This window comes from Bos indicus, chromosome 28, assembly GCF_029378745.1.
Source record: "Bos indicus isolate NIAB-ARS_2022 breed Sahiwal x Tharparkar chromosome 28, NIAB-ARS_B.indTharparkar_mat_pri_1.0, whole genome shotgun sequence".
Classification (NCBI taxonomy): domain Eukaryota; kingdom Metazoa; phylum Chordata; class Mammalia; order Artiodactyla; family Bovidae; genus Bos; species Bos indicus.
Window position 1 is genome coordinate 454,355 of NC_091787.1, and position 72,089 is coordinate 526,443.

The 72,089-nt window shown below is 37.2% G+C and overlaps 5 pseudogenes; all 5 read left to right on the plus strand.

Annotated features, from left to right (window-relative positions):
* Nucleotides 1–4,316: 4,316 nt before the first annotated feature.
* Nucleotides 4,317–5,228, plus strand: LOC139180435 (olfactory receptor 5W2-like; annotated as a pseudogene).
* A 10,319-nt stretch (nt 5,229–15,547) lies between these two features.
* Nucleotides 15,548–16,508, plus strand: LOC139180404 (olfactory receptor 5W2-like; annotated as a pseudogene).
* Nucleotides 16,509–35,107: 18,599 nt separating this feature from the next.
* On the plus strand, nt 35,108–49,478 carry LOC139180324 (olfactory receptor 5W2-like; annotated as a pseudogene).
* Nucleotides 49,479–57,993: 8,515 nt separating this feature from the next.
* On the plus strand, nt 57,994–61,679 carry LOC109569078 (olfactory receptor 5W2-like; annotated as a pseudogene).
* Nucleotides 61,680–67,106: 5,427 nt separating this feature from the next.
* On the plus strand, nt 67,107–68,038 carry LOC139180403 (olfactory receptor 5W2-like; annotated as a pseudogene).
* The last annotated feature ends 4,051 nt before the right edge of the window (nt 68,039–72,089 follow it).

Sequence of the window (72,089 nt, forward strand, 5' to 3'; positions counted from 1 at the left end):
TTATGCTAACTAATAAAACAGATTTCTGACACAAGCACAACATGGCTGATATTATATTTACCTAAATATTTTACTGAAGCAAATATAGTATTTTACTAAAGAAAAGAAGCCTGACATGAAAATAAATAATATATTGCATGCTTCTGTTTGTATTCAAGACCAAGAATAGGAAACCACACAGACTCATAGATGAGATGAGATGTAGATTAGAGGTTTCAGGGGTGGGGGAGGTTTCAGAGATGAGCAAGCACTAATAGATATAGTTTTCTTATGAGACTGATGAACATTTTCTGAATGCAGATGCTGGTGATAACTGAACAACCTTGAAAATATAATAAAAACAATACAAATAAAAAAGTGTATACATTAGAAGTGTGAATTTTATGGTATATGTATTACATTTCAATATTATTAAGTTTTGTGTATAAATACAGTTGAAATACAGTTTAATTCCTAAATGAGGTATGAAGGATAAAATTTCAAAAACACAATGAACAATCCAAAGGCATTGGAAATGATTGAGAGAGATCTTTTTGAGTATCATTAGGTTTCCTTTTGAATTAGAGAAGGAGGAGATTCAGGGTAACTGTAAAACAATCCTACAAACAATTCACAGTATCCTTCTTACCATAGAGCAATTTGGTGACAATACTGAAGCACAAAAACTCAGCTTTTGCCAAGCTGTTTCTGAGTTCATAACAGAATATACAGAAGCAGGAAAACAATTAATAAAAGTGTATGAGCATTAACTTCAGGGATTTAAGTCCCAGTGTACCTGGTACATTAAAAGGCTATCTGCCTATTGTTCAGCTACCCAAGACCTCATCTCAGGTAGGTTTCCATATCCTAACTTAAAGAATGTAGGAGAAATACTTAACTTTTAGAGAAAAAAAATTATAAGTAAAATATTTTATGCTAGCTTACCTATTAAAACCTGCATTTAATGACTAGAAAGACACAGAGAGTGGGACACGACTGAGCGACTGAACTGAAATGAGTCATATATTAATGACTAGAAATAATATTAGGCAAGTGTGTACAGAAATTTAAGGTATGTTTTGTTTTATTGAAAAGCTTTTGTAGGTACCACAATAAAAATAAAAACGGACAAATTCATCTCCATGTGAACCATGAGCATGTATACTTAGGTAGGTCTAAGGAAAAAGTTCATTACTTACATTCTACTCTCATATATTTATTAAAATATATACACATGATCACACATAAATATACACATACAATAACAAGGTATATGTTTTTTAGAAGTATTTATTGTTCCTCTAGGAGAAGGCAATGGCACCCCACTCCAGCACTCTTGCCTGGAAAATCCCATGGACAGAGGAGCCTGGTAGGCTGCAGTCCACGGGGTCACTAAGAGTCGGACACGACTGAGCAACTTCACTTTCACTTTTCACTTTCATGCAGTGGAGGAGGAAATGGCAACCCACTCCAGTGTTCTTGCCTGGAGAATCCAAGGAATGGCGGGACCTGGTGGGCTGCCTTCTATGGGGTCACACAGAGTTGGACACGACTGAAGTGACTTAGCAGCAGCAGCATTGCTCCTCTACTCATTTCCATTTTATAATTTAGAAAAGTCATTAAAAAGATAAATAGATGCAAATGTATGTGACAAATTCTGTTATTTTCTCCTATTTTTCTCTCTTTTTTTCTGTTCATCAAGATATTCATCCTTTAACAACAACTGCTGGGGCCACCACGGGAGATCCCACCTATGACAAGGGTCATGCAAAGAAGACCTGACAGGCAAAGGAGGATCAGGACTTGAGGGATTCCCTGGATCTACTCGAGCATCCACTCCGAAACCAAAATCTTTCTGTCTACTGTTTATTATATCATGCCTTTCACCAACTCTTCTGACATTAACAGGGGCTATCCCCGACTACCTTTCTTTGAATAAAATCAACCTAAGGCTCTAGTTAATAAGTCTCCTGGGCATAATAGGAGTGTTTCAATTCAAACCCCTCAGATGGCTTTCTAACTTGCCTGACAGGTTTATCCAGACTCTTACAACTACACATGTGATTGTTTACAGCCTCCCAACCACGAGAGACACGGAAAGCTTAATACATTCTAAAAATATAGAGCCTTTCGAGGAGTTAAAAAATATTAGAATAGAACTGGTGAAGGATTTCATTGATGAGCCAATGCTTGCTGCCAAGTTTCCATATCCCCTACCCATCGTGTCCTTAGGAGTATATTAGTTTATATAGTTGGTGTATATATATATATATATATATATATATATATATATATATATATATAGTAGCCTTGGTGTTAACAACTTTAGACCCTTGAGTTAATAAATTATTTCCTTTTTATACCCCACTGCACCTTTGCTCTATAGGAATGCAACTTTATCTAGTGCTTTGGGAGAGTGGCGCCAAACTTTAGAGAAATCACTTTTAGAGAAAATAAGTTTTCTGGTTGACTAACATTTATCAGAAGAAAAATGTTAACAGGCCACATGGCCAGAAGATGATGTAAATCACCTAAAGCCTTTGTATATGATAGGTTTGCAGAAAGAAAGCCTGGTCTTGATAACGGTCAAGGACTGCTGACCCTGCATGACTCTGCACCCTCTATTATTCTCTATGTAGAACTGAGGGTTTAAAAGCTCCTTTTAAAAATAAAGTTATGGGCCTTGCTCACCGAAGCTTGATCTCCCCGTGTCCTTCTTTCTTTCTTTCTTTTTCTTTCTCTCTCTCTCTTTCTTTCAGGCTGACTCCGTGGAGCACAGAGGCCCTCTGAGTTCACTTTTTTGCCTGGGCTTCTAAGACCAGATCAGGAAGGCACCCTGCATCTTCACCGGGGAGAGGACACCCTGTGTCTTCACCCCACTGAGAGGGCGCCTGTGGCCTCCGTGAACAGAGCAAGTTCCATGTCAGGAGCTTTATTGGCTTTCTGTGTAAACCAAGGAAGATCAAGCCTCTTTCTCTCCTCTTTACTTTTAACTCTCTCTCTGACACAGATGCCGTTCATCCTGAGGGAATCCCTGGATCCTGCCGGGGCTGGACCCTGGTAAACAACCATTCTACAAATAGGTAATGAGCATTGTGGGAAAGCAGTAAAAAATCTCTAGAAAACTAGATCAACAATACTTATTTCACGTTTCAGAAAATACTAAATACAACATAGACTAAAAGCAGTAGCAATTTTTAAAAAATATTTCTAGTCCTTGATACACTCACTATTTCTGGAACTAGAGCAAAGACTCTTAAACCAATCATGCTTTCTTGAAGAACAGAAAAATTGCAATCATTTTTAAAATCATATTTTGTATCCAGGTAAATATTTTCCAGCAGGGAAACGCTTAGTCCTTAGATCTTGCAGCCTGGTCTAACACTGGTGTTTCTTCCATATTATTTTGAAGAGGTAATGTGAGTTAAATTTATCAAAAGCTCCTCCCTGAGACAAGAAAAGCAATGCTCAGAGATGAGCTTGTATAAAATAACCTACTCATGAATGACATCTACATTTAAGGGGAAACAGTGGAAACAGTGGCTGACTTTATTTTGGGGGGCTCCAAAATCGCTGAAGATGGTGACTGCAGCCATGAAATTAAAAGATGCTTACTCCTTGGAAGGAAAGTTATGACCAACCTAGACATCATATTAAAAAGCAGAGACATTGCTTTGCCAACAAAGGTCTGTCTAGTCAAGGTTATGATGTTTCCAGTAGTCATGTACAGATGTCACAGTTGGACTATAAAGAAAGCTGAGCACCAAAGAATTGATGCTTTTGAACTGTGGTGTTGAAGAAGACTCTTGAGAGTCCCTTAGACTGCAAGGAGATCCAACCAGTCCATCCCAAAGGATATCAGTCCTGGGTGTTCATTGGAAGGACTGATGTTGAAGCTGAAACTCCAATACTTTAGCCACCTTATGCTAAGAGCTGACTCATTTGAAAAGACCCTGATGCTGGGAAAGATTGAAGGCAGGAGGAGAAGGGGAAGACAGAGGATGAGATGGTTGGATGGAATCACTGATTCAATGGACATGAGTTTTTGTAAACTCTGGGAGTTGGTGATGGACAGGGAGGCCTGGCGTGCTGCATTCCATGAGTTTGCAAAGAGTCGGACATGACTGAGTGACTGAACTGAACAGAACAGAACAGATAGCGATCTACCTTTAAACAGTGGATATCCATGATCTAGATTATGTTGTAATTATTAAAACACAAATACAAACAAAAATCACCTTCCTCCTTATGATGTTTTGCAGTTGTGTAGAAGTGTTCCACATCCATGTATCATTTTCTTGATCATTTTCTAAAAGTTTACATCAGAACAAAGAAGGATGGATAGAGGGAATTGCTCCTCTCTGACTGAACTCATTTTCTTGGGAATTACTAATAACACTGAGAATAAGATAGCTCTTTTTACCATGGTTCTATTTGCTTATCTTACTAACCTTCTGGAAAACCTTGGAATGATTAGGATGGATTCCCAGCTGCACACATCCATGTATTTTGCCTCAGCCACCTCTCCTTCTGTGACCTCTGCTATTCCACAGCAATTGTGCCCAAGATGCTGGTGGACCAATTTGCCAAGAACAAATCCATCTCCTTCAGTGGCTGTGCTCTGAAGTTCTTTGTCTTCTACATCTCTACAAATTCTGAATCTCTTCTGCTGGCAGTGATGGCCTATGACTGGTACAAGGCCGTCAGCAGCCCCTCAGCCCCTTGCTCTATGTGGTCAGCATGTCCAGAGGTCAACATGTGCTCCCTGCTCGTGGCTGGGGTTTACCTGGTGGGAATGGCAGGTACTCGATACACATGACATTAGTATTCCGCTTATGTTTCTGTGGGTCAAATGAGATTAGCCATTTCTTCTGTGATTTACCTCCAATTTTCCTCCTTTCCTGCTCTGATATACAGGTCAGTGAGTTGGTGTTATTCATTATTTTTACCTTCATTGAACTGAGTACCATTTCAGGAGTCCTTGTCTCTTATTGTTATACTACCCTTTCAGTCTTGAAGATCCACTCTTTTGAGGGGAGGTTCAAAGCTTTTTCCACCAGCACCTCCCACCTAACTGCAGTGGCAATTTTCCAGGAAACTATGCTCTTTATATATTTCAGGCCGAGTTCATCCTAATTCTCTAGATCAAGACAAGATGACCTCATTGTTTGACACTCTTGTGACTCCAATGTTAAACCCTATGATTTAGTCTAAGGAACAAAGATGTGAAACAGGCTCTGGAAAAGTGAAACTTAAAAGCTGGGGTTAAATGTTTATATTTTACACACATAAACACATTTTGGGTTTTGTATTTCTAGAGTTATATTTCATCATACAAGAGAACCAAAATTTTCCCAATGCTTACAATGTTATAAATGAGCATTTGTTGTATAGCCCAAATTTTAGAAATGCTACAGTCTCCAAATACAGCATGTTCATATGTATCAACAATTTATATATGGCACCTCCACTTTGTTGAAAACTTTCTGGAATTTTCTAACTTGATCAAATATCATTGGTTTATTCTTTCATTTAACCTACATTTCAACTTGCCTGAAGATTTGTTATGTGCTTCCTGAAAGATTTTTGAGCATTCTTTATATTTAATGGGACATACTGTAGTTTCTATACTAATGAATATAAGCTAGTGTTACCAACAAGCATTAACTAACTAAGCAGGTAAGTAACTCAATAGAAGCCTAACAATCATGAAATAAAATATTGAGTGTTATGAATCCAAAGCAAAATCTAAAACTAGTATGTCTTTGGATAGATATATTCAGTCACAAATCTAAAAATTATTCGTAGTAAATGAAACAATATTAGTCAGGGAATCTGATAATTAAATGAGCTATGAGGTGGACAAGCTCACGTATTTTATAGATAAAGAAGCCTCGATCGCCACAACATGGGAGAACCATGAAGTCATTACTCTAAGTGAAGTCAGACAGTGAAAGATAACTACTGTATTATCTCACATGCATGTTGAATACAAAAAGGATTAATTTATAGAAATACAGAGTAGATTGATTGTTTCCAAGGTCTGGTAGGTGAAAGAAGTTTGAAATATTTGTCAAAGTGTACAACTTTTCTGTTGTATGAGGAAAAACTTCTGGGACTCTAATATATACTTGACTTCAGTTAACAATTCTGTATTTTAAACTTTAAATTTTGTAGAAAAGTAGATCTTAATTGACTTCATTATACAAACACTCCAAATGGTAACTATGTGAATTAATGAATGTGTTGACTAATCTTATGTGGTGATCATGTCACAATGTGTTCTCATTCATTTCAGTCATGCCCAACTCTTTGAGACTCCATGGACTGTGGTCTGTCAGGCTTCTCTGTCCATGGGGACTCTCCAGGCAAAATACTGGAGTGGGTTGCAATGCCCTCCTCCAGGGGGTCTTTTGGACCCAGGAATTAAAACCATGTTTCTTATGTCTCCTGTATTGGCAGGCAAGATCTTTGCCACTTGCGCCACCTGGGAAGCCCAGTCATAATGCACACATGTGTCTAATCTTCACCTTGTACACCTTATACATGCTAATTGTCATTTTGTATGAATAAAAATTTAAAAAAATGAAAAAGAAAATTTAGGGAAAGTGGAAAGGACCTTGATAAAGTACATCAATGGGCTATCATTATCAATATTTTTATCACTATCTCCATGACAATTTCTTTCTCTTCTTTCCTCTTCTTGACCCTTGTTTAATGTCCTCTTTATCTCTTTGTCATTCACAAAGAACCGTCTACTTAAAGCATTATTTTATTTCACCTTGTTTGTGAGAAATTGGCTCCATTATCCAAAGAAAATTCCATGTTGTCCAGATCACAATGGAGGAATAAATAAATGCATAATAAACTGAAAACACTAGATAACATTTTTGAGTATTAACTTTATCTCAGTGGCAAAATCAACAGAGGGATAACATCTACTATATATATATGTAGATGTTACACACACACACACATTATAACATAAATTATTTGCATAAACTCAACAGATTTTTTGGAAGATATATAAAGTGGCGTGTATACTAATATAATGGATTGATAAAGACATTCATATTAATTACACTAAGAGTAAAGAGCTATAAGTTCTTGATATTTGACTATTTTATTTGCTTTTTTCCCTTATTTATTGAAGGCTAGAGCATTAATTTTGTTCATTATGAAAGTGTGAATTTGACCATATATTTGAAAAATCTCTTAAGACAGAAAAGCATTCTTAATTATTCATTAAAATTGTAAAGGATAAAAGCCACTGAAGTTCTTAGATTTTCTCACTATCATTGTAAAATACCCTTATGAGAAAATATCTTAGAATGGCAGTAAAGCCTAAAAAATGCCTCTGTTACGCAGAGTGGTATTTGTGAGACATTATGACATGTTATGAAAAGGTCTCATGGTGAATAAAAATACACAGAGAATTCTTATTTTAGATAAAAGTTTTAAAAGTCTAACTCTAGCATATTTCATTAATTCATCTAAATTCTTTTGGAATTATTGCTTATAGGCAACACTATGGCAGAAAACCCATGAAATATAATAAAGTCCAATCAAAATAATATGTCATCATGTTGCCATGAATAACACATTTCCATCTTTATAACAGAAATTTATTACTGCATCTAAAGAATTGTTTTATCTAAGTATTAACCCATTTTATATGATCTACTTGCGTCATATAAAAAAGAAAAAAAATTCATCCCATTAAATGGAAGACCAAAAATAGAATTGACTGATTCTACTTCTACCAGAAATTGTACGCTTAAGTAACAAATTATGGAATTATATTTTAAGTAATTTATAACTCAAAAGTTTGAGCAAGAACGTATAATATTAGTCTCTCAACATTCTGCAAAATAAGGAAACTGCACTAAATATTTGGGTGTATTCAAGTCTGTCTGCCAAAGAATCCTCAAACTACTGCACAATTGCCCTCATCTCACACTCTAGTGAAGAAATGCTCAAAATTCTGCAATCCAGGCTTCATCAGTACATGAACTGTGAACTTCCAGATGTTCAAGCTGGTTTTAGAAAAGGCAGAGGAACCAGAGCTCAAATTGCCAACATCCACTGCATCATGGAAAAAGCAAGAGAGTTCCAGAAAAACATCTATTTCTGCTTTATTGACTGTGCCAAAGCCTTTGACTATGTGGATCACAATCAACTGTGGAAAATTCTGAAAGAGATGGGAAAACCAGACCACCTGATCTGCCTTTTGAGAAATCTATATGCAGGTCAGGAAGCAACAGTTAGAACTGGACATGGAACAAAAGACTGGTTCCAAATTGGAAAAGGAGAACGTCAAGGCTGTATATTGTCACCTGCTTATTTAACTTACATGCAGAGTACATCATGAGAAACGCTGGACTGGAAGAAACACAAGCTGGAATTAAGATTGCCGGGAGAAATATCAATAACCTCAGATATGCAGATGACACCACCCTTATGGCAGAAAGTGAAGAGGAACTCAAAAGCCTCTTGATGAAAGTGAAAGTGGAGAATGAAAAAGTTGGCTTAAAGCTCAGAAAACTAAGATCATGGCATCTGGTCCCATCACTTCATGACAAATAGATGGGGAAAGAGTGGAAACAGTGGCTGACTTTATTTTGGGGGGCTCCAAACTCACTGCAGATGGTGCCTGCAGCCATGAAATTAAAAGATGCTTACTCCTTGGAAGGAAAGTTATGACCAACCTAGATAGCATATTCAAAAGCAGAGATATTACTTTGCCAACAAAAGTCCATCTAGTCAAGGTTATGGTTTTTCCAATGGTCATGTATAGTTGTGAGAGTTAGACTGTAAAGAAAGTTGAATGCCAAAGAATTGATGCTTTTGAACTCTGGTGTTGGAGAAGACTCTTGAGAGTCTCTTGGACTGCAAGGAGATCAAACCAGTCCATCCTAAAGGAGATCAGTCCTGGGTGTTCATTGGAAGGACTGATGCTGAGGCTGAAACTCCAATTCTTTGGCCACCTCATGCGAAGAGTTGACTCATTGGAAAAGACCCTGATGCTGGGAGGGATTGGGGGCAGGAGGAGAAGGGGCCAACAGAGCATGAGATGGCTGGGTAGCATCTCCAACTCGATGGGTATGAGTTTCGGTGAATTCCAGGAGTTGGTGATGGACAGGAAGGTCTGGCGTGCTGTGATTCATGGGGTCGCAAAGAGTCGGACATGACTGAGCAACTGAACTGAACTGAACTGAGTCTGTCTACATCAGCTCCCACCTCCATATTTCCCTTCTTTGTACCTCTATCTCACATTTTTTTATCATACACATAACAATGTCAGGTAGCAAATATTATGTAAATGCAACATTATCAATGACAGTGCACTAGGATAATACTGCAGGCAAGTTCCCATATCCTGACCCCTTCATCCTTGCCACTTGAATACTTAAGTAGAAATATAGTGTAACAATAGTAGATAATGGATTTCCCTGTAGCTCAGATGGTAAAGAATCTGCCTGCAATTCAGGAGACCCAAGTTTGGCCCCTGGGTCAGGAAGATACCCTGGAGAAGGAAATGGAAACCCATTCCTGTACTCTTGCCTGGAGAATCCCATGGGCAGAGGAGCCTCATGGGTTACAGTCCATGGGATTGCCAAGAGTTGGATACGACTGAGTGACTTTCTCTCTCTTTCTCTAATCATAGGTATCAATGTATGTCTAAGGCAGAGATCATATGCGTCATAGGTTGTATAGCTACATTCATAAAAAATAATGTTCAGTAATCCAATAAGTACAAAATTCTATGATAAACACAGAAGCAGCAACTTTCAACCTTCCTGGAGATCTCTGGCTTTAGACATGTGCTATGAACCAGGTAGCAATTCCACTCTGAACTTAGCACATCACTATTCCTTTCTGACCCTCAGATTCCCTTATGTAAGACAAAGACTTCAACTAGAATACCTCCAAGTTCCTTTCCAGATGATACAATCTGTCTCTATAAAATATGACCCTCCTGCTGTGTAAATCCATCCCAGTATTGGAAAATATTTGAAAACCATCTTAAAAAATAGAGTTACTTCATGTTCAAATTAGTAATTGGACTGTATGTGTAGGCTGTTTTAACCTTAAATAGTGGTGGCATGAAACCATCTGGATAGTATGAGATTAAGAAGACCAAACACTTTCAAACATGACTTTTGTGTGGCCTGTTATTCCATTTTGGGAATCTAATACACTGCTCACAGGAGTGGTTATTTACATTTATTAGCCCTCCAGGAAGCAAAACAGATATTAAAAGTTGTCATTTCTGTTCTGTTGCTAAGTCGTGCTGACTCTTTGTCACCCCAGGGACTGCAGCAGGAACTTTTCTTCCTCCCTGTCCCCATGGAGGGACACCAGGGCTCCCTATCCCTCACTCTCCAAGAATTTGCCCAAGTTCATGTCCATTGAACCAGTGATGCTATCCAACCATCTCATCCTCTGCCACCCTCTTCTCCTTTTGGCTTCAATCTTTCCCAGCACCAGAGTCTTTTTCAATAAATCGATATTCTCATCAGGTGGCCAAACTATTGGAGCTTCAGCTTCAGTATCAGCCCTTCCAATGAATATTCAGGGTTGATTTCCTTTAGGATGTACTGGTTGTATCTCCTTGTTGTTCAAGGGACTCTCAGGAGTCTTCTCCAGCACCACAATTTGAAAGCATCAATAACCTCACATATGTAGAGGATGTGACTCTAATGGCAGGAAGTGAAGAGGAACTAAAGAGTTTCTTAATGGGTGAAAGAAGAGAGTGAAAAGCTGGCTTAAAACTCAATATTAAAAAAACTAAGACCATGGTATCTGGTCCCATTACCAAATGGCAAATGTTTGTCACTGCTCTCAAGCTTCCCCTGTATCATAAAAGCAATCATGAAAATACATAAATAAATAGTTTGTCCAGCTCCAGTGAAACTTCATAGATCAAGTATACTGACTGCTCCTGTAGATTAGATAGATAACTGTATGTTAGTTTGTACCTAGGAAAATTAAACAACTATTAGGATGAATAAACTATCTTGACATACATAAGTATAGAGAAATTTCATATGCCAAAAAAAATGAATGACAGAAGTTGTACATAAAGATGTAAAAGCTATATGATTTTACTACTATATAACTCAAAATATCCAAATTAAAGCATTATCAGTTCAGTCAGTTCAGTTCAGTTCAGTTGCTCAGTCATGTCCAACTCTTTGTGACCCCATGAAGCACAGCATGCCAGGCCTCCCTGTCCATCACCAACCCCCAGAGTCCACCCAAACCCATGTTCATTGAATTGGTGATGCCATCCAGCCATCTCATCCTCTGCTGTCCCCTTCTCCACCTGCTCCCAATCTTTCCCAGCATCAGGGTCTTTTCCAATGAGTCAGCTCTTCGCATCAGGTGGCCAAAGGATTGGAATTTCAACTTCAACATCAGTCCTTCCAATGAACACCCAGGACTGATCTCCTTTAGGACGGACTGGTTGGATCTCCCTGAAGTCCATGCTGGACATCAATTTTTGATGGATATGGAGATGATTTACGAGATCTTAATAATGTTTTTGTCTTTTGTCTTTTTCTGGGAAAAGTGATCTTTTCATTCCTGACAATTTATTTTCAGTATACTTTTGTAGATGAAAGTTTTCTTGATACAGCATACTCTAAAAATGAGTTTCCACAAAGTATGTTCGCTGTCAGATTGTTACTTTTTTTTTTTTTAATCTAACAGTCTCTTGTGCAAAAGAAGTATGCATTATATATATTTTGATATTGATGTGGTGCATAAGTTCTTGGAGTATCTCAATGTATAATGAATCTTTACATTACCTGAAGTGATGCCCTGCTTGTAGAACTACCCTGTCTTTATGCCCCTACTAACTCCTATAGTCATTCTCCCTGCGGCAGGGAGACATAATGAACTTTGGTACCCTACAGTGCAGTGACCTCTGTATCACAATACTCCATGTTTGAGGAACAGACTACTATGTTCTGTAAAAGTAATGTCTTGGTAGACATTTGCCTACAGAATTTTACTGTCACCAGGGGCACCAGAAAAAAACAAATATAGATTTTTTTCTTTTAATTGTATCTAAGGAAGACATTTTCTTCTTAAGGCATGCTTTCAATTATTTTAAGATATCTATTTTTAATGAAACATAAATCTCATTGGGTGATATTTTATATTATCCAAATTAAAATAATAAATGTAGGTACTCAAACATACTGCATGATTCTGTTTATGGGCAAGGCAAAGAACAGGAAACCACATGGAATCAAAAATAGATGAATGGTTTCCAGGGCTCAGGGAGGGAGGAAGGGGGAGTGATAGCTAATATGTATGAGCTTTTTATTGAACTGATGAAAAAGTCCTGGAAGTAGATAGTGGTGATGACTGAACTACCTGGAAAATATATTAAAAACCAAAAAACTCTACTTATTAAAATGATGAATATTATGATTCAGGCATTATATTTCAATATGAAAGAAAATACAACCGAAATGCAGTATTATTCCTAAATGAGGTATAGAGGGAGAATGTTTCAAAAACACAGAGGAACTGGAAATGATGAAGAGGGTGATCTTTTTGAGTGTCCTTAAGTTTCCTCTTTGACTAGAGAAGGAGGAGATAGTTTCAGGGTAACTGTGAAGCACACAATATAAACAACCTGCAGTGCTCTTTCTACCAGAGATCGATTTGGTAACAAGAGTGGAGCATGAAAGCTCAGCATTTGACAAGTTGTGAATTCACAGGGGAATATACAGAAGTAGGAAAGTAATTAATGGAGTGTTTTTAATAACACCAGCTGCTGCTGCTGCTACTACTGCTAAGTTGCTTCAGTCGTATCCGACTTTGTGCGACTCCATAGACTGCAGCCCACCAGGCTCCACCATCCTTGGGATTCTCCAGGCAAGAATACTGTAGTGGGTTGCCATTTCCTTCTCCAATGCATGCTAAGTCGCTTCAGTCGTGTTCGACTCTGTGCAACCCTATGGACAGCAGCCCACCAGGCTCCTCTGTACACAGGATTCTCTAGGCAAGAATTCTGGAGTGGGTTGACATTTCATTCTCCAAGTAACACCAACACCTAAGGGTAATAGCTTTAGTGATTTAAGTCATATTGTTCCTAGTAAAATAAAAGGCCCTCTACCTATTGTTCAGCTACCTAAGACCTGTTCATCTCAGGTAGGTTTCCAAATTCTAACTTGCAACTCCTGCAGCTCAATTCCAGAAAAACAAATGACCCAATCAAAAAATGGGACAAAGAACTAAATAGACATTTCTCCAAAGAAGACATACAGATGGCTAACAAACATGTGAAAAGATGCTCAACATCACTCATTATCAGAGAAATGCAAATCAAAACCACTATGAGGTACCATTTCATGCTAGTCAGAATGGCTGCGATCCAAAAGTCTACAAGCAATAAATGCTGGAGAGGATATGGGGAAAAGGGAACCATCTTACACCGTTGGTGGGAATGCAAACTAGTACAGCCACTATGGAGAACAGTGTGGAGATTCCTTAAAAAACTGGAAATAGAACTGCCTTATGATCCAGCAATCCCACTGCTGGGCATACACACTGAGGAAATCAGAAGGGAAAGAGACACGTGTACCCCAATGTTCATCACAGCACTGTTTATAATAGCCAGGACATGGAAGCAACCTAGATGTCCATCAGCAGATGAATGGATAAGAAAGCTGTGGTACATATACACAATGGAGTATTACTCAGCCATTAAAAAGAATACATTTGAATCAGTTCTAATGAGGTGGATGAAACTGGAGCCTATTACACAGAGTGAAGTAAGCCAGAAAGAATGTTCCTTGGAAAAAAAGCTATGACCAACCTAGACAGCACATTAAAAAGCAGAGACATTGAAAAAAAAAAAAAAGAAGAAGAAAAGAAAAACACCAATACAGTATACTAACGCATATATATGGAATTTAGAAAGATAGTAATGACAACCCTGTATGCGAGACTGCAAAAGAGACACAGATGTATAGAACAGTCTTTTGGGCTCTGTGGGAGAGGGAGGGGGGTATGATTTGGGAGAATGGCATTAAAATATGTATAATATCATATAAGAAATCAATCGCCAGTCCAGGTTCAATGCAGGATACAGGAAGCTTGGGGCTGGTACACTGGGATGACCCAGAGGGATGGTATGGGGAGGGAGGTGGGAAGGGAGTTCAGGATGGGGAACAGGCAGATTCATGTTGATGTATAGCAAAACCAATACAATATTATAAAGTAAAAATAATAATAAATAAATAAATAAATAAAAGAATATAGGAGAAAATACTTAAGTTTTTGAGGAAAAAATGTAAATGAATAATTCTATGCTAGCTTACTTATTAAACCAGTATTTAATGACTAGAAATAATCTTTTCTTCTCAGAATCTCAGATTCCCAGAAGAATCTGTCTGAATAGGTTAATATCCACAATATAGCATTTTATGTGTTGTATTTGCTATTGGGTCACAAAAAAGCCTTTACTTCTTTTATTATTGGGAAAGTGTACACAAGAATTTAAGGTAAGTTTTGTTTTATTTTATTGAAAGAATACTGCAGATACCACAACAAAAATAAAAACATGTACAAATTCATCTCCTTGTGAACCATATGTCATGTTTACTTGGGCTTGAAGGGAAAAAATATCCATTAAATACATTCTATTCTTGTATACATTAAAATATAAACACAGGCTTGAAAATAAATACACACATATAGTATAGACAGCAGTCTATGTATTTTAAAAGCATGTACTGTCCTTCATCTCATTTCTGTTTCATAATAAAAAAAAACTTAAAATATGAATTAATTCAAACGTATATGGTACATTCTGTTGTCTTCACTCCCTTTTAGTTTTTTTTTTCTTTCACTGGTTAAGACAGTTTTCTTTGACAACAACCATGCTGCAAAGAAATAATGAACAATGTGAAAGAGAAATAATAATTTCTAGAATAGAAGAAGTAATAATTTTCTTACTTCATATCTCACCAAATACTACACACAAGATAAACTAAAACAGGTAACAAAATTATTTTTCATTAATACTAGTCAGTGATATACTAGTTACTTCTGGAACTAAATGAAGATTCTTCAACTAATCATATTTTTTTGAGAAACATGGATTGTAATCACTTTTGTACCCAATTGAATATATTCAAGCATAGGAAATGGCTTCCTTATGTCTTAGAATATGCTCTCTCCAATAGTAGTGTCTCTTCCGTATGGTTTTGAACCAGTGAAGAAATGTAAATTCATTCAGATCTACGCCCTGACATTAAAAAAAAAAAAAAAAAAAAGATAAGGCTCAGTGAAGAGCTGATAGGAAGTAATGTACTTCATAAACGACATCAAGATTTACATCAAATTTTCTCAAAGGTCTTTTTCAGATAATTTTAATTACTGCAGAATAGACAGCTATGCCTCTCTAAAGAGGGAGGGCATGGCTAGAAAATTTCCTGACTATAAAAAGATTATTACAGAAAACAACGTTCTGCTTTATTTTAAAGATGTGCACAAGTGTTACAACATGCAAGTGTCATTGTCTTGATCATATTCTCAGAAGTTTATGCAAGAACAAAGAAGAGTGAATAGAAGGAATTGTTCTTCCTCGACCAAATTTATTTTCTTGGGAATTACTGATAACACTGAGAACAAAGTGATCCCATTTACAATGTTTCTCCTTGTTTATATCCTCAATCTTCTGGCAAATCTTGGAATGATAACCCTGATTAGGATGGATCCCCAGCTGCACACACCCATGTCCTTTTTTCTCAGCCACCTCTCCTTCTGTGACCTCTACAGTTCTACAGCCATTGGCCCCGAGATGCTGATGGACCTATTTGCCAAGAACAAGTCAATCTCTTTCCATGGCTGTGCTCTGCAATTCTTGGTCTTCTGTATCTTTGCAGATCGTGAATGTCTCCTGCGGGCAGTTATGGCCTATGACTGGTCCAAGACCATCAGCAGCCCCTTGCTGTATGCAGTCAGCATGTCCACACACACACAGAGGTGTGTGTTCCCTGCTCATGGCTTGGGTTTACCTGGTGGGAATGGCAGATGCTCTGATACACATGACATTAGCATTCCGCTTATGTTTCTGTGGGTCAAATGAGAGTAAGCACTTTTTTTGTGATGTTCCTTTTCTCCTATTGTTATCTTGTTCAGATACACAGGTCAATGAGTTAGTGATATTCACCATTTTTGGCTTCATTGAACTGAGTACCATTTCAGGAGTTCATGCCTCTTATTGTTATATTATCCTTTCAGTCTTGAAGGTCCACTCTGCTGAGGGGAGGCTCAAAGCTTTTTCCACCTGTACCTTCTACCTAACTGCTGTGGTAATCTTCCAGGAAACTATGCTCTTCATATATTTCAGGCCAAGTTCTTCCTACTCTTTAGATCAAGATAAAATGTCCTCTTAGTTTTACACCCTTATGATTCCCATGTTAAACCCTCTGATTTACAGCCTAAGGAATGAAGATGTGAAACAGGCCCTAGTAAAACTGAAAACTAAATTGAATTTTTAAATATTTATATCATATGTATGTGTACACATCCACACACATATATAGTACTGTTTAATTAAAAAATTATATGACATAACACATTAGAAATATAAATTTTTCAGATTCCTAAATAAAGAAGTATTTGGATCCTAAAATATATTACAGTTCCCCTCACAAGTCTGCTAAGTGTGTGCCCAGAATTTAAATGTGGTACTAACTGTTTTTTAAAAACTTTTGAGTTTTCTAATTATGCCAACTTTTGTTTCACTTTTTCATTCAAATGTTATTTCAATTTCCCTAGAACTTATTGTGCATTTACTGAGCATTTTCGGCACTTATTTCCTTTATATGTTATAGTACATCTTGTAGTCTTGTAGATTCTATACTAAAAGTTGTTAGTGTTAATATTGAACATTAAGGAACTAAACATTGAAGTAATTCATAATAAGACTTAAAGTCTTTAGGGTTTTCTATGTAGAGGATCATGTCATCTGCAAATAGTGAGAGTTTTACTGCTTCTTTTCCAATTTGGATTCCTTTTATTTCTTTTTCTGCTCTGATTGCTGTGGCCAAAACTTCCAAAACTATGTTGAATAGTAATGGTGAAAGTGGGCACCCTTGTCTTGTTCCTGACTTTAGAGGAAATGCTTTCAATTTTTCACCATTGAGGATAATGTTTGCTATGGGTTTGTCATATATAGCTTTTATTATGTTGAGGTATGTTCCTACTATTCCTGCTTTCTGGAGAGTTTTCATCATAAATGGATGTTGAATTTTGTCAAAGGCTTTCTCTGCATCTATTGAGATAATCATATGGTTTTTATTTTTCAATTTGTTAATGTGGTGTTTTACATTGATTGATTTGCGGATATTGAAGAATCCTTGCATCCCTGGGATAAAGCCCACTTGATCATGGTGTATGATCTTTTTAATGTGTTGTTGGATTCTGATTGCTAGAATTTTGTTAAGGATTTTTGCATCTATGTTCATCAGTGATATTGGCCTGTAGTTTTCTTTTTTTGTGGGATCTTTGTCAGGTTTTGGTATTAGTAAAGCTGCAGGATATAAAATCAACACACAGAAATCCCTTGCATTCCTATACACTAATAATGAGAAAACAGAAAGAGAAATTAAGGAAACAATTCCATTCACCATTGCAATGGAAAGAATAAAATACTTAGGAATATATCTACCTAAAGAAACTAAAGACCTATATATAGAAAACTATAAAACGCTGGTGAAAGAAATCAAAGAGGACACTAATAGATGGAGAAATATACCATATTCATGGATAGGAAGAATCAATATAGTGAAAATGAGTATACTACCCAAAGCAATTTATAGATTCAACGCAATCCCTATCAAACTACCAACAGTATTCTTCACAGAGCTAGAACAAATAATTTCACAATTTGTATGGAAATACAAAAAACCTCGAATAGCCAAAGCTATCTTGAGAAAGAAGAATGGAACTGGAGGAATCAACCTACCTGACTTCAGGCTCTACTACAAAGCCACAGTTATCAAGACAGTATGGTACTGGCACAAAGACAGAAATATTGATCAATGGAATAAAATAGAAGGCCCAGAGATAAATCCACACACATATGGACACCTTATCTTTGACAAAGGAGGCAAGAATATACAATGGATTAAAGACAATCTCTTTAACAAGTGGTGCTGGGAAATCTGGTCAACCACTTGTAAAAGAATGAAACTAGAACACTTTCTAACACCATACACAAAAATAAACTCAAAATGGATTAAAGATCTCAACATAAGACCAGAAACTATAAAATGCCTAGAGGAGAACATAGGCAAAACACTCTCTGACATACATCACAGCAGGATCCTCTATGACCCACCCAGAATATTGGAAATAAAAGCAAAAATAAACAAATGGGACCTAACTAAACTTAAAAGCTTCTGCACATCAAAGGAAACTATTAGCAAGGTGAAAAGACAGCCTTCAGAATGGGAGAAAATAATAGCAAATGAAGCAACTGACAAACAACTAATCTCAAAAATATACAAGCAACTCCTACAGCTCAACTCCAGAAAAATAAACAACCCAATCAAAAAATGGGCCAAAGAACTAAATAGACATTTCTCCAAAGAAGACATACAGATGGCTAACAAACACATGAAAAGATGCTCAACATCACTCATTATCAGAGAAATGCAAATCAAAACCACTATGAGGTACCATTTCACACCAGTCAGAATGGCTGCGATCCAAAAATCTACAAATAATAAATGCTGGAGAGGGTGTGGAGAAAAGGGAACCCTCTTACACTGTTGGTGGGAATGCAAACTAGTACAGCCACTATGGAGAACAGTGTGGAGATTCCTTAAAATACTGGAAATAGAACTGCCTTATGATCCAGCAATCCCACTGCTGGGCATACACACTGAGGAAACCAGCAGGGAAAGAGACACGTGTACCCCAATGTTCATCACAGCACTGTTTATAATAGCCAGGACATGGAAGCAACCTAGATGTCCATCAGCAGATGAATGGCTAAGAAATCTGTGGTACATATACACAATGGAGTATTACTCAGCCATTAAAAAGAATACATTTGAATCAGTTCTAATGAGGTGGATGAAACTGGAGCCTATTATACAGAGTGAAGTAAGCCAGAAGGAAAAACACCAATACAGTATACTAACGCATATATATGGAATTTAGAAAGATGGTAACAATAACCCTGTGTACGAGACAGCAAAAGAGACACTGATGTATAGAACAGTCTTATGGACTCTGTGGGAGAGGGAGAGGGTGGGAAGATTTGGGAGAATGACATTGAAACATGTAAAATATCATGTATGAAATGAGTTGCCAGTCCAGGTTCGATGCACGATACTGGATGCTTGGGGCTAGTGCACTGGGACGACCCAAAGGGATGGTATGGGGAGGGAGGAGGGTTCAGGATGGAGAACACATGTATACCTGTGGTGGATTCATTTTGATATTTGGCAAAACTAATACAATTATGTAAAGTTTAAAAATAAAATAAAATTAAAAAAAAAGACTTAAAGTCATCATGAAATAAAAATTGAGGGCTGTAAGTCCAAAAACAAAATGTCTAAAACTATTTAAATGAAATACACACACACACACACACACACACACACATATATATGTATATGCATACATATATGTGCTGTGCTGTACTTAGTTGCTCAGTCATATCTGACTCTTTGCTACTCCATGGACTGTAGCCCACCAGGCTCCTCAGCCCATGGGGATTCTCCAGGCAAGAATACTGGAGTCGGTTGCCATGGCCTCCTCTGCTGGAGTCCAGCTATAGCAGCCAGGGATTCAACCTGAAGAGATGAATGGTGTCGGTGAATGAGACAGCCTCTCAGTTTTCTTGGACAGCCTATTTATTTCAAGTTTAAGATTCTCTTTTATACTTTTACAAAAACATTAGGTCAGAGGTTTGACATTTTCAGTTTTCCCTCTCCCAGATTTATTATCTCCATAAATCATAGTTGCTGTTCAAACAGAGTTCCTGCTTCATTGATTCTCTGGGAATCAGCCTTATCATCTATTATCTATCTCCTCTAATGTGTCCTATAGTTAACTTGTGATTACATTGTAACTCATACTACATTCCTCAGTTTACTACTTATCTTCCTAAATCCTATTTGCCCCTAACATCCTGAGCTCACTATCTCTTAACAAGGGTTCTAGTTATCAAATCAGATCAGATCAGTCACTCAGTCATGTCTGGCTCCTTGCGACCCCATGAATTGCAGCACGCCAGGCCTCCCTGTCCATCACCAACTCCTGGAGTTCACTCAGACTCACATCCATCGAGTCAGTGATGCCATCCAGCCATCTCATCCTCTGTCGTCCCCTTGTCCTCCTGCCCCCAATCCCTCCCAGCATCAGAGTCTTTTCCAAGGAGTCAGCTCTTCGCATGAGGTGGCTAAAGTACTGGAGTTTCAACTTTAGCATCATTCCTTCCAAAGAAATCCCAAGGCTGATCTCCTTCACAATGGACTGGTTGGATCTCCTTGCAGTCCAAGAGACTCTCAAGAGTCTTCTCCAACACCACAGTTCAAAAGCATCAATTCTTCGGTGCTCAACCTTCTTCACAGTCTAACTCTCACATCCATACATGACCACAGGAAAAACCATAGCCTTGACTAGACGAACATTTGTTGGCAAAGTAATGTCTCTGCTTTTGAATATGCTATCTAGGTTGGTCATAACTTTCCTTCCAAGGGGTAAGCGTCTTTTAATTTCATGGCTGCAGTCACCATCTGTAGTGATTTTGGAGCCTAGAAAAATAAAGTCTGACACTGTTTCCACTGTTTCCTCATCTATTTCCCATGAAGTGGTGGGACCAGATGCCATGATCTTCTAGCTATAGGGTCTCTAAAAATTCCTAACTTTTATAAGCTATAGTAAAATATGCTAACTTTACAACATTCCTTAAATCTTTAACTTCTAACTATTTTACTTATTTGTAAGCCCTAAATTCAGTAAACTCATTTGCCATAAACATTTTCCTCACAAATAGGCTTCAGATAGCAATCCTTCCCATTGCCCTCCCAGAGGCCTCCCAAGCTGCGGCCTCTGTACTCATCCTGGAACACTCTTTTGTAAAATCCTTAAACAAATGTCAATGATTAACTTCATGAATTATTCTCTAAGCACAGCTGCAGAAGGCTTTGTGCCTTCTCATGCTCCTCTCATGAACAATAAGCACCTTAATATTCCTTTGCAGTCAACTCAACCGAGGAGAGGAAAAAACAAGTCAGAATTACAAGGCCTAACTCATTCATCCCGGGTCCGTGCCTGAGGAATAAGGAGAGGGTCTGGGGCTGTGCCTCTATTTTGTCAGTAATGCCTAACGCAGCTCCCGACACTCCTCTAGGGGATTACCCAACCTAGCATCAAACCCAGGTTTCCCACATTGCAGGCAGATTCTTTACCATCTAAGCCGCCAGGGAAGCACAAGAATACAGGGGTCGGTAGCCTATCCCCTCTTCAGGAGAACTTCCTGACGCGGGAGTCAAATCAGGGTCTCCCGCATTGCAGGCGGATTCTTTACCAGCTGAGCTACCAGGGAAGCCCATATGCATATATATGCACATACATATATATACACAAATATATATGGTACATACTAAACTCTCAGTTAATTTTGTGTAACTGTGATATAATTAGCACTAAAAAACACTAAAAATGTTTGCTATTATCTATTTATTACATATTTGCTTATTTTACAACTTTATGTCACCAGACAATAATCAGTGTTTGAATAACGGAGATGGGGTGTTTAATCCTTTATCAAAGAATGCTCATAAATCATATATATGTGTATGTTAATATATCCGTGTTTGTATGTTGTTACTTCAGTTTCAGTTATGTCTGACTCTTTGCAACCCAGTGGACTGTAGAAATCCAGGCTCTTCTGTCCATGAGATTCTCCAAGCAAGAACTGGAGTGGGTTGCCATGCTCTCCTCTAGGGCATCTTCTCAATCCAGGAATCAAACTCCATGTTTCATGTTCCATGACATCTTATTTAAAATGTCATTTGTGAGACTTTATGGCATATTGGGCTTCCCAGATGTCTCAGTTGTAAAGAATCTGCCTGTCAACACAGGAGATGCAGGAAATATGGGTTTGATCCCTGGGTCAGGAATTCCCCCTGGAGGAGGAAATTACAACCCTCACCAGATTTTTGCTCAGAAAAATCCATGAAAAGAGGAGTCTGGCAGGCTATAGTCTATAAAGTTGCCAAGAGTCAAACATGACTGAGCCCACACACATGCATGGCATATTAGGAAAAATTCTCATGGTGGAAAAATACTGCAAAGTATTCTTATTTTAGATAAAACACTTATAGGTTTCTAATCCTAGCATATTTTATCATTTTATCAAACTCTTTTGGAACTGTTGCTTATAAAAAGCAGCTTGATCAAAGCACTGTCTGAAAATTAAAGTCTAAGAAAAATAGGGCAACAGTGGATTGTGATGTAACATATTATCTAATTAATTCATCTCCATTCATATGACATATATTTGTTACATTATCTAAAGACTGATATGATTTACATGTTGGTCCATTTTATTGGATCTAACGTAAGTGATATGAAGAAGAAAGAAAATTTGAGCCCATTAATTGATAGCCAAAAATAGAATTGCAGCAAACAACATCCAGATAATATCTGGCTTTCATGTCTGGAATTACAGAGGTTAAAGAAGAAATTATGGGAATATTTTTTTAGGGAATTCATAACTCAAATAGAAGTTTGGACATGATGTGTAAAGATTCTACTATAATGAAAATTTTCAGAAATAGGGAGCAACATATCAAAAGGCTCTGATATATTCTAGCCAGTCTACTTCAGTCTTCATCACTAACTTTCCTTTTTTCCACGTTACATCCCTCTGACATATCACTAATCTTGATGGAAAATATATTTGTTCAAGTGCAGTATTATCAGTAACAGTGGATAATCTGTCAATATTATAATAAGCTTTCCATTCTATAATCCTTTTCTTCATCCTTGAATTTAAATTCTTAACAATAAATGTGGCATGATGATAGACTCAGTTACCTATATAACACAGAGAAGAGAGAGAGGCATAGGGATCATAGGCTATATAACTACATTTGATAGAAAGAGAGCAGTAGTAATGTTCAATAAACCAATACATAAGAGGGTTTCTGTTTAAGCTGAAGGGAGTGACGTTTAACCTCACCAGAAATCTCTCTCCCTAGTTAGAAGCATGCTCTGGACCAGATAGTGATGCCACTCTATATGGAACTCATCACTCTTCCTTTTTATCCCTCAGATCCCCCAGTGTAAAATGGGAACTTCAGCCAGATTACCTGTAAGGTCCTTTCCAGATGATAAAACCTGCCTCTATAAAATATGACTCTACTTCTGTGTAAAGACATCCCTATTATTGGAACAGATTTGAAAAAATGGAAGAAAAATGAGTCACTTCAGCACTTCATGTTCACACAAACAATTGTGTGTCCTGTCAAATTCAGAATCTCATAGATTCCTCATAGAAGTATATATTCAACCTTATTAGTGCTCAAGCAAATAAAACTGAAACAAAAAGTAAAGTCATACTGTATCATAAGCAATTGAAATATCAACTACTGGTGAAGTTGTGAAGTGCCATGGCCTTCACATATTGATAGTAGATGGAAAATTGCCACTGCACTTGGTAAAACTCCATGGCTGAGTCTTCTATAGCTGGCTGTACAAGTGTCCTAAGGCCAAAAATACCATATATCCAAGAGGGAAGAATGAATATCTTCAAAAGACATGTACAGAAATATTCACCATAGTAGTATTTGAAATGCTGCTGCTGCTGCTAAGTCTCTTCAGTCGTGTCCGACTCTGTGCGACCCCATAGACAGCAGCCCACCAGGCTTCGCCATCCCCAGGACTCTCCAGGCAAGAACAATGGAGTGGGTTGCCATTTCCTTCTCCAATGTGTGAAAGTGAAGTCGCTCAGTCGTGCCAGACTCGTAGCGACCCCATGGACTGCAGCCCACCAGGCTCCTCCATCCATGGGATTTTCCAAGCAAGAGTACTGAAGTGGGGTGCCATTGCCTTCTCCTTTGAAATGCTATTACACTGAAAATAACTAAATTTTTTCCCAGTACATTAATATAGAACGTGACAAGCTTTTCTTTACTGTATATTTTAGGGTTTGTAGGCCATAAAATCTTAGCCACACCTGAACAGTTTTTTGCTATATCCCAAAAACAATCATCTGTAATACACATATAAATGGTATGTCTCAGCTTAGGTAAAATGTCATGGATCAAGTTTACTGACTCCTGCTCTGGATTAGATAAATGACTTTATGGTAAGTTTGTATGTTGAAAAAGTAGACTGCAGTGTAGATGAAAGAACTACCTCTGCATACAACAACATATGGAGAAATTTCACAAACATAATACTGAGTGAAAGAAGCCAGACATAATAGTGTAAAGGCAATGTGATTTCCCCGGTATATACCTCAAAAATAAACAAGCTAAGTGATATATGGTATTGAACATTAATTTGTGATGGATGTGGGTAAAATTGCCAAAAAACAACAAATTATTTTTTGGGGGGGTCTGGTTATATTTTCATTTCTGAAAATGTTCTTGCAGTATACTTTTTTAGTTGAAAATTTCTGTAAGCATATTAGACTCTGATTTTCATTAAGCAAAGAAGATGCAATGAGAAATGGTAAGACATCTTATTTGTATTTTTTTTAATCTAAAGTCCTATGGTACAAAATGAATGTTCAGTGTACACATGTGATTTTATTTATTTTTCCTCTTCAAAAATATGGTTTGCTTTTATTTTATTCAAGTCTAGCCTTATGAACATCAATAAAACTTTGCTTTTTAAATTTAGATTTCATGTCTTTCTGATTAAATTTATCTCTAATTTAGACCAAATTAACTTTAAAATGTTTATACCTGCTGCCAAGTCTCTTCAGTCATGTCCATCTTTGTGTGACCCCATAGATGGCAGCCCACCAGGCTCCTCTGTCCCTGAGATTCTCCCGGCAAGAACACTGGAATGGGTTGCCATTTCCTTCTCCAATGCATGAAAGTGAAAAGTGAAAGTGAAGTTGCTCAGTCGTGCCCAACTTAGCGACCCCATGGACTGCAGCCTACCAGGCTCCTTTGTCCAGGGATTTTCCAGGCAAGAGTACTTAAAATGTTTATACCTACATGTATTCTATTTGAAATTAAAACAATAAAGAAAAATCCCTAAAATAACTCAAGAATAAACAATTATATAAAGCAACAAAATTCATATTTCTTTTCTACAACATGAAATGCAAGAAACAACACGTTACAAAATTTAAGAGGAAATGACTACTGTCGACTACAAGTTGGCACTTGCTGAGATCGTTGCCGACGATTGAACAAGGGCATTTGTCATCTGCCTCTGCAGAGACTGAACCCTGCACTCTTGCAGCTGTTGACCTTCAACACTCCCTGAAGGAGTTCAGAGTAGAGTAAGGCACTCCGTGCTCGAGGCAGCCTGGTGGGACAGGTCTTTATTTAGTTAGTTCAGTCACTCAGTCGTGTCCAACTCTTTGTGAACCCATGAGTTGCAGCACACCAGGCCTCCCTGTCCATCACCAACTTCTGGAGTTCACTCAAACCCATGTCCATTGAGGTGATGATGCCATCCAGCCATGTCATCCTCTGTCGTCTCCTTCTCCTCTTTCCCCCAATCCCTCCCAGCATCAGGGTATTTTCCAATGAGTCAACTCTTTGCATGAAGTGGCCAAAGTATTGGAGTTTCAGCTTCAGCATCAGTCCTGCCAAAGAACACCCAAGATTGATCCCCTTTAGGATGGACTGGTTGGATCTCCTTGTAGTCCAAGGGACTCTCAAGAGTCTTCTCCACCACAGTTCAAAAGCATCATTTCTTCAGTGCTCAGCTTTCTTTTAGTCCAACTCTCACATCCTTTATTTTAGTCCAACTCTCACATCCATAAATGACCACTGGAAAAACCATAGCCTTGACTAGACGGACCTTTGTTGGCAAAGTAATGTCTCTGCTTTTCAATATGCTATCTAGTTTGGTCATAATTTTCCTTCCAAGGAGTAAGCATCTTTTAAATTCATGGCTGCAATTACCATCTGCAGTGATTTTGGACTCCCCCCAAAATAAATTCTGACACTGTTTCCACTGTTTCCCCAACTATTTCACATGAAGTGATGGGACCAGATGCCATGATCTTCGTTTTCTGAATGTTGAGCTTTAAGCCAGGTTTTCACTCTCCTCTTTCCCTTTCATCAAGAGGCTTTTTAGTTCCTCTTCACTTCCTGCCATAAGGGTGGTGTCATCTGCATATATGAGGTTATTGTTATTTCTCCTGGCAATCTTGATTCCAGCTTGTGTTTCTTCCAGCCCAGTGTTTCTCATGATGTACTCTGCATATAAGTTAAATAAGCAGGGTGACAATATGCAGTCTTGATGTACTCCTTTTCCTATTTGGAACCAGTCTGTTGTTCCATGTCCAGTTCTAACTGTTGCTTCCTGACCTGCATACAGGTTTCTCAAGAGGCAGGTCAGGTGGTCTGGTTTTCCCATCTCTTTCAGAATTTTCCACAGTTGATTGTGACCCACACAGTCAAAGGCTTTGGCATAGTCAATAAAGCAGAAATATATGTTTTTCTGGAACTCTCTTGCTTTTTCAATGATCCAGTGGATGTTGGCAATTTGATCTCTGGTTCCTCTGCCTTTTCTAAAACCAGCTTGAACATCTAGAAGTTCACGGTTTTGAGCATTACTTTACTAGCATGTGAGATGAGTGCAATTGTGCAGTAGTTTGAACATTCTTTAGCATTGCCTTTCTTTGGGATTGGAATGAAAACTGACCTTTTCCAGTCCTGTGGCCACTGCTGAGTTTTCCAAATTTGCTGGCATATTGAGTGCAGCACTTTCACAGCATCATCTTGCAGGATTTGAAATAGCTCAACTGGAATGCCATCACCTCCACTAGCTTTGTTCGTAGTGATGCTTTCTAAGGCCCACTTGACTTCACATTCCAGGATGTCTGGCTCTAGGTGAGTAATCACACCATCGTGATTATCTGCGTCATGAAGATCTTTTTTGTACAGTTCTTCTGTGTATTCTTTTTTTTTTTTAATTTTATTTTTAAACTTTACAATATTGTATTAGTTTTGCCAAATATAGAAATGAATCCGCCACAGGTATACCTGTGTTCCCCATCCTGAACCCTCCTCCTTCCTCCCTCCCCATACCCTCCCTCTGGGTCATCCCAGTGCACCAGCCCCAAGCATCCAGTATCATGCATCGAACCTGGACTGGCGACTCGTTTCATACATGATACTATACATGTTTCAATGCCATTCTCCCAAATCTCCCCACCCTCTCCCTCTCCCTCTCCCACAGAGTCCATAAGACTGATCTATACATCAGTGTCTCTTTTGCTGTCTCGTACACAGGGTTATTGTTACCATCTTCCTAAATTCCATATATATGCGTTAGTATACTGTATTGGTGTTTTTCTTTCTGGCTTACTTCACTCTGTATAATAGGCTCCAGTTTCATCCATCTCATTAGAACTGATTCAAATGTATTCTTTTTAATGGCTGAGTAATACTCCATTGTGTATATGTACCACAGCTTTCTTATCCATTCATCTGCTGATGGGCATCTAGGTTGCTTCCATGTCCTGGCTATTATAAACAGTGCTGCGATGAACATTGGGGTACACGTGTCTCTTTCCCTTCTGATTTCCTCAGTGTGTATGCCCAGCAGTGGGATTGCTGGATCATAAGGCAGTTCTATTTCCAGTTTTTTAAGGAATCTCCACACTGTTCTCCATAGTGGCTGTACTAGTTTGCATTCCCACCAACAGTGTAAGAGAGTTCCCTTTTCTCCACACCCTCTCCAGCATGCATTTATTGCTTGTAGACTTATGGATTGCAGCCGTTCTGACTGGCGTGAAATAGTACCTCATAGTGGTTTTGATTTGCATTTCTCTGATAATGAGTGATGTTGAGCATCTTTTCATGTGTTTGTTAGCCATCTGTATGTCTTCTTTGGAGAAATGTCTATTTAGGTCTTTGGCCCATTTTTTGATTGGGTCATTTATTTTTCTGGAGTTGAGCTGTAGGAGTTGCTTGTGTATTTTTGAGATTAGTTATTTGTCCGTTGCTTCATTTGCTATTATTTTCTCCCATTCTGAAGGCTGCCTTTTCACCTTGCTAATAGTTTCCTTTGTTGTGCAGAAGCTTTTAAGTTTAATTAGGTCCCATTTGTTTATTTTTGCTTTTATTTCCAATATTCTGGGAGATGGGTCATAGAGGATCCTGCTGTGATGTATGTCGGAGAATGTTTTGCCTATGTTCTCCTCTAGGAGTTTTATAGTTTCTGGTCTTACGTTGAGATCTTTAATCCATTTTGAGTTTATTTTTGTGTATGGTGTTAGAAAGTGTTCTAGTTTCATTCTTTTACAAGTGGTTGACCAGTTTTCCCAGCACCACTTGTTAAAGAGATTGTCTTTAATCCATTGTATATTCTTGCCTCCTTTGTCAAAGATAAGGTGCCCATATACACAAGTGATTTTAGTGTAATGCATAATTCCACAGAGTATCTCTGTGCAGTATTCATTTTCATATTATTAGAAATGCTGCCTTGCTTATACAAAAACACTGTCTGTATTCACACACTGACTCTCCCAGTCATTCTCTTAGCTGCTGCTGCTGCTAAGTCGCTTCAGTCGTGTCTGATTCTGTGCCATCCCATAGACTGTAGCCCACCAGGCTCCGCCATCCCTGGGATTCTCCAGGCAAGAAGACTGGAGTGGGTTGTCATTTTCGTCTCCAATGCATGAAAGTGAAAAGTGAAAGTGAAGTCACTCCGTCGTGTCTGACTCTTAGCGACCCCATGGACTGCAGCCCACCAGACTCCTCCGTCCATGGGATTTTCCAGGCAAGAGTACTGGAGTGGGTTGCCATTGCCCTCTCCATCTCTTAGCTGCAGTGAGACATAATGCATTTAGTACTGTATCAGCCAATGAATTCTGTGTCATAGTACTCTAGGTTTGAGGAACAGAAACTATATTCTGAAAAAAGTAATTTCCTCCTCAGTACACATTTGCCAATAGAGAACTCTCTTAATGTTACCAGGAGTACCAGGAAAACCCTAGAGACTTTTTCCCACTTGCTTATATATGAGGAAGACATTTTCTTCTAAAAGACATGCTTTTCAATTATTTAAGATCTGCATTTAAAATGAAACACAAATCCCATTGGGAGATATTTTATGTTATCCAATATAAAATAATAACTTATCTACCCAAACTCAGGTTTAAATTGCTGGGTGAGAGTAGATTGAAAAGTGTCAGTCAACATGGTCTTGATAACAGCACTGTTAAAAAGCTAAAGCTGGGTTCTGGATGAATGAAGTACAACAGAAGGGATTTTTCCCAGAAGACAAGAATGTAGCTGAGGGGAAAATTAAAATGCATTGGAATAGAATGAGATGACTAAAACAATTCTATATATACCATATGTGTGACAGTGAAGTAAATAATGACAATAAAACTCTTTTGTAATACAAATGCATCAGTTTCTTGATTTTAGTGAGAAATGATTAACAGTTATGTGGTTTGATCTTTGCCTCAAAAATATCTCCATAGAGTACTGTACTTGATACCTTAGTATTGATGTGATTTGGCTTCACTAGTGGCTCTGTGGTAAAGAATCTGCCTGCTAATTCAGGATACACATGTTTTATCCCTGGGAGAAGATTCCCTGGAGAAGAAAAAGGCAATCCACGTCAGTATTCTTGCTTGGGAAATCCCACGTACAGAGGAGCTTGGTGGGCTACAGTCCATGGGGCCACAAAAGAGTCAGACTTGACTTAATGACAAAAGTAATAAACAACAGTTGGGATTATTATACCAAGAATGAGAATAAGAATTTAAAAAGCAACACAATTTTTCACTAGATATCTTTTCCTCCAAATTAAAAATGGACTAATTAAATGCAGTTTAACCTGATGAATTTTGTAGTTTTAGAGAAAATAACATAGATGAGAGCAAGAAACAAATAAAAGAAACAGTTAGAAAAGGAACCCAAACATTTGTGATTCTGTTTCTGTTTTGTAAAAAAGTTAGCTTGTACCATATTCTAGATTTCACATATAAGTGCTATTTTATGATATGTATCTTTCTCTGTCTGACTTGCTTCTCTCAATATGAAAATCTTTGGGTCCATTCATGGACCTATGCTGCAAAAGGCATTATATCTCTGTCAGATAAATATATGCTTTTCAAAGATTTTCTTCACTCATATATATATATATATATATATATATATATATATATGTGTGTGTGTGTGTGTGTGTGTGTGTGTGTGTATAATTACATATAATTATATATTTATATAATTTCCCTGGTAGCTCAGATAGTAAAGAATCTGCCTGCCCTGCAGGAGACCCTGGTTCAATGCCTGGGTGGGAAGATCCCCTGGAGAAGGGAATGACTACCAACTCCCATATTCTTACCTGGAGAATTCCATGGACAGAGGAGTCTGGCAGGCTATAGTCCATGGGGTCACAGAGAGTCAGACATGACTGAGTGACTAAGCATAGCATAACACACTTAAAATTTGTTTCTCTCTGATTTATTTCCCCACACAGTTCCTGTTATCTCTTACTACATACAACTGTATTTCAAACCTAAATAACTTAAAAGATTGACCATTGATTCATTATCTTTTTTTTTTTTTTCTCTCATGTTAACTGAGGATACATGAAATATTCATGGAAAGAAGGGTTAGACTTCAAGGTCTTTCATAAATGCACAGGATGTAAATGACTATCAAGATAGACTCAAATTCTCCTCTTCCTAGTCCATTTTATCTTGGAACTTGTCAAATCTGTTATTCAGATGATTTGTTGGGTGTTCTGTACTGTAGGTCATGACTTTTAGATACTGCCTTTTAAAGGCTAGACTCAGAAGTGACTTACAATATTTCTGACCATTTTTGTTCATCAAAGCAGGTAGAGTATGGCAAAAATTCAAAAGAAAGATAAACAAGTACTCTATCTCTAAGGAAAATATGGGAAAAGTGTACAATTTGCTTTATTCTTCCCAAACTATCAATGAGTTCATTGTAGAACTCTGTTAATTTCTAAGTCCCAATTTGCTTATTAATAGGTTTTTTAATGTTATTGTTATTAAATCTGTAATCAGGTGTGCAGTCTCTTCTTAATTTTGTTGTGCATATATGTACACAAAAGTGACTTTATGAAGCACTTCTTAAACAACACACATATAGAGGGTGAGTGACTGACATTTTGGTAATTCAGGTCATTTTGAAAAGAGAACTAGTTCTGGGATGCTGGAAAATAGTCCAGTAACATCACAGATTCCAAGATGTTAGATCAAATTTTAGATTCTTTATCATCTGAGCCCCCAGGGAACACATTATTTTAGGAATAAAATGGAACTCTGATGATTTAGAAAAATTATCATACCTTCAATTTTCTAAATGTGTCATCTTTGCACATATTAGCCATATCAGTATTAAAATCCTCCAAACTGGTATATTTTATTTATTTTATATCACTTTGATAATAATAAATACTTAATAATAAGTGTTTAGAAAGCCCTACTTTTCATCTTCTTGTACCAGGGAGCTTAGGAAATTCAAAATAAGCTTTGATCATATTTCTGAGGTCTTAATTGTAGTAGAGATATTCTCAAATGAACAAAATAAACATAATTCAAAAAAGAGTGCACAATTTAGAGAATGTGAGAGAGTCACAAAAATCAATGAAATATCACTGGATGATACGTGGTTAGAGAATGAGAATAAGATGATATTTGGTGATGAGGGCTGCCTTGAAAGGTAGCATTGGCAAGAATGTTTATAGCGTCATTATTCACAACTAAATAGAAATAACCCAGTGATCATCTAACTGAACAAAGGGTCAATAAAATGTGTTATAGCCTGAAAATGAATTATTATTGTATCACTTAATGAAACAAACTTATATGTTCAAGAACATAGATGAATATTGAACACAGTATACTGAAGAAAAGAAGCCTGACAGGATAAAAACACATACTACATGATTCTGTTTATATGCAAGGTCAAGAATAGGAAACCATGCCCTATCAGAAAGGAGTGGTTTCCAGGGCTCAGGGAAGGAAGAAAGGGGAATGACAGCTAATAAGCTGTGGTTTCCTATAGGAGTGATGAAAATGTTCTGAAGTAGATAGGTGATAACTGAACAATCTTGAAAATATACTAAAAGATAACAACAGTATACATTAAAAAGGTGAACTTTATTTTATGTGCATTATAATTTAATAAAAACGGTAATGCAAAGTATAATAATACTCCAAAATAAGATAGTAAAGGATAGTGTTTCAGAAGCAAAATGAACAATCAAAAGGAGCCAGAAATGATGGAGGGAGAATTTTTTTTGAGTTTCATTAGGTTTCCTCTTTGACTAGAGAAGGAGATAGTTTCCGGATAACTGTGAAGCACACCACAAAGACCATTTGCAGTTTTCATTCTACCATGAATCAATTTGTTGACAATCGTGAAGCAAAAATGCTTAGCCTTTGCTAAATTGTTCCTGAATTCATGTGGGGATATACAGAAGCAGAAATGTAGTTAAGAAAATATTTGAATAACATCAAAACCAAAGGGCAGTGGCACAGGGATTTAAATCCCAATGAATCTGGTTAAATAAAAAGCCATCTGCCTATTGTTCAGCTAACCAAGACCTGTTTATTTCAGGTAAGTTCCTAGACCCTATCTTAAGAAATATAAGAGAAAATACTTAACTTTTTGATAAAAAATGAGGCAAAACTAGTACAGTTATGTAAAGTTTAAAAATAAAATTAAATTAAAAAAAGAAAAAAGTCAGAGAAAGAAAAAAAAAGAAAAAAAATATGTATGTAAATGAAGCATTTTATGCTTTGTTACTCACTAAAATCTGGGTCTAATGGCTAGAAATAGTGTTTTCTTCTCATAATTGAAAGGATCTGAGCTTGTTAATATCCACGATACAACATTTTATCTTATTTTGTTGTTGGTTCACACAAAAGCCTTTACTTTCTTTAGCATTGAGCAATATATATATGAACTTAAGATATGTTTTGTTGTATTGAAAAATAGTGTAGGTGCCCGAATAAAAATAAAAATAGGTGCAAATGTATCCCCATGTGAACACATGCCATGTTAACTTAGGTCTAAAGAAAAAGTCCATAACTTGTACTCTTTCTCCATATACCTAAATGTATACATATGTTCACACATAAATACAAATGTATAACAGAGAGAGAAATCTATGTATTTTAGAAGTATGTATCGTCCCTAATCTCATTTTCAGTTTATTATATAAAAAGCCATTTAGAATATAAAGCGATACAAATGTGTGTGGTAAATTCTGTTGCTATGACAAACCTAGACAGTGTCTTAAAAAGCAAACTCATCATTTTGCTGACAAAGGTCTGTATAGTCAAAGTTATGGTTTTTCCAGCAGTCACATATGGCTGTCTGATCTGGACCATAAAGAAGGCAGAGTGCCAAAGAATTGATGCTTTTTTTTTTTTTAATTTAATTTATTTTTATTTTTTAACTTTACAATACTGTATTGGTTTTGCCATATATCAACATGCATCCACCACAGGTCTACACGTGTTCCCCATCCTGAACCCTCCTCCCTCCTCCGTCCCCATACCATCCCTCCGGGTTGTCCCAGTGCACCAGCCCCAAGCATCCAGTATCGTGCATCAAACCTGGACTGGCAACTCGTTTCATATATGATATTATACATATTTCAATGCCATTCTCCCAAATCATCCCACCATCTCCCTCTCCCACAGAGTCCAAAAGACTGTTCTATACATCAGTGTCTCTTTTGCTGTTGTAAGTGTCTTGGACAGCAAGGAGATCAAACCAGTCAGTCTTAAAGGAAATCAACCCCTAATACACCCTGGAAGGACTGTTGTTGGAGCTGAAACTCCGATACTTTGGCCACCTGATGCGAACAGACAACTCATTGGGAAAAACCCTGATGCTGGCAAAGATTGAAGGCAGAAGGAGAAGAGGGCGACAGAGGATGAGATGGTTGGATGGCAACCTGAACACATGTTTAAGCAAACTCCGGGAGATGGTGAGGGACAGGGAAGTGTGGCTTGCTGCAGTCCATAGGGTCGTGAAGAGTCAGAAAAGACATGGCAATTCAACAATGAACAACATTGTCCCTCCTATCATTTCCATCATTTAGAATCTAAAGTGATGCAAATATGTGTGATTAATTTTGTTGTTTTCACTTCTTCTTAGCTCTTTTCTTCCACTGGTAGAAAGATTCATCCTTTGACAACAACCACTCCACAAAGAGATAATGAGCATTGTGGGAAAGCAATAGCAAATTTCTAGAAAACAGTTCAGTAATAATTATTTCATGTCTCACCAAAGGCTAAATACAGCATGAATTAAAATAAGTAACATATTTTTGTTGTTGTTGTTGCTGTTGTTATTACTAGTCATTGATATACTCACCCTGTAGGGAACTAAGTCAAAAACTCTTAAACCAATCATGTTTTGTTTTTTTTTGTTTGTTTGTTTTTTGTTTGTTTTTTTTTGAGAAACACAAAAATTGTAATCATATGTTTTTTACCCAAGTGAATATTTTCAAGCACTGAAAATACTTAATCCTAAGTGTTAGAGACTAGCCTCTCTATCATTGGAGTCTCTTTCATATGGTTTTCAAGAGGGGAAAAAAAGGTATATTACTCTAGATCTACTCCCTAAGCTTAAAAAAAATGTAAGGCTCAGAAAAGAGCTGGTAAAAAATGACAAAACTTGTGGATGGCATCTAGATTTACATCAATCTTTCAAAAAGGTTTTTCTCAAATTCATTTTATTCTTGCAGAATAGAGGGCTATGCCTCTTTAATTTGTGTGTGTGCATATTTTTCTGAATATAAAAACACAATTGCAGAAGAAAAAAAAAACATGTTCTGCCTTATGAATTTTACAGATGCGTAGAAGTGTTACACATGAATGTGCCATTTTTTTTCATCAATTTCTCAAGTGTTTATACAAGATCTAAAAATAATGGAAGGAGACAATTGCTCCTTTGTGACTGAATTCATTTTCTTGGGAATTACTAATAACACTTTGAACAAAGTGACCCTATTTATCATATTCCTACTTGTTTATCTCATCAATCTTCTGGCAAACCTTGGAATGATAACCCTGAATAGGATGGATCCCTAGCTGCACACACCCATGTACTTTTTCCTCAGCCACCTCTCCTTCTGTGACCTCTGCAATTCCACAGGCATTGGCCCCAAGATGCTGGTGGACCTATTTTCCAAGAAAAAGTCAATCTCTATGACTGTGCCCTGCAATTTTTGGTCTTCTGTATCTTTGCTGATTCTGAGTGTCTCCTGCTGGCAGTGATGGCCTATGAGCAGTACAAGGCCATCAGCAGCCCCTTGCTCTATGCAGTCAGCATGTCCAGCGGGGTGTGCTCCTTGATCATGGCTGGGGTTTACCTGGTGGGAATGACAGATGCCTTGATCCACACGACATTAGCATTCCGCTTATGCTTCTGTGGGCCAAATGAGATTAACCACTTTTTTTGTGATGTTCCTCCTCTCCTGTTGATATTTTCTCAGATGCACAGGTCAATGAGTTAGTGACATTCATGGTTTTTGGCTTCATTGAACTCAGTACCATTTCAGGAATCCTTGTCTCTTGTTGTTATATTATCCTACCTGTCTTGAAGATCCACTCTGCTGAGGGGAAATTCAAAGCTTTCTCTACCTGCATCTCCCACCTAACTGCTGTGGCAATTTTCCAGGGAACTATGCTCTTTTTGTATTTCAGACGAAATTCTTCCTATTCTCTAGATCAAGACAAAATGACCTTGCTGTTTTACACCCTTGTGATTTCCATGTTAAACCCTCTGATTTACAGTCTATGAAAGAAGGATGTGAAAGAGGCCTTTGAAAAATTGAAAAATACTACACTTGATCTTAGCCAAAAGGCAACCCCACTACTGGGCATACACACTGAGGAAACCAGAATTGAAAGAGACACGTGTACCCCAATGTTCATCACAGCACTGTTTATAATAGCCAGGACATGGAAGCAACCTAGATGTCCATCAGCAGATGAATGGAAAAGAAAGCTATGGTACATATACACAATGGAGTATTACTCAGCCATTAAAAAGAATACATTTGAATCAGTTCTAATGAGGTGGATGAAACTGGAGCCTATTATACAGGGTGAAGTTAGCCAGAAAGAAAAACACCAATACAGTATACTAACATATATATATGGAATTTAGAAAGATGGTAACAATAACCCTGTATACGAGACAGCAAAAGAGACAGTGATGTATAGAACAGTCTTTTGGACTCTGTTGGAAAGGAAGAGGGTGGGATGATTGGGGAGAATGGCATTGAAACATGTGTAATATCATATATGAAATGAATCACCAGTCCAGGTTCAATGCATGATACTGGATGCTTGGGGCTGGTGCACTGGGACGACCCAGAGGGATGGTATGGGGACGGAGGAGGGAGGAGGGTTCAGGATGGGGAACACATGTATACCCATGGTGGATTCATTTTGATATACGGCAAAACCAATACCATATTGTAAAGTTAAAAAATAAAATTTAGCTTTGAATAACATTCCTTTGTCTGGATGTACCACAGTTTATTTATCTGTTCACCTACTGAAGGACGTCTTGGTTGCTTCAAAATTTTAACGATTATGAATAAATCAGCCATAAATATCGTTATGCATATTTTTATGTAGATGCATGTTTTCAAGTCCTTTGGATAAATTGTTGATTTGTATGGTAAAAAAAATGTGTTTATTTTTTTTTTTAAGCATTCTTTCTTTTTTTTTAACTTTACATAATTGTATTAGTTTTGCCAAATATCAAAATGAATCCACCACAGGTATACATGTGTTCCCCATCCTGAACCCTCCCCCCTCCTCCCTCCCCATACCATCCCTCTGGGTCGTCCCAGTGCACTAGCCCCAAGCATCCAGTATCGTGCATCGAACCTGGACTGGCAACTCGTTTCTTACATGATATTTTACATGTTTCAATGTCATTCTCCCAAATCTTCCCACCCTCTCCCTCTCCCACAGAGTCCATAAGACTGTTCTATACATCAGTGTCTCTTTTGCTGTCTCGTACACCGGGTTATTGTTACCATCTTTCTAAATTCCATATATATGCGTTAGTATACTGTATTGGTGTTTTTCCTTCTGGCTTACTTCACTCTGTATAATAGGCTCCAGTTTCATCCACCTCATTAGAACTGATTCTAATGTATTCTTTTTAATGGCTGAGTAATACTCCATCCAGACAAAGGAATTTTATTCAAAGCTAAAAAGAAATGGGCTATTAGCTCTGAAAAGACACAGAGGAACCTTAGATGCATGTTACTAAGTGAAAAAAGACAACCAGAAAAAGCTACATACTATATAATTACAACTCTATGACATTCTGGAAAAGGCAAAACATCAGAGACAATCAGAAAATCCATGTTTGCCATGGGTGAGGGCAGTGGGGACGAAATGAATAGACAGCAGAGAGGATCCTTAGGGCAGTGAAAATACTCTGTGCAGAAGTGCAATGAGGGATTAAGTCATTACACATTTGACCAGAATCACAGAATGCACAGTACCTAGAGTGACACCTAAGGTAAATTATGGACATTGCGTGATTAAGATACATCAATGAAGATTCATCTATTGGAACAAATTCACCATTTTGGTGAGTGGTGTTGATAACTGGGAGGTTATGCATCTGTGACAGTAAGGAGTATAAGATCAAAGCTCTACATCTTCCTCTCAATTTTGTTGTAAATCTAAAACTTCTCTAAAAAATAAAACCTTTCAAAACATGCCCAATCATATAAATGTAACACTGTAAAGATAATAATAAGTTCATTTTACGGACATTAAAATAAATAAATAAATAAAAATTTTTTAAAATGGATAATGCCAAAAATAAATAAATAAATAAATGAAAAAATAAAATTAAAAAAAAGAAAAATTGAAAAATAAATGGCTTTAAATATTTATGTTAGGTGTATGTGAATAAACATGCATCCACACACATATAGTGACAGACGATTTATTAAAATTATATGGTAGAATACATGACAAACATAATTTTTCAACTTCTTAGAGTAGTATTACACTAAATCTCAATCATAAATCTATTATTGTTCCTCTCACATGTCATGTTTAATTATCTTTCCAGAATTTGTACATGGCCTTTAGTTTAAATGAAAAACATTTTTGACTTTTCCATTATGCTAATTTTTGTTTAGTTTTTATTCAAACATTATTTCAATTATGCTGAGCCTTATTGTGCATTTACTCAGTGATTTTTGAGCATGTAGATTCTTTATATACTATAGCACATCTTGTATTTTAAATACTATTAAATATAAGCTAACACAAATAACATATTAATTAAATGGTCAAGTAACTCATTATAACCTCAAATTCATCATGAAGTAATACATACAGGGCTATAATTTCAAAGCAAAAATATCTAAATCTTGTCCAAAATAAAATCATCTTTGAATAGAGATATTCAGTCAAATCTAAATAAGACTGAATTTGAGAGATGGAAGAATAGTAGATAAAGGATTTGACAGTTATTCAGGTTGTGAAATATACAAGTCCATGTTTGTCAGAAGAAGTCATATTTGCTACAACATGGAAGACCCGTGAAGGCAACATACTAAGTGAAATAATTCATACAGAGGAAGATAAGTACTGCATGACCTCACATAGAGATAGAATCTAAAAGGTAAAACTCAGGAATTCCCTGGAAGTCCAATGAATAGGACTTGGTGCTTTCAATGCCCAGGCCCAGGTTTGATCTCTGGTCAGGGAACTAAGATCCTTGAAAGCCTTGTGGTGTAGCCTAAGTAAATAAATAAATTTCATACAAGTAGAGAGTAGATTGGTTGTTGCTAGGGGCTGAAAAACAGGAGAAAAGGGTTATGTTGGTCAAAGTGCACAAATTTTCTATTATTTATTCAATAAGTTTAGGGGATTTAATCTACATGATGACTCCAGTTAACAATACTGTAGTATAAACTTGAAGTTTGCTAAAAGAGTAGATTTTAACTGTCCTCACCATACAGACACTCAAAATGGTAACTATGTGATGTTAGGCATATATTAATTAACCTTATTGTGATGATCATTTTACAAAGTATACATATATCACTTCATCACATTGTATACCTTATAACTATATGTGGTATCTATCAATTACATTTGAAGTAGCTATATTAAAAAATGAGAAGGAAAGAAGTCTAAAGATAAGATTATAAAGCCCTATGGAAAGTATAGAAAGAAACTTGCTAAAATACAATATTGTGTTTTTGTTATCAACTATCAATTCTTCTGCACTTCTTCCAAGATACTTTTCCTCCCTTCTCTCTCATTCTCCACCCTAAGTGCCGCTTTTTTGTCTCTTTGTGTTTCACAAACATCCACTTATCTAAAGCATTATTTTATATCACACTATTTGTGCTCATTCTTTGGTAAAGAACAAGGCATTCCATCCTTGTTAAGCAAAGCACTGACAGTTGCCTGAAGCATAAAATAAGCAAATATATATTAATCTAAAAATACTAGACAACCTTTTTTGGCTATTACTTATATCTCAGAAACACAAAATTAACTGAAAACTTGCTAAGTGCCTTAAATATATATATATGTGTGTGTGTGTGTGTGTGTGTGTGTGTGTATCACAATATGCAGGTGGATTCTTTACCAGCTGAGCCCCCATGGAAGCCCTATATATCAAAATATAATATAACTATTGTATGCATATAACAACAGTTTTGGGAAGGTGCAGAAATGGTTGTCGACAAAAAGTTAACAGACTTTTATAAAGACATTAATTGTACTAGATGTAAGAAATTATAAGTTCTTGATATTTGATGCTTCATATACCTTGAATCTGGTTTCCTGAAGGATAAAGCACAGAAAGTGAGGATACAAACATATATTTGAAATACCATAAAGGACAGAACACTCTTATTTATTCATTAAAAGTATAAGGTTAAAAGACCTCTGATAGTCTTAAATTTTCTAGATGTCATTTTAAAAAGTCCTTATGTGAAATTATTTCAGAATGGAAATATAAACTTACAAAATTCCTTTGTTATTCAGAGTGGTATTTGTGAAACACCATAGCATGTTAAAAAGAGTTCTCATGGTGGAAACATCTTAGAATTATTGTATAATATAAAAGGTTGAAATGTTCTACTCCTGGTATATTTTATCAGTTCAGCCAAATATCTTTTGAATTGTTGCTTATGGCGAGAAACATGGCATAAAACATTGACAGGAATATATTAAAGTCAAGTAAAATAGGGAGTTGATGGATTGCCATTAATTAAGAGTTAATGAACACATTAATCATTCTTCATGCTTACGATATATATTTATTTCACCAACTAAAGACTGCATTGCAAATATTGGCTCATTTTATTGGCTCTAGTGGGAATGATATAAAGAGAAGGGAATTTTAAGCCCATTAAATGGAATTCCAAAAATAGTACTGATTTAGATGAAAATTTTCTATGTGTATATTATAATCTAAAACGCTATTCCATAAACACAGTACATTCACTATGAGATTGTAGGAAACTATTAATTTTAATTTTTAATTATAAAAGTTTCTTATAAAGGGTTTATTATATGTTTTTTTTATTTTATTTTTAAACTTTACAATATTGTATTAGTTTTGCCAAATATAGAAATGAATCCACCACAGGTATACCTGTGTTCCCCATCCTGAACCCTCCTCCTTCCTCTTTCCCCATACCATCCCTCTGGGTCATCCCAGTGCACCAGCCCCAAGCATCCTGTATCCTGCATTGAACCTGGATTGGCGACTCATTTCATACATGATATTATACATGTTTCAATGCCATTCTCCCAAATCTCCCCACCCTCTCCTTCTCCCACAGAGTCCATAAGACTGATCTATACATCAGTGTCTCTTTTGCTGTCTCGTACACAGGGTTATTGATACCATCTTTCTAAATTCCATATATATGCATTAGTATACTGTATTGGTGTTTTTCTTTCTGGCTTACTTCACTCTGTAAAATAGGCTCCAGTTTCATCCACCTCATTAGAACTGATTCAAATGCATTCTTTTTAATGGCCGAGTAATACTCCATTGTGTATATGTACCACTGCTTTCTTATCCATTCATCTCCTGATGGGCATCTAGGTTGTTTCCATGTCCTGGCTATTATAAACAGTGCTGCGATGAACATTGGGGTACACGTGTCTCTTTCCCTTCTGGTTTCCTCAGTGTGTATGCCCAGCAGTGGGATTGCTGGGTCATAAGGCAGTTCTATTTCCAGTATTTTAAGGAATCTCCACACTGTTCTCCATAGTGGCTGTACTAGTTTGCATTCCCACCAACAGTGTAAGAGAGTTCCCTTTTCTCCACACCTCTCCAGCATTTATTGCTTGTAGACTTTTGGATCGCAGCCATTCTGACTGGCCTGAAATGGTACCTCATAGTGGTTTTGATTTGCATTTCTCTGATAATGAGTGATGTTGAGCATCTTTTCATATGTTTGTTAGCCATCTGTATGTCTTCTTTGGAAAAATGTCTATTTAGGTCTTTGGCCCATTTTTTGATTGGGTCATTTATTTTTCTGGAGTTGAGCTGTAGGAGTTGCTAGCATATTTTTGAGATTAGTTGTTTGTCAGTTGCTTCATTTGCTATTATTTTCTCCCATTCTGAGGGCTGCCTTTTCACCTTGCTAATAGTTTCCTTTGTTGTGCAGAAGCTTTTAAGTTTAATTAGGTCCCATTTGTTTATTTTTGCTTTTATTTCCAATATTCTGGGAGGTGGGTCATAGAGGATCCTGCTGTGATGTATGTCAGAGAGTGTTTTGCCTATGTTCTCCTCTAGGAGTTTTATAGTTTCTGGTCTTATGTTTAGATCTTTAATCCATTTTGAGTTTATTTCTGTGTATGGTGTTAGAAAGTGTTCTAGTTTCATTCTTTTACAAGTGGTTGACCAGTTTTCCCAGCACCACTTGTTAAAGAGATTCTCTTTAATCCATTGTATATTCTTGCCTCCTTTGTCAAAGATAAGGTGTCCATATGTGCATGGATTTATCTCTGGGCTTTCTATTTTGTTCCATTGATCTATATTTCTGTCTTTGTGCCAGTACCATACTCTCTTGATAACTGTGGCTTTCTAATAGAGCCTGAAGTCAGGTAGGTTGATTCCTCCAGTTCCATTCTTCTTTCTCAAGATAGCTTTGGCTATTCGAGGTTTTTTGTATTTCCATACAAATTGTGAAATTATTTGTTCTAGCTCTGTGAAGAATACCATTGGTAGCTTGATAGGGATTGCATTGAATCTATAAATTGCTTTGGGTAGTATACTCATTTTCACTATATTGATTCTTCCAATCCATGAACATGGTATATTTCTCCATCTATTAGTGCCCTCTTTGATTTCTTTCACCAGTGCTTTATAGTTTTCTATATATAGGTCTTTAGTTTCTTTAGGTAGATATATTCCTAAGTATTTTATTCTTTCCATTGCAATGGTGAATGGAATTGTTTCCTTAATTTCTCTTTCTGTTTTCTCATTATTAGTGTATAGGAATGCAAGGGATTTCTGAGTGTTGATTTTATATCCTGCAACTTTACTATAATCATTGATTATTGTAATTTTCTGGTGGAGTCTTTAGGGTTTTCTATGTAGAGGATCATGTCATCTGCAAATAGTGAGAGTTTTACTTCTTTTTTTCCAATTTGGAATACTTTTACTTCTTTTTCTGCTCTGATTGCTGTGGCCAAAACTTCCAAAACTACGTTGAATAGTAATGGTGAAAGTGGGCACCCTTGTCTTGTTCCTGACTTTAGAGGAAATGCTTTCAATTTTTCACCATTGAGGATAATGTTTGCTATGGGTTTGTCATATATAGCTTTTATTATGTTGAGGTATGTTCCTTCTATTCCTGCTTTCTGGAGAGTTTTCATCATAAATGGATGTTGAATTTTGTCAAAGGCTTTCTCTGCATCTATTGAGATAATCATATGGTTTTTATTTTTCAATTTGTTAATGTGGTGTATTACATTGATTGATTTGTGGGTATTGAAGAATCCTTGCATCCCTGGGATAAAGCCCACTTGGTCATGGTGTATGATCTTTTTAATGTGTTGTTGGATTCTGATTGCTAGAATTTTGTTAAGGATTTTTGCATCTATGTTCTTCAGTGATATTGGCCTGTAGTTTTCTTTTTTTGTGGGATCTTTGTCAGGTTTTGGTATTAGGGTGATGACGGCCTCATAGACTGAGTTTGGAAGTTTACCTCCCTCTGCAATTTTCTGGAAGAGTTTGAGCAGGATAGGTGTTAGCTCTCCTCTAAATTTTTGGTAGAATTCAGCTGTGAAGCCGTCTGGTCCTGAGCTTTTGTTTACTGGAAGATTTTTGATTACAGTTTCAATTTCCGTGCTTGTGATGGGTCTGTTAAGATTTTCTATTTCTTCCTGGTCCAGTTTTGGAAAGTTGTACTTTTCTAAGAATTTGTCCATTTCTTCCACGTTGTCCATTTTATTGGCATATAATTGTTGATAGTAGTCTCTTATGATCCTTTCTATTTCTGCATTGTCTGTTGTGATCTCTCCATTTTCATTTCTAATTTTATTGATTTGATTTTTCTCCCTTTGTTTCTTGATGAGTCTGGCTAATGGTTTGTCAATGTTATTTATCCTTTCAAAGAACCAGCTTTTGGCTTTGTTGATTTTTGCTATGGTTTCTTTTGTTTCTTTTGCATTTATTTCTGCCCTAATTTTTAAGATTTCTTTCCTTCTACTACCCCTGGGGTTCTTCATTTCTTCCTTTTCTAGTTGCTTTAGGTTTAGGATTAGGTTATTTATTTAACTTTTTTCTTGTTTCTTGAGGTATGCCTGTATTGCTATGAACTTTCCCCTTAGGACTGCTTTTAAAGTGTCCTATAGGATTTGGGTTGTTGTGTTTTCATTTTCATTAGTTTCTATGCAAATTTTGATTTCTTTTTTGATTTCTTCTGTGATTTGTTGGTTATTCAGCAGCGTGTTGTTCAGCCTCCATATGTTGGAATTTTTAATAGTTTTTCTCCTGTAATTGAGATCTAATCTTACTGCATTGTGGTCAGAGAAGATGCTTGGAATGGTTTCTATTTTTTTTGAATTAACCAAGGCTAGATTTATGGCCCAGGATGTGATCTATCCTGGAGAAGGTTCCATGTGCGCTTGAGAAAAAGGTGAAATTCATTGTTTGGGGATGAAATGTCCTATAGATATCAATTAGGTCTAACTGGTCTATTGTATCATTTAAAGTTTGTTTTTCCTTGTTAATTTTCTGTTTAGATGATCTATCCATAGGTGTGAGTGGGATATTAAAGTCTCCCACTATTATTGTGTTATTGTTAATTTCTCCTTTCATACTTATTAACATTCGTCTTACATATTGTGGCGCTCCCATGTTGGGTGCATATATATTTGTAATTGTTATATCTTCTTCTTGGATTGATCCTTTGATCATTATGTAGTGACCATCTTTGTCTCTTTTCACAGCCTTTGTTTTAAAGTCTGTTTTATCTGATATAAGTATTGCTACTCCTGCTTTCTTTTGGTCCCTATTTGCATGGAAAATCTTTTTCCAGCCCTTCACTTTCAGTCTGTATGTGTCCCGTTTTGAGGTGGGTCTCTCGTAGACAACATATGTAGGGGTCTTGTTTTTGTATCCATTCAGCCAGTCTTTGTCTACTGGTTGGGGCATTCAACCCATTTACGTTTAAGGTAATTATTGATAAGTATGATCCCATTGCCATTTACTTTATTGTTTTGGATTCAATTTTATACACCATTTTTGTGTTTCCTGTCTAGAGAATATCCTTTAGTATTTGTTGGTGAGCTGGTTTGGTGGTGCTGAATTCTCTCAGCTTTTGCTTGTCTGAAAAGCTTTTGATTTCTCCTTCATATTTGAATGAGATCCTTGCTGGGTACAATAATCTGGGCTGTAGGTTATTTTCTTTCATCACTTTAAGTATGTCTTGCCATTCCCTCCTGGCTTGAAGAGTTTCTATTGAAAGATCAGCTGTTATCCTTATGGGAATTCCCTTGTGTGTTATTTGTTGTTTTTCCCTTGCTGCTTTTAATATTTGTTCTTTGTGTTTGATCTTTGTTAATTTGATTAATATGTGTCTTGGGGTGTTTCGCCTTGGGTTTATCCTGTTTGGGACTCTCTGAGTTTCTTGGACTTGGGTGATTATTTCCTTCCTCATTTTAGGGAAGTTTTCAACTATTATCTCTTCAAGTATTTTCTCATGGTCTTTCTTTTTGTCTTCTTCTTCTGGGACCCCTATGATTCGAATGCTGTAGCGTTTAATATTGTCTTGGTGGTCTCTGAGATTGTCCTCATTTCTTTTAATTCGTTTTTCTTTTATCATCTCTGATTCATTTATTTCTACCATTCTATTTTCTAATTCACTAATCCTATCTTCTGCCTCTGTTATTCTACTATCTGTTGCCTCCAGAGTGTTTTTAATTTCATTTATTGCATTATTCATTATATATTGACTCTCTTTTACTTCTTCTAGGTCCTTGTTAAACCTTTCTTGCATCTTCTCAATCCTTGTCTCCAGGTTATTTATCTGTGATTCCATTTTGATTTCAAGATTTTGGATCAATTTCACTATCATTATTCGGAATTCTTTATCAGGTAGATTCCCTATCTCTTCCTCTTTTGTTTGGTTTGGTGGGCATTTATCCTGTTCCTTTATCTGCTGGGTATTCCTCTGTCTCTTCATCTTGTTTAAATTGCTGAGTTTGGGGTGTCCTTTCTGTATTCTGGCAGTTTGTGGAGTTTTCTTTATTGTGGCATTTCCTCGCTCTGTGTGAGTTTGTACAGGTGGCTTGTCAAGGTTTCCTGGTTAGGGAAGCTTGTATTGGTGTTCTGGTGGGTAGAGCTGTATTTCTTCTCTCTGGAGTGCAATGAAATGTCCAGTAATGTGTTATGGGATGTCTGTGGTTTTGGGGTGACTTTGGGCTTCCTGTATCTTGGAGCTCAGGGCTGTGTTCCTTGTTGCTGGAGAATTTGCTTGGTATGTCTTGCCCTGAAACTTGTTGGTCCTTTTGTGGTGCTTGGTTTCAGTGCCAGTATGGAGGCATTTGATGAGCTCCTGTCAATTAATGTTCCTTGGAGTCAGGAGTTCCCTGGAGTCAGGGTTTGGACTTAAGCCTCCTGTTTCCAGTTATCAGTCTTATTTTTACAGTAGTTTCAAAGCTTCTCCTTCTATACAGCACCATTGATAAAACATCTACGTTAAAGATGAAAAGTTTCTCTACCATGCAAATCACCCAGAGAGGTTCACAGCGTTACATGGAGAAGAGAAGAGGGAGGAGGGAGTTAGAGGTGACCCGAATGAGATGAGGTGGAATCAATAGAGGAGAGGGTGGGCTAGCCAGTAATCTCTTCCTTATGTGCACTCCACAACTGGACCGCTCAGAGTTGTTCACGGAGTTATACAGAGAAGAGAAGAAGGAGGAAGGTGACAGAGGTGGCCAGGAGGATAAAAATGGGGAATGAAAAGGAGGGAGACAGATCCAGCCAGTAATCAGTTCCCTAAGTGTTCTCCACCGTCTGGAACACACAGAAATTCACAGAGTTGGGTAGATTAGAGAGGGGTTAGGGAGGAGACACAGGTGACCTGGTGGAGAAAAAGGAGTGTCCAAAGGGAGAGAGAGCAGTCAAGCCAGTAATCTTGCTCCCTAGTGAGAAATGGGTACTAAAGATTGGGTCCTTAAAGGTAAAAAATTGGTAACAAATACATAAAAGCAAAAATTAAAAATCTAGAGTAGAGTTTGGAATTTCAAAAATACGATGTTAAAGAAAAGAAGAAGGAAAAGAAATAGAGAAAAAATGAAGAAACAAAAACAAACAAGGTCGCATAAATTATAAAGAAAATACAGGGACAAAATTGATAACAAATACCAAAAAGCATAAATTAAAAATCTAGAGTAGAGTTTGGAATTTCAGATATACAATGTTATTTAAAAGAAGAGAAAGAAACAGAGAAAAAGAAAAAAGAAAAAAGGGTCACAGAAATTATAAAAAAATACTATAGGTACAAAATTGATAACAAATACCAAAAAGGTAAAATTAAAAATTTAGAGTAGAGTTTGGAATTTCAAAAATACAGTGTTAAAGAAAAGAAGGGAAAAAAAAAAAAAAACAAGGTCAAAAAAACTATAAAAAATATATATATGAAGTTTGCTTTAAAAAAAATAGGGTCTTTTTTTTTTTGCAAAATAACCGGTTATAAAAATGGAAATTAAAGGAATAATCGAGGACTTAAAATTTTTTTTAAAAATTAAAAAAATAAAAATAAATAAAGAAAGAATGATCGTAAAAATAGTAAAAATATATCTAGGACTTTTCTCTGGTTTTGCTGTGAGTAGTGTGGGTTCAGTTCATTTTTGGCTAGTTCCTTGGTCTGACTTATATTTCTCAAGATCTATAGGCCCCTTCCTATGTAGTTGGTACTAACCACAGGGTTTTAATCTATTGCCTGAAGCTTCCAAGGTGGTTCCCTCTGTTATAGCTTCTTCTGTTTGCTGGTCTCTTCAGTGTCTGGTTTCCGCCCTGACACAAAGGGGACGGTGGAGGACACTTTTTCTTGTTTTTTTTTTTAGGCTCACTTGTTCAGTCGCGCTGTGGGGAGGTAGGGAGGGATGCTGCAAACAAATAACACTGGCGTGTGCTCGCAGTGCCTCAGCCACACTGGGTCTGCCCCCGTTCACGGTACGTGTAGCCTCCCTGCCCAGGATGCTCCGGCTCTAGGTTGCTCCACTGGGAACCATCCGTGGCCGGCCCTGGGCTGCCTGCACTTCCCAGGTCCAAGCCGCTCAGGTTCAGGCACTTGGGTAGTCCTCAGAGGTGCAGACTCAGTTGGGCCTGCGTTTTGTGCCCTTCCCAGATCCGAGCAGCTCAGGTGATGAAGTGTTTGGCTCGCGTGATTGCTGCGACTTATCGCCTCCCCGCCACTCGGTTATCTGGGTGTGCAACCGGCACACCTTCTCAGGCAGATGTTGACCGTCCAGACCCCCAAGAAGTTTTAGCTAGCAAAGAAGCCTGCTTACAGTTTTATAGATAATGTCTCTCTGGGGCTGCGATTGTCCCCTTCCGGCTCTGGCTGCCTGTCACCAGGGGGGGATGGTCTGCCACTGGCTATCTCTGTTCAGTCCTTTGTTCCGTGCATGGGCCTGGCGGTATCTTAGGTTAGGGCTGGTTTTTCACATGGTAGATATCCCACAGTCTGGTTTGCTAGCCCAAATTATTTCCCTCAGATAGTGCTCGGGGTATTCAGGCCAGATCTTTACTCTAAGCAATGCAGCCCGCGCCGTGCCTCCCTGCCCAGCCCCCGCTTGCTAGTGGCATGTCCAGGCGTCTGCGCTGCTTCTCTGCTGAGGGAGTTACCTTAGGGCTTGCAATATGTGGATTTTAATTGTTTATTTATTTTTCCTCCCTGTTATGTTGCCCTCTGTGCTTCCAAGGCTCGGAACAGATTTGGCAGTGAGAAGGTTTCCTGGTGTTTGGAAACTTCTCTCTTTTTAAGACTCCCTTCCCAGGATGGAACTCCGTCCCTCCCTCTTTTGTCTCTTTTTTTGTCTTTTATATTTTTTCCTACCTCCTTTCGAAGACTTGGGTTGCTTTTCTGGGTACCTGATGTCCTCTGCCGGCATTCAGAAGTTGTTTTGTGGAATTTACTCGGCGTTTAAATGTTCTTTTGATAAATTTGTGGGGGAGAAAATGTTCTTCCGGTCCTACTCCTCCACCATCTTAGCTCCTCCCCCTTTTATATGTTTATATAATGGATATTATATGTTTATGTAAGGGGCTTCCCTGGTGGCTCAGACAGTAAACCATGTGTCTGCAATGCAGGAGACCCAGGTTTGATCCCTGGGTTGGGAAGATCCCCTGGAGAAGGAAATGGCAGCCTACTCCAGTATTCTTGTATAGAAAATCCCGTGGACAGTGCAGCCTGGTAGGCTACCATCCATGGGGTCGCAAAGAGTCGGACACGACTGAGCAACTTCACTTATGTAATGGATATAAGTGCATATTTTCTAGAGTATCTCAGTACATTATTAATCTTTATGTTACTAAAAGTGCCACCCTGCTTGTAGAACAACTATCTTTATCCACCCACTGGTTCTCCCCTCATTTTCACAGCACCTGGAAGCTATAAAATACTTCAGTACCATACCATGCAATGAACTCCATGTCATAATAGGTTGGAAGAAGAGACAACCGTATTTTGAAGAAGATCGTCTGGGTAGTATGTGTCTGCCTAAAATTGTTTTAGTGTCTTCAAAGCACCAGGAAAACTAAATATAGATCCTTTCTCTCACTTGCTTAGTCTATACTTTCTCTTTAAAAGATGTTTTATAGTTATTCAAGCTCTCCATTTTTAATGAAACACAAATCCCATTGGAAGATTTTCCCCTCTTAGGTTACCCAGCTTGTAATAACAAGGTAGTTGCTGGGGTTTTTCTCCCCGGGACTTGGAAACGACGAACCTGAAAGAATGACACTCGGACAGTCTCTTGCAAGGACTGACAAGTTTATTTCTGCAGTCAAGTTTTTTTATAGAAGCAGGAACAAAAAGCTTAAAGTATACGGCCAGCAGAGCGCATGCCGAGTTAACACATAATCAGTAAAAACATTTCAAGGACAGCGTGCTCTAAATGACTCATGGGCTTATCCCACAACCCACTCTCACAAGTAACATCCTTATTTATTATTCACTCTTAGCGCCGAGCATAACCAAAGGCAGGAGATGTTTTTCTGTCCGCAGTGCAAAGCCGAGTACTTCTGGCCCTTTGCCATTTTCCCAAGGACTTTCTCCTTTTACGGCTATTTTGCACTATGCTTCCCAACATATCCTCCTTTTGTTTTTAAATTAAGCATGGTGGCTGCTAGTTGAACTCCATTGTGGGAGGCATGGAGTCTTGAGTTGAGACTTCTGTATCCTATAATCAATGACAAAAAGAGCAGGGTGATTAATACATATATAAAAATATTGCTTCTTGAAACCCAAGCTCTAGGGTCTAGAGACGATAGGGTTTTGGTTAAAGTATCATAGAATTGAGTGCTATACAATTCCCTAGGTACCCTAACTTGAAAATTAGCAACTTGTTGTTTCAACAAATTGATGTCTAAATTTGAGTTACTTGTGAGATCCTGCAAATGTGCCTTAAGCTTATTCCAAGGATATTCAGTGCTATTATAGGGCATGTTAGTCAGACAAAAAGAATGTAAAATTACAGTGACAGCGTATACATGTTTGGAAAGTCAGTTGCTGCATTTGATCTCCTAAGTAGATAACCACAGTTTGTTACTCATTAATTTGTGTTGTAATTGCTGATCTATTTGAGCTTGTAGAGTCCACAGATCATGAGTCTTTGTGCCAAGCAGTGATAAAATCATAATTTTGTATAGAATTATGTAAAGCCATACCAGACAAAGTTCCTTCAGCCACAATGGAGATAAGGCTTAAGATGCCTGCAATAATCCACCCAAGGATGTGCTTAGATCGCCTAAACCCAGTTTTCAACAGTACAGAAAGAAATACAGAATCAGTCCAAGGCTCAGTTAAGTTTACAGGAAGCCATAACTCAGATCTTTGTTTAACTAGCGCAATGCTAGCATTGTGATATGAAATGGGGTGATTAAGGCCGGTATACAATGCACATGCAATACAATTGACAATCTTGGCCGGTAAGTCAATATCAAAATGCCCTACAATAAACAAGTACAGAAGGTGAACACACGATTGAATATAGCCAGTACTATTGTATAGGAAGGTATAATTAAAAGGACGAAACACATCCATAGTCCCATAAACATTAGCAAAGTGCTCTAAAGCTGCTGGAATTTTCCAAGTGTGCCATTGATTTGGCCCCACAATGGGGACGACAATCCTGGGCCATGGGGGTGGTAAGCCCCCATTATACCAATTCAGCAATATGTCCTTATCGGTCCAGAAACTTGTCTTAGATTTATGAAAGCTTCCAATGCTTGATCTATTAAACCAGGAGCAATTATGATGTTCCTCCTGCTCTTCAGAACAGTTTACATTGCCAGAAACAGTTTATCTGGAGTTATAGGAGTTCCAGTACTCTTCAGTGTCTGCTCAGCCTGACGAGTGATGTTTTCATTTGAGCCCATGTTGGGTAAGGATTCAGACAATGGCGTTTCCTCATTGGCTCCTCCAGGGTCATTGACCAGACCCTTTGTTTCAACTACGTCACTTCCTGAGGGAGTCCGGTCTTGAGGTCCTTCTCGGTAGCAGACATGGTGAAGGGGAACCCAGATTTCCTCTTCATCTGCAATGACAAGACCATAACCCTTGCCTAGGAGTCTTAATATTCCTGGCAGCCACTGATTAAATTGCTTATACCATATTGGTGTATTGATTTCTAATTTGCTGTTTTTGTCTTCTGCAAAATGTCTATCTGCACGAGTATCAGAATTATTTTTTGTTAAGTTTAAAAAATTCAGAGAATAAAGAGTTAAAGATAATAGTAATTGAGGGTTAATGGGATAAGAAGTGTATCTCCTCTTCCATATTCCCCCTTTCTGTTTTAATAAATGAGTTTTTAGGGGGCAGTGGGCTGTTTCAATAATGGCTTGACTTTGAGGATTATAGGGTATTCCTGTAATGTGTGTGATGTTCCATTCTGATAAAAATGAACGAAACAAATGTGAGGTGAATGCAGGTCCATTATCTGTTTTCAAGACAGAAGGAATCCCCGTAATGGGGAAGGTGAGTAAGAGTGCGGAAATGGCGTGTTTATTGGATTCTGAAGAGACAGGTACTATCCAGATAAAGTTGGAAAATGTATCTATTGAGATAGAAAGTAAAGAAAATTTTCTTTAAGGAGCAGTGAGTGAAGTCAGATTGCTAAAGGGAATTAGGGTGTTGCCCCCGGAGATTAACTCCTGAAATCATAGTTGATAAGTGCAGAGGGGTGCAGACATCATAGGTTTTAATAATATGCCGTATTTCAGTGAAAGGAATATGGTATTTAGAGTGCAATCTGTTAGCATTGGTATGAAGATTAGTACGTTCGTCATTGGCAGATGTAAAAATGGGAGCTATGAGGCTGTCAACAGCATCATTTCTTGCGATCAGAGGGCCAGGTAAACTTGAATGAGCATGTATATGTGCAACAAAGAAAGGTTCCGTAAGTGAATGAATTAAAGCCTGAGTCTGTGAAAAGAGAGTATATAATTCTTCATCTAGGTTGTATAAAAAGGCAGTAACAAAATCAGGAAAAAGGGAAGCAAGGTATTTGGAATCAGTATATACGTTGAAGGATAATGGTTGAAGTGACAAAAGAGGATATAAAGCATACAATTCGATTCTTTGTATTGAAGAATAGGTAGTGGGTAATTTCTCTTTGATATTAGGGCTGACAATCCCTGTTATGCCTTTCTTGTTGCCATCAATGAAATAGGTGGGTGCATTGGAAATAGGCTGGGATGCAATGATATTAGTTATAATGAATTTAGTACATTGTAGAAAGTCCTATAATTTTCCTTTCGGTAAATGAAATGAGATAACATTCTGAAAATCACCTAATGCCATTTGCATGGTCAAGTTATACTGTAAGGCAATTTGTAATTCCTTTTTTGTCAAGGCAACATGTATTGCATATGGATCAAATCCAGTCAAAGTTTGTATATGGCTTCTTCCTGACACAATTAAGTGCCCTATTTTCTCAATATATGTTACAATTTTTTTAGACTGTTTAGTGTATAAATATACCCATTCTATTGGGCTATGTTGAGCTATAATTGCAGTGGGTGGATGTTCAGTGGGGAATATATCTAAAGAAACTGGTTGATCATAATCTAGCCGAGTTGAAAAAGATTGTTGAATGCATTTCTCCATTAAGGCCAGTTCTTCTTTGCCCTCTTTTGTTATCTGCCTAGGGCTATTAGGGTTGGGGAATCCCTTTAAAATTTTAAATAGATTTTGTAAGGCATAGGTGGTGATGCTGACAGATGGCTGCAGCCAATTAATATCTCCTAGCAATTTTTGAAAATCATTCAGCATGCATAGAGACTGCACAGAAATTTGAGTTTTTTGAGGTTTGATTTTAGATTCTTCCATAACATGTCCTAAATAATTAAAGGCTGATTTCCATTGAATTTTACTTGGTGCTACAAGCAGGCTATGATTTTGAAAAGTAGTAGTAACTTCATTATATAACTGTTGCAAACAGAATTCAGATTCCATAGAAAGAAGTATATCATCCATGTAATGAATTATAAATGTAGTAAGCTATTTATCTCTAATGGATTGTAATAAAACAGATATGAGATATTGGCAAATGGTAGGGGAGTTCATCCTTCCCTGAGGTAGTACCTTCCATTGAAATCTTTTAACAGAGCCATGTGATTTATAGAAGGAACTGAAAAGGCAAAACGTTTTCTATCTTTAGGGTGCAAAGGTATAGTAAAAAAAAAAAAAAAAAGCAGTCTTGTAAGTCAATAATAACTACAGACCATCCTTTTGGTACCATAGAAGGGGAGGGCAATCTGGGTTGTAAGGGTCTCATAGGTGACATGGTATTATTAACATTTCTTAAATCTATCAACATTTGCCATTTTCCTGATTTCTTTTTTATTACAAAAACAGGGGAATTCCACGGGCGAAAATGAAGGTTCTATATGAGCTTTCTGTAATTATTCATTAACTAATTGTGTAAGAGTTGCCAATTTTTCTTTAGTTAGGGGCCACTGAGGTGTCCATACTGGGGTATCAGATTCCCAATCGAGGGACAGCGGTGTTAACTCAATGGCCCGCATTAAAAGGTTCATTTAAAGAAATTGTGACTTTCATTTGTTCAAGAAAATCCTGTCCCCATAAATTGATAGGGATATTAGTAATATATGGTTTAAGATAAGCTACAATTTGATTAGGGCCATACATTTGTAAATAGGATGCACTGACAAAAGTTTGTGTGGCATTAGCTTCACCCATCCCTAATAGTCTAGAAGGAGCCATAACCTTACTCCAATCGAGGGGCCATTCTGCAGCTCTAATGATTGAAATGTTAGCTCCAGTATTTAACATGCCTGTGAAATTCTTTCCCCGTATGTGTAAAGTAAGCATGGGTTTCTGATGTTCCTTTAATAAGGTGGATAGTGCAGCAGTAAGGTTGGTACTGCCAAAGCCTCCCTGCTGAACTTTATTAGATGCCTTCATTGGTTTAACATATGGCAAAAGTAATAATTGTGCAAAATGTTCTCCTTTTTTAAGTATGCATTTCCCATTTTCACAACATTTACCATAACATGTATTTCCCCTTCATAATCTTCGTCCATAACATCGGTTAATACCATTAAACCTCTCATTGTGCAGTTATTACGTCCCAAAATTAGTCCCATTGTCCCAGGTGAAATTGGCCATAATATCCAGTGGGAATTTTGTGGGGGTTGTATAATTCTATTAGTTCCATATCAATGCAAACACTCTTAGATGTAGTTGCTTGTAGCGTCATATCATTAGGTTCTCCTTTTGTAGTGGGGCTAGAGGATGGCCCCTTTATTAGTTCCCCTGTTGTTTTTGCTGTGCATCAGGGTTCAAAGTGTTTCCATCCTTATCAAATTTAGAATGACATTCATTCAGCCAGTGAAACCCCCTTTTACATCTTGGACATACTGCTGGGGGGTCTCTTCCTATTAGAAGTAGTATTATTTTTTTGGCCTGTGTTGGCAGGTGACATTGTTTTTTCATATGGCCGGGCTTCTCACAGTTAAAACATTTGGTATGAGCAGGCTTTTGTACATTAAAGGTTCCCAATGTTGCCAGTTTTGCTCTATGGGACATAGATCCGATGTTCCTATATGCTTTCAAATATTCCATAAGAGAGCTAGTCTCTAGAATAGGTCTAAGCATGGATTGACATTCCTCATTAGCATTTTCAAAAGCAAGTTGTTTTAAAATAATATTTTGTAAAGTCACATCCTTAATAGATTTTTCAATTGCATCCTTTAATTTTCCTATAAATTGAGAATATTCCTCCTCATGTCCTTGAATAATCTTAACAAATGAACCATCAGAGTTAGTGCTATCAACCTTTGCTTATGCCCTGCAGGCAGTTTCTGTAATGAGATGTAACATCTCAAGGGTAATATTAGCTAGTTGTGCAATCATATTGGCTATGGCTCTTGTTTCCAGTGAGTATATCATAGGTTAAACTGGCAGGGTTACCATGAGATTGCTTGTCAATCATCAGTTGTCAGGCCTCATCATTAACCCACATTTGCCATTGCAGTAATTGTTGAGGATTTAAAACCATCTTTGCTACTTGAAAAAAAAAATTATATGGTATCCAACGGTTAGCCCATCCTCTGAGAAATTCTATACAGTAAGGAGAAGTAGGTCCATACACAGTGCATGCTTTCTTAAAGCTAGACAACATGCCAAAATCTAGATTAGCCCAAGTATTTTGGCCTTGGGCAGGTTGATTAAATTGCATTGGGAAAGCGAAAGTGCAAGCAGGCATCTCCCGAGGAGGAGTGAAATGATTAGTATGAGCAAAGTTAGCAATTGCTGTTAAAGGTGGAGCAGAAGGAAAAACCTTAGATTTGGGCTGTCCGTTGAATGAAATGACCTCCGTTCTAAGTGGCTTCAGTTTTGACATATCCTGTATACATATGTCTCTAAGTTGTTTTTCTAAGGATTGTGTCTGATTGAGCATAACATTCTTATATTTCAAAGCACCTTGCATATCTTGCTCCTTAAGCTCATATTCATGTAAAGATTGAATAGTTTTTACTTCCAAATCAACGTTATGTCCTTCAATTTGTTCTATGATAGCCTGTATGAGTGACCAGGTAACCCTTGCTGACATGCTCGCAAAACATTATTTTTAACCCTTTTCTATATGTCTAGATTGAGTGTCCCCTCTTCTGGGAACCATGAATTGTTCCAGTAAAATATGATAGCAGTTGTTCAATTGATCTCTTGAAACATTAATACTGTTTTGTTTCAAAAAATGATGCATTATAGAAATGAAAGGAATTTTACTGCTATGTTGTCCCATCCTGCTTACCTCTTTCTGCAGGGGCTCATCGCTTTGTTTAGCCTTCCTCTCAAGTCCCTGTTCGGGTGCCATTTCTTGGGGTTTTTCTCCCCGGGACTTGGAAATGACAAACCTGAAAGAATGACACTCGGACAGTCTCTTGCAAGGACTGACAAGTTTATTTCTGCAGTCAAGCTTTCTTATAGAAGCAGGAACAAAGAGCTTAAAGTATACAGCCAGCAGAGCGCATGCAGAGTTAACACATAATCAGTAAAAACATTTCAAGAACAGCGCACTCTAAATGACTCATGGGCTTATCCCACAACCCGCTCTCACAAGTGACATCCCTATTTATTATTAACTCTTGGCGCTGAGCATAACCAAAGGCAGGAGATGTTTTTCTGTCCGCAGGGCAAAGCCGAGTACTTCTGGCCCTTTGCCATTTTCCCAAGGACTTTCTCCTTTTATGGCTATTTTGCACTACGCTTCCCAACAGTAGTTACCCACACTCAGTTAAATTGTTCAGATCAGATCAGTCGCTTAGTCGTGTCCAACTCTTTGTGACCCTATGAATCACAGCACGCCAGGCCTCCCTGTCCATCACCAACTCCCGGAGTTCACTGAGACTCAAGTCCAACAAGTCAGTGATGCCATCCAGCCATCTCATCCTCTGTTGTCCCTTTCTCCTCCTGCCCCCAATCCCTAGTTGGGGGAATATTGAAAGGATGTTAATCTACATGTGTTTGAGGAGCAGCCCTGTTAAGAAGCTAAAGCTGGGTTCTGGCTGAACAAATAGTTGTTGCAAGAAGTAGTTGCATCCCAGAAGACAGGGATTCCTGAGGGAAACATTTGGATTGGAGTATAATTAGAGCTTCCTTGGTGGCTCAGACAGTAAAGAATTTTCCTGTAATACAGGAGACCCAGGTTTGACCCCTGAGTCAGGAAGATCCCCTGGAGAAGGGAATGGCAACCCACTAAAGTATTCTTGCCTGGAGAATCCCATGGACAGATGAGTCTGGCAAATAGAGACCACAGGATAGCAAAGAGTTGGACACAACTGAGTGACTAACCACCATAATTAGGTGACCAAGAACAATTCCACATATGTAATATGTGTAACAGAGAAGTAGAATGATAGTAAAATTCTTCTGAAACATAAATGTATCAATTTCTTGATTTTCCTGGGAAAACATTAGCAATTAGTTTTGGTTTGAACTTTGCCTCACCAATAGCTCCAAAGGAGCACAACTGGTGTTTCAGTGTTGAGATCCTCACAACCAAGAATAACAATGACATATAAAAGGCATCAAAAGTTGCAATGAAAAATCACATTTCAAAAAAAAAAAAAAAGAATCACATTTCCAAAATTAAATATGAAATAATTATATGGAATTAAGCTAAACGATTTCCCAGATTTGTAGAAAATAAAAGTAGAAAAAAAAAAAAAAAAAACAAATGAAAAGAACAAAGAAAAACACCCAAACTGATAAGAAAACCTGTCCCTGTTAGTTCTCAAATGATATTTTCGATGAATTAGGGAATTTGTTATGCTCAGAATATTAATTTCAGTCCATTTGACATTATTTTATGTTATTGTGTTGTGGCTTTATCCTCATTGCCTTAATAACTAATGGTTCTGAGTAAACTCTCGTGCATTAACTTGTTGCTTATGTATCTTCTTTTTGACAATTTCTGTTAATTTTTATTTGGGGGGGGGTCATTTTTTGTTTAAGTCTTTTCTTTTCCCAATGAGGAAAGCTATTAGTGTATTGTGGATACGAATTCTTTGTCATATATATGGATAAATGGTTTTGAAATACTTCCTATTTTTTGGAAATACTTCTCTCCGATTATACTTGTTTTTTGTTGTGAGTGAGTGAAATTTGCTCAGTTATGTCTGAATCTTTGTGACCCATAACTGTAGCCCCCCAGGCTCATCTGTCCATGGGATTTCCCAGGCCAATATACTGGAGTGGGTTGCCATTCCCTTCTACAGGGGATTTTCCAGACCCAGAGATTGAACCCAGCTCTCCCGCATTGCAGGAGAATTCTTTACCATCTGTGTCACCAGGGAAGGCCAATCGTTTACTACATAAACACTATTCCAAAATTCAGTTCAGTTCAGTTACTCAAATGTGTCTGACTCTTTGGGACTCCATGGACTGTAGCTTCCCTGTCCATCACCAACTCCCGAATCTTGCTCAAACTCATGTCCATCTATTTGGTGATGTCATCCAACCATCTCATCCTCTATAGTCCCCTTCTCCTTCTGCCTTTAATCTTTCCCAGCATCTGAGTCTTTTTCAATGAGTCAGTTCTTCGCATCAGGTGGCCAAACTATTAGAGCTTCACTTCAGCATCAGTTCTTCCAATGAACATTCAGGACCGATTTCCTGTAGGATTGACTGGTTGGATCTCCTTGCTGTCCAAGGAACTCTCAAGAATCTTTTCCAATGCCACAGTTCAAAAGCATCAATTCTTTCATGCTCAGCTTTCTTTTTGTCCAACTCTCATATCCATACATGACTACTGGAAAAACCATAGCTTTTACTAGATGGACATTTGTTAACAAAGTAATGTCTCTGCTTTTTAATATGGTGTCTAGGTTGGTCATAGCTTTTCTTCCAAGGAGCAAGTGTCTTTTAATTTCATGACTGCAGTCACTCTCCACAGTGATTTTGGAGCACAAAAAAATAAAGTCTGTCACCATCTCCATTGTTTCCACATCTATTTGCAATGAAGTGTTGAGACAGGATGCCATGATCTTAGTTTTTTGAATGTTGAATTTTAAGCCAACTTTTTTACTCTCCTCTTTCACTTTCATCAAGAGGCTCTTTAGTGCTTCTTTGCTTTCTGCCATAAGGGTGGTGTTATCTGCATATCTGAGGTTATTAATAAAGAGCTTATAGATAGTATCATATTTCAGGAATGGCATAAAGATTCATACAGAAGTTTTTCAACTGCCTACCTCAGACATTTTTATAATTATCAGATAGATAGCAACATCTCTTTAAAGAGTGCCATTTAATCGAGACTTTTCTGAATGTAAAAAGAAAATAGAACAAATAAGTTATGTCTTTTCTTATAAATATGCTGTGAATGTCCAGAAGTGGTTCACATATATATATGATTTTCTCCATAATTTCTTCAAAACTTTAGACAACAACCCCAAAGAATGGAAAGAGAAAATTGCTCTTCCTTAACTGAATTCATATTTAGGGGAATTACTGATAAGTCTGGGATTAAAGTGACCCTATTTATGATGTTTTTTGTTGTTTATCTTATTAACATTCTGGCAAATCTTGGAATGATTATTTTAATTAGGATGGATCTCTAGTTGCATATACCCTTGTATTTTCTCCTCTGTCACCTCTCTTTCTCTGACCTCTGCTGTTCCACAGCCATTGGCCCCAAGATGCTGGTGGACCTATTTGCCAGTTCAGTTCAGTTCAGCCACTCAGTCATGTCCAACTCTTTGTGACCCCAAGGACTGCAGCATGCCAGGCCTCCCTGTCCATCACCAACTCCCAGTGTTTACCCAAACATATGTTCATCGAGTCAGTGGTGCCATCCAACATCTCATCCTCTGTCATCTTTTCTCCTCTTGCCTTTAATCTTTCCCAGCATCAGAGTCTTTTTCAATGAGTCAGTTCTTCATGTAATGTGGCCAAAGTATTGGAGTTTCAGCTTCAGCATCAGTCCTTCCAATGAACACTCAGGACTGATCTCCTTTAGGATGGACTGGTTGCATCTCCATGCAGTCCAAGGGGCTCACAAGAGTCTTCTCCAACACCACAGTTAAAAGCATCAATGCTTTCGTGCTCAGCTTTCTTTATAGTCCAAATCTCACATCCATACATGACTATCAGAAAAACCATAGCCTTGACTAGATGGATCTTTTTTGGCAAAGTAATGTCTGTGCTCTTTAATATGCTGTCTAGGTTGATCAGAGCTTTTCTTCCAAGGAGAAAGCATCTTTTAATTTCTTGGCTGAAGGCACCATCTGCAGAGATTCTGGAGCCCCCCAAAATAAAGTCAGCCACCATTACCACTGTTTCCCCATATATTTGCCATGAAGTGATGGGGCCAGATGCCATAATGTTAGTTATCTGAATGTTGAATTTTAAGCCAACTTTTTCACTCTCATCTTTCACTTTCCTCAAGAGGCTCTTTAGTTCTTCTTCACTTTCTGCCATAAGGGTGGTATTATCCGCATATCTGAGGTTATTGATAATTCTTCCTATTTGCCAAGAAAAAGTCAATCTCTTTCTATGGCTGTGCTCTGCAATTCTTGGTCTTCTGTATCTTTGCCGATTCTGAGTGTCTCCTGCTTGCACTGATGGCCTATGACCAGTACAAGACCGTCAGCAGCCCCTTGCTCTATGTGGTCTGCATGTCCAGCGGGGTGTGCTCCCTGCTTATGCCTGGGGTTTTCCTGGTGGGGATAGCAGTTTCTCAGATACACACAGCATTAGCACTCCATTTACGTTTCTGTGGGTCAAATGTGATTAACCACTTTTTCTGTGATTTACCTCTGCTTTTTTTTTTTTTTTTTCCCCTGTCCTGCTCAGATACACAGGTCAATGAATTAGTGATATTCCCTGCTTTGGGTTTTATTGAACTGAGTACTATTTCAGGAGTCCTTGCTCTTATTTTTATATCCTCCTTTCAGTCTTGAAGATCCACTCTGCTGAGGGGAGAGTCAAAGGTTTTACCGCCTGCACCTTTGAGTTAACTGCAATGTCAATTTTCCAGGGAACTATGCTCTTTATGTGGGAGAAGGCAATGGCACCCCACTTCAGTACTCTTGCCTGGAAAATCCCATGGACGGAGGAGCCTGGTAGGCTGCAGTCCATGGGGTCACTGGGAGTCGGAGGCTACTGGGTGACTTCACTTTCATTTTTCACTTTCATGCATTGGAGGAGGAGATGGCGGCCCACTCCAGTGTTCTTGCCTGGAGAGAACAGGGATGGCGGGGCCTGGTGGGCTGCCGCATATGGGGTCGCACGGAGTCAGACGTGACTGAAGTGACTTAGCAGCAGCAGCACTGCATAGATATGGGAAAAGGCAATGGCACCCTACTCCAGTATTCTTGCCTGGAAAATCCCATGGACAGAGGAGCCTGGTAGGCTGCAGTCCATGGGGTCACTGGGAGTCGGACGTGACTGGGTGACTTAACTTTCACTTTTCACTGTCATGCATTAGTGGAGGAAATGGCAACCCACTCCAGTGTTCTTGCCTGGAGAATCTCAGGGACGGCGGGGCCTGGTGGGCTGCCGTCTATGGGGTCGCACAGAGTCAGACACGACTGAAGTGACTTAGCAGCAGCAGCATGCTCCTTATGTATTTCAGGCCAAGTTCATCCTACTCTCTAGATGAAAACAAAGTGAACTCTTTATTTTACACTCTTGTGATTCTCCTGCTAAATCCTCTGATATTTAGCCTATGGAACAAGGATGTAAAAGAGGCCTTAGTAAAATTGGAAGCCTAACTATATTTTTAAATATTTGTATTATGCATATGTGCACACAACCACACACTTATAATAATTGTGTAATTAAAATTTTATGGCATGACACATGAGAAACAATTTTCTTGAATTCCTAAGTGAATAATTATTTGCATTAAACTCCACTGTTAAGACTGGAAGAGGAAATGGCAACCCGCTCTAATATTCTTGCCTGGAGAATCTCTATAGAGAGAAGAGCCTGGTGGGCTACAATCCATGGAGTCACAAAGAGTCAGATACCACTGAGTGACTAAGCACATCTTCACTGTTGGTTTCCTCAGATATCATGCTTAGTATGTGGGCAGGGTTTATATATGGCACTTACTGTTTTTGAAAAATCTTTTGACTTTTCTACTTATGCTAATTTTTGCTTCATTTGTCATTCAAACATTATTTCAGTCTCACTAAAACATTATGCAATGTCTTAAAGGTTTTGTCATAAAGTAAATCAAAGATTTACTGAGCGATCTTTCATAACTCAGGTTTTTTATATTTTATAGTACATCTTACAGATTCTATACTAATTAATTTAAGCTGATACTAGTAGTAGACATTAATGAACCAAGCAGTTTAGTAATAAATGATCCACAAAATTATCATGGGATAAAAAATTTAAGGGCATTTTTGAGACATTATGGCATGTTAGGAAAACTTTTCATTGTGGAAAAAGCTAAAAACTTATAAAATTCTTATTTTATATAAAATGTTTCTATTCCTACCATATTTTATCAATTCACCAAACTCTTTTGGAACTGTTGCTCATAAAACACAGCCTAATAAAAAATATTGTCTGAAAATTAAAGTCTAAGACAAACAGGGCATCAGTGGATTGGCAGATATTGATAGTAAATAAACATGTAATCTAGTTAATTTGTCTCCATTCAAATGTCAGATGTATATTACAGCATCTAAAGACTGATTTGACCTACATATTGGTCCATTTTATTGGAATTAACAAATATGATATGAATAAAAGAAAAAAAATAACCCCCTTAAATGGAAGTCAAAAATAGTATTGCAGCAGACAACATTTGATTAAAATAGGCTTCCATGTCTAGAATCGGATAACTTAAAGAAGAACTGAGTATTTTTTTAGGAAATTCACAATTCAAATCCAAGTTGTGGCAATGGCATGGAGATACTCTTCTATTCCACAAAAATTCTTGAAATTCCACAAAAATAGGGAACAGCATATCAAAAGACTCTAATGTATTCTAGGCTGTCTACTTTAGTCCTCATCACTAACTTTCCTTCTTCTTTCCATAGCACATCCCTCTTACACATCATCAGTGACTGATGGAAAATATCTGTAATGTCAGTTGTTACTTCTCATCTTTCATTTCTAATTTTATTGACTTGGGTCTTCTCTTTTCTTCTCTTGATGAATCTGACCGAAGGTTTATCAACTTTATATTCTCAAAGAACCAATTTTTAGTTTCACTGATCTTTGCTATTATTTTCCTTATATTTTTCATTTATTTATGCTCTGATCTTTATGTTTTGGTTCCTTCTATTAACTTCAGGTTTTGTTTATTTTTTCTCTAGTTGCTTTAGATGTAATGTGAGGTTGTTTATTTGTGATTTTTCTTGTTTCCTGAGGTAAAACTGTATTGAAATAAACCTCCTTCTTAAAACTGCTTTTGCCGAGCAACTTAGGTTTTGGATTGTCATGTTTTGATTGTCATTTGTCTCTAGGTTTTTTTTTTTTTTTTTTTTTCCTCTTTGTTTTCTTCAGTGATCTGTTGGTTGTTTAGTCACATATTGTTCAGCCTGCATATGTTTGTGTTTTTTACAGCTTTATCTTGTAATGGATTTATCATATTGTCTTTGGAAACAGATGCTTGTTACTATTTCAATTTTTAAAAATTTACCAATTCTTGGTTTGTGACCCATGATATGATCTATTGTGGAAAATGTTCCATGTTTACTTGAGATGAAAGTGTATTCTGCTTCTTTCAGATGGAATGTCCTACAAATGTCAAATCTATCTGGTCTATTGTGTCATTTAAGAATTGGTTTACTTACTAATTTTCTGCCTGCGTGATTTGTCCATTGGTATAATTTGAGTGCTAAAGTTCCCCACTATTTTTATGTTACTGCCAATTTCCCCTTTTATAGATATTAGCACTTGCCTTGTATATTGAAGTGTTCCTCTGTTGGATGCATATATATTTACAATTGTTATGTCTTCTTCATGGATTGATCCCTTGGTCATTGTGTAGTGTCTTTCCTTGTCTCTTTTAACATTTGTTATTTTAAAAGTCTATCTTGACTGATAAGAGTATTGCTTTTCCAGCTTTCTTTTGATTTTCATTTGCATGGAATATCTCCTTACATCCCCTCATGTTCCATCTGTATGTGTCTCTAGGTCTGAAGTGGGTTTCTTTGTATATATCATCTTGATGAGACTTAATTTGTTCAAATTCTTTGTTCAAATTTTATTAGGTTGTTTGTTGTCTTACTGTCTGTGAAGATTCTTCATATACTTTGGCTACAAGTCATTTGTCATATCTACATCTATCTATCTATGTATATGGTTTTCAAACATTTTTCCTCAATCTTTGAATATACATGATTTATGTATATATTCAAAAATTTTCTTCTTTGATTTATTTTTACACACTGTCCCACATATCTCTTGCTACATAAACTGCATTTCATAACTAGATAACTTAAGAGAATGACCACTGACCATGAGTGCTCAGTCATGTCTGACTTTTTGCCACCCCGTGGATGGTAACCTGCCAGGCTCCTCTGCCCAAGAAATTTTCCAGGCAAGAATACTGGAGTGAGTTGCCATTTCCTACTCCAGGGGATCTTCCCAACCCAGGGATCGAACTCACATCTCCTGCTAGACAGTCAGATTCTTTTCTACTGAGCCACCTGGGAAACCCTTGAATATACATTAATTTATGTATATTCAAAAGCTTGTTTCTCTGATTTGTTTTTGTACACTGTTCTAGTTATCTCTTCCTACATAAATTGCATTTCAAAACTAAATAACTTAAGAGGATGATGACTGACTCCTTATTTTGTTCTTTCACATGTTTACTGAGATTGCATGAAATATTCAGTGGAAAGATGGTCTAGGTTGCGAGTTCTTTAATAATTGACACTAGATGAAAATGTCTATAAAGATTAACCCAAATTCTCCCCTTTCAGTTCATGTAATCTCAGAATGTGCCACATTGTAAAATCAGATGGCTAGTTGGAATTTCATGGTAATTCATAGCTTTCACACACTGTCTTCTTCAAGACAAGATCCAGAAATGACTTACGATATTTCTGCTAATTTTATTTGTCAAAACAGATGAAGTATGGCAAAAATTCAAAGAATGATGAATATGCAATGCATGCAGTATAGATAAACCTTGAAAATATTTAATTGATGACAAGAAGGCTGATGAAAAGAATAACAACAAAACAAACAAACAAACAAAAAAGCATGTTACATAATTCTGTTTAAAAGGAGGCCAGGAATTGGAAAGTGCAAAGAATCAGAAAGTAAATTAGTAGTTGCCAGGGCTTAGGGAGGAAGGAATGGAAAGTGACAACTAATAAATATGGATATCTTTTCATAGTGATGAAAATGCTGTGGAAATAAATACTGATGATAATCTAAGAACCTTGAAAACATAGTGAAAAACAAAGAACTGTATACATTAGAAGGGTGAATTTTATGATGTACCATTACATTTTAGTAAAAAAGAAAACATGGACCAAGTGTGGTAAGATCCTTAAATGAGATGTGAAGGAGACTCTAAAACACTATGAACAAATCTAAGGAAATGGAAATAATGAAGGGAGGATCTTTTTGAGTTCCAGTATGTTTACTCTAAAGAAGGACAAAACCATTTCAGGATAACTGTGAATCACATCATACAAAAAAAAAAAAAAATGCAGTTTTCTTTTTACTATAGATCAATTTGATGACAGTAGGAAGGCATGAAAATTCAGCCTGTGCTAAGTAGCTTCTGAATTCTCAGTGGGAAATACTGAAGCAGAAATATAATTAATTAAATGTTTGCATAACATCAAAGCCGAGGGGCAGGAACACAGAGATTTCAGTCCCAATGTACCTGGTAAAATAAGAGGTCATCTGCTTATTGTTCAACTAGCCAAGACCTGTTCATCTCAGGTAGGTTTCCAGTTCCTAACTTAAAGAATATAGAAGAAAATACTTACCATTTTGAGGAAACAAATTGTAAATGAACGATTTTGTGCCGGCTTACTCATTAAAATCAGAAATTAATGGTTAGAAATATTTCAATCTCAGAATCACAAGAATCTGAACTTGTTAATATACACAATGCAACTGTTTATTTGTTTTATTTTGCTCTTTATTCACAGGGAATATTTACTCTTTTTATCTTTGGAAAAATGTATACATGAATTTAAAGCATGTTTTGTTTTATTAAAATAGAAGAGGTACCACAATAAAAATAAAAACATGTACAAATTCATCTCCATGTGAACCACATGCCATGTTTACTTAGTTCTGAGGGAAAAAAGTTCATTGCTTACATTCTATTCTTACAAACATTAACACGTATACACATACACATATATTACAAACAGAAAAGTCTATGCAGTTTAGAAACATCATTGTCCCTCATCTTATTTCCAATTTAGTAACTAATAGGCCATTTAAAATCTAAAACAATGCTAAACATACAATAAATTCTGTTGTTTTCACTTCCTTTTAGCTCTTTTTTCCTACTCATTAAGAGATTCACCTTTCGACAACTACCACTACACAAAGAGGTAATGAGCACTGTGGGAAATTGAGAATAAATTTCTAGAATACCAGGTCAATAATACTTAATTCATGTCTCAGCAAATACTGAACATAACATAAACTAAAACAAGTAATATAATTATTTTTATTAATAGTCATTTATATACTCACTGTTCTGGAACTGAGTCAAATTCTCTGAAACCAATAATGCTTTTTTGAGAAACATAAAAATTGTTATTGTTTTTTTGTATCTAAGTGACTATTTTCAGCCCTCATAAATGCTCAGTCCTATGTCTTACAGTCTGGCCTCTCTAACAGTGGTGTCTTCTAGGTTTTTCTCAAGATGTAAGGAGTTAAATTTCTCTAAATCTATTCCCTGGGATGAAGAAACTAACACTCAGAGAAGAGCTTGTAGAAAGTAACAAATCTTATGAATGACATCTAGATTTGCATCCAATTTCTCAAAGGTCTTTCTCAGATACTTTATTATTGCAGAATAGATAGCTATGCCTCTTTAAAGACTGGGTGCATGACTGAATAATTTTCTAAGTATAAAAAGACAGTTTTGGAAAAATATATTCTGTCTTATGACATTTTGTAGATGCTAAAAAGTGTTACACATGCAAGTGTACATTTCTTGATCATTTTCTCAAAAGTTTACATCAGAAAGAAGGATGGATAGAGGGAATTGCTCCCTCATGACTGAATTCATTTTCTTGGGAATTACTGATAATGCTGTGAACAAAGTGATCCTATTTACCATATTTCTCCTTGTTTATCTCATTATTCTTCTGGCAAACCTTGGAATGATAACCCTGATCAGAATGGATCCCCAGCTGCACACACCCATGTACTTTTTCCTCAGTCACCTCTCCTTCAGTGACCTCAGCATTTCCACAGCAGTTGGCCCCAAGATGCTGGTGGACCTATTTGCTAAGAACAAATCAATTCCCTTCTATGGCTGTGCTCTGCAATTACTGGTACTCTATACCTTTATAGATTGTGAGTGTCTCCTGCTGGCATTGATGGCCTATGACTGGTACAAAGCCATCAGCAGCCCCTTGCTCTATGCGGTCAGCATGTCCAACGGGGTGTGCTCCCTGCTCGTGGCTGGGGTTTACTTGGTGGGAATGGCAGATGCTCTGATACACACGACATTAGCATTCCGCTTATGCTTCTGTGGGTCAAATGAGATTAACCACTTTTTTTGTGATGTTGCTCCTTTCCTATTGCTATCTTGCTCAGATACACAGGTCAATGAGTTACTAATATTTACTGCTTTTGGCTTCATTGAACTGAGTACAATTTCAGGAGTCCTTGTCTCTTATTGTTATATCATCCTATCGGTCTTGAAGACCACTCTGCCAAAGGGGGGTTCAAAGCTTTCTCTACCTGCATCTCTCACCTAACTTCTGTGGCCATTTTCCAGGGACTAATGCTCTTCATGTATTTCAGGCCGAGTTCTTCCTACTCTCTAGATGAAGACAAAATTACCTCTTTGTTTTATACCCTTGTGATTCCCATGTTAAACCCTCTGATTTATAGCCTAAGGAATAAGGATGTGAAACAGACCCTGAAAAAATTGAAGAATAAATGGTTTTAAAAATTTATATTTTGTATATGTGCACATATACACATCCATACATATATGGTGATTGATGGTTTATTAAAATTAAATGGTAGGTTACATGAGAAATATAATTTCTATTGAAGTGTATTGCTATTTCCCCCACCTGTCATGCTTCTTTTTATTTCCAGAATTTGTATATGGCATTAGTTTCTGGGAAAATGTTTTCTGACTTTTTCAATATGTTAGTTTTTGTTCAGTTTTTTTCAAGCACTATTACACTAAGATTTATAGTGCGTTTTATTCATTGATCTTTGTGCTTTGCAGTTCTTTATGTACTACAACATATCTTGTAGTTTAAATACTACTAAATATAAGCTAGTATTAATAATGTATTAACTGAACAGTCAAGTAATTCATAATAAGCCTGAAATTCATCATGAGATAACACATAGTGGTCTATTATTCAAGATTAAAAATATCTAAAACCAGTCTAAAGGAAGGACATCTTTGGATACTCAGTCAAATCAGAAAAGGATTCAATTTGGGAGATGAAAAAATATCAGGCAGAGGATCTGGCAGTTACTCAGATCCTGAAGTGTATGAGTCCATGCCTGTTAGAAGTCATATTGGGTACAACAGGGAAGAACCACAAGGGGCATGTGCTAAATGAAATAATTCATACAGAAGAAGACAAGTACTGTATGGTCTCATATGCATGTAGAATCTAATTGGTCAAACACATAGAAATAGAGAATAGATTGGCTGTTGCTACAGGCTGAAAGGTGGGAGCAATGGGTGATGTTGGTCAAAGTTCACAGTCTTTCTGTTACTCGATGATAAATTCTGGGGGTCCAGTATGCACTGTGACTCTAGTTAACAGTTGTGTATTATAAGATTGAAATTTGCTGAGAGAGTAGACCTTAACTGTTTGGTTTTCATGGTATGCACACTCAAAGTGATAGCTATGTAAATTGATGAATGTGTTAACTAACTTTATAGTAGTAATTATTTCACAATGTAAACATACATTAAATCTTCATGCCCTGTACCATATGCATGTTATTTGTCTATTTTATCTGAATACAGCTAAAAAAAAAAAAAACAGTAAAAAAGGTAAGGGACAGTGGACACAATCATGGTAAAGTACATAATCGTGCTTCATTACCAACTCTCGATTCTTCTGTAACTCTCTGCACACCAATCTCCTTCCTTTTTTTTCTTATGCTTAGCTCTGGTTAAATACCCTCTTTGTCTTTTGTGGTTCATGAAAAAAAAAAAAAAAAACACCACAGTTTTAAAAGATTATATCATCCTGTTTATCAGAGTTCTTTGCTAAGGTATGAGCATTGCATTATGTAAATAAACCACTACATGTTGCCTGGAAGATGAAATAAACAAATATGTAATAAACTAAAAATAGAAGACAACACTTTTTCACTGCTAATTGTATGTCGATTATATGTCAATACAAAATTGGGCATCCTGGTGGCTCAAGATGGTAAAGTGTCTGCCTTCAATGCGGGAGACACGGGTTTGATCCCTGGGTTGGGAAGATCCCCTGGAGAAGGAAATGACAATCCACTCCAGTATTCTTAACTGGAAAATTCCATGGACTGAGGAGCCTGGTAGGCTCCAGTCCATGGGGTCACAAAGAGTCAGACACAACTGAATGACTTCACTTTCACTTTCCTTGACACAAAATTAAATGAGGGTTTGATAACTAGCTTAAAATGTATATCAGAACACAGTTAACATATTGAACACATATACACAGGTTTGTTTGGAAGGTGCATAAAATGGTTTTGGACATTAAGATAATATACTTATAAAGACATGCTTTTTAACTTCACTAGAAAGAATAAACTCTAAGTTCTTGCTATTTGACTATTGCATCTGCCTTTGATCTGATGTCCTGAAGGCTAAAGCACTAAATTAGTTTGTTGAGAAAGCTAAGATGTGACAATGTATTTTAAATACCATAATGTACTGAAAGAGACTGATATTTATCCATTACAATTATAAAATTAAAGCTTCTGATGGTCTTCAATTTTCTACCTGCCATTGTAAAATCTTCTTATGTGACAATATTTTAGAATGGAAAATAAAGCCTACATAATTCCTCTGTTCCCTGGTGACTCAGACAGTAAAGCGTCTGTCTACAATGTGGGAGACCCAGGTTCGATCCCTGGGTCAGGAAGATCCCCTGGAGAAGGAAAAGGCAATCCACTCCAGTACTACTGCCTGGAAAATCCCATGGACAGAGGGGCCTGGTAGGCTACAGTCCATGGGGATGCAAAGAGTCAGACATGACAGTGACTTCACTTTCACTATGACATGTTAAGAAAAACTCTAAATTCTTGAATAATATAAAAGACTTAAATATGCATACTCCTGGCGTACATTCACTCAAACTTCTTTTGACTTGTTGCAACAGCAAGGCAGCAATATGACAGCAAACATGATCAGAAATATAGCTAATCAAAATGGATGTCAATGGATTACCATTAATTCAGAGATTAATAAACATGGATCTAATTAATCCATCTTCATATATATAATCAGTTTTATATAAGTATTTAAAAATTGATTCAATATGAATACTAGCCCATTTTATTGTATCTTGTGAGTAATATGTAAAGAGAAGAAAAATTTAAGCCCATTAAATGGATTTTCAAAAATAGAACTGATTCAATTGATTGTAGGCTTCCTCTCCTTGAGTTGAAGAAATTAATGAGAAATTATGGAAATTTTTAAAGATAATTTCTATGTCAGATAGGAATTTGGGGAAAATGATTCTTCTTTCCTAATATTAATCTGAAAAAAAAAATGGAACAATACAACATAAAATTTATTCTAGCCTGTCAATTTCAGTATTCTTCATTCTTTACCATTTTAATGTCTTCACATCATATTCTCCTTATATGTGCACCAATGACTCATGGAAAATATCATCGTACAAATGCACAATGACATTATCAATGACAAATGTAATGTTTTAATATTACAGTCAAATTCCTATATCTTGACCTCTTTCTTCATCCTTGCCACTGAAATACTTTAGCATAAACATGGCAATCACTGACTCAATGGCATGAGTTTGAGCAAGCTCCAGGAGTTGGTGATGGGCAGGGAAGCCTGGCATGCTGTAGTCCATGGGGTTGCAGAGTCGGACATGACTGAGTGACTGAAATGAACTGAACTGAAACATGGCAAGGCAATGTTAGATTTGGTAAATGTCTGTCTAATGCAGAGGACAGACACACTCATACTTGTTATAGGCTGTACAAGTACACTTGTTACAAATAGAACAGCAGTAATGTTCAATACACCAAAAAGTAGGAGGATCTGGGCTAAAGCTAGAGGCAGAAATCTTTAACTTCCCTGGATGGCTTTCTCTTTAGTTAGAACCATGCTATGAACCAGGCAGGAACACCACTCTAAATACCTCACTCTTGCTTTCTATTCTTCACATCACCCTGTGTAGAAGAGCGATTTAAGCTAGATTACCTCTAAGGTTCTTTTCAGGTGATATGATCTGCCTCTATAAAATATGACTTTACTGTTGTGTAAATCCATCCATACCATTGAAAACAATATGAAAAAAAAAAGTCACTTCACATTCAATCAAAGAATTGATCTGAACATATAGAACATATAGACCGATTATCTTAGCTGGTAAAAAATCCACTTGCAGTGCAGAAGACCCTAGTTAGATTCCTGGGTTGGGAGGATACCATGGAGAAGGGATAGGCTACCCACTACAGTATTCTAGGGCTTCCCTTGTGGTTCAGCTGGTAAAGAATCCACCCGAAATGCAGGCAACCTGGATTCATTCCCTCGATTGGGAAGATCCCCTGAAAAAGGGAAAGGCTACCCACTTCAGTATTCTGGCCTTGAGAATTCCATGCAATGTATAGTCCATGGGGTTGCAAAGAATTGGACATGACTGAGTGACTTTCACTTACTCACTCAACCTGAAATGTAAGTTACATGAATCCATTTTTGCCATTTTGGAAAGAAGCAGACCCTTACCCTTGTCCAAGTAGGCATGGGTCCTAGTTTAAATGGAAATGCAATAGCTAAG